This window comes from Carassius auratus, chromosome 5 (genome assembly GCF_003368295.1).
Source record: "Carassius auratus strain Wakin chromosome 5, ASM336829v1, whole genome shotgun sequence".
NCBI classification, from domain to species: domain Eukaryota; kingdom Metazoa; phylum Chordata; class Actinopteri; order Cypriniformes; family Cyprinidae; genus Carassius; species Carassius auratus.
The window spans coordinates 12,506,856-12,578,782 of NC_039247.1; the positions used below are offsets into that span (position 1 = coordinate 12,506,856).

The 71,927-nt window shown below is 37.8% G+C and overlaps 4 protein-coding genes across 6 annotated transcripts; 3 read left to right on the forward strand and 1 right to left on the reverse strand.

The window, feature by feature from the left end:
* The first annotated feature begins 22,145 nt into the window (after positions 1-22,145).
* LOC113075972 (allograft inflammatory factor 1-like) lies at positions 22,146-35,814 on the forward strand. Its single transcript, XM_026248619.1, has 6 exons — positions 22,146-22,304; positions 22,502-22,563; positions 26,688-26,754; positions 28,841-28,882; positions 31,359-31,521; positions 34,393-35,814. The coding sequence occupies exons 1-6, from the start codon at positions 22,280-22,282 to the stop codon at positions 34,478-34,480; spliced, it is 447 nt and encodes a 148-aa protein (XP_026104404.1). The 5' UTR covers positions 22,146-22,279; the 3' UTR covers positions 34,481-35,814.
* Positions 35,815-39,021: 3,207 nt separating this feature from the next.
* Positions 39,022-45,995, forward strand: gfm2 (GTP dependent ribosome recycling factor mitochondrial 2). Of its 2 annotated transcripts, XM_026248596.1 has the most exons (20): positions 39,022-39,354; positions 39,680-39,761; positions 39,851-39,896; positions 40,140-40,237; positions 40,492-40,617; positions 40,798-40,886; positions 41,108-41,196; positions 41,313-41,373; positions 41,450-41,635; positions 41,906-41,986; positions 42,067-42,215; positions 42,312-42,452; positions 42,740-42,839; positions 42,956-43,145; positions 43,222-43,298; positions 43,864-44,002; positions 44,433-44,612; positions 44,738-44,853; positions 44,937-45,119; positions 45,325-45,995. In XM_026248596.1, exons 1-20 carry the CDS (start codon positions 39,319-39,321, stop codon positions 45,451-45,453), a joined length of 2,298 nt encoding a protein of 765 aa, XP_026104381.1. In that variant the 5' UTR covers positions 39,022-39,318; the 3' UTR covers positions 45,454-45,995. The 2 variants fall into 2 exon arrangements, with proteins under 2 accessions (XP_026104381.1, XP_026104385.1); XM_026248600.1 differs by lacking the exon at positions 39,022-39,354 and having other exon boundaries at positions 40,467-40,617.
* LOC113075961 (beta-hexosaminidase subunit beta-like) lies at positions 45,805-52,235 on the reverse strand. The gene is made up of 14 exons (XM_026248608.1): positions 51,919-52,235; positions 51,629-51,777; positions 51,272-51,337; positions 50,880-50,926; positions 50,636-50,746; positions 50,159-50,260; positions 49,617-49,749; positions 49,133-49,313; positions 48,785-48,871; positions 48,565-48,637; positions 48,056-48,230; positions 46,918-47,008; positions 46,615-46,719; positions 45,805-46,123 (listed from the first exon to the last, which is right to left on the reverse strand). Exons 1-14 carry the CDS (start codon positions 52,158-52,160, stop codon positions 46,060-46,062), a joined length of 1,626 nt encoding a protein of 541 aa, XP_026104393.1. The 5' UTR covers positions 52,161-52,235; the 3' UTR covers positions 45,805-46,059.
* A 5,545-nt stretch (positions 52,236-57,780) lies between these two features.
* Positions 57,781-71,871, forward strand: enc1 (ectodermal-neural cortex 1). 2 transcript variants are annotated; one of them, XM_026248631.1, is made up of 5 exons: positions 57,781-58,607; positions 59,530-59,565; positions 59,983-60,282; positions 60,722-62,245; positions 67,817-71,871. In XM_026248631.1, the coding sequence occupies exons 3-4, from the start codon at positions 59,989-59,991 to the stop codon at positions 62,201-62,203; spliced, it is 1,776 nt and encodes a 591-aa protein (XP_026104416.1). In that variant the 5' UTR covers positions 57,781-58,607; positions 59,530-59,565; positions 59,983-59,988; the 3' UTR covers positions 62,204-62,245; positions 67,817-71,871. The 2 variants fall into 2 exon arrangements, with proteins under 2 accessions (XP_026104416.1, XP_026104410.1); XM_026248625.1 differs by lacking the exon at positions 59,530-59,565 and having other exon boundaries at positions 57,783-58,607.
* Positions 71,872-71,927: the final 56 nt, after the last annotated feature.

Here is a 71,927-nt window from a genome sequence, read left to right on the forward strand (position 1 = left end):
GTCATTTCTCTAGCATGTCCTGCATTGACAGGTCCTCTTGTTGATTCTTGGAAGCTGCTGTGCTGCAATCCGTGCATGTGTTTGAAGTGCTCTCTCCTTCTGCTACCATGTACACATGATAATCAGCTTGTCTGTATATGACACACACACACACACAAATGTTTCAAAAGCACACATAAACATGAATCTCCTGGCCATGTCCTGGTGTGAAGGTTGGGAAGCTGAGAAGATAGGACATATAGACCCTGGAGAAAGAGAGAGATGAGGTGAGAGGGAAATATGATTTGTGTACAGTCTCCCTCTATCACTATTTATGAGGCGGTGTGGAGCCCTGAGAGAAACAAAGACCCACTCACCTTCACCATGTTCCACCTCTCACCACTCAGCCCTCATTGATCAATTCATTCCTTGTTCATTTATTAATATGGTGATCAAAGATTCTATCTGCTTGCACCCAGTGGTCCTGATGTCTGTCTGTGTGTAAGCAAAGGGGAGAGAGAGCAGGCAGGCTAGCTAAGCTACACCGTGAGGGCAATTACAAGTGGACGGGACACAGTGATTTCACACTCAGTGTAGATTCATGGTGGAATGCTCTTTACAAAGAATCCCTCTTTGCCTTAAAAAAAAAAAAAAACACTTTCCATGAACACTCTTAAAGAACTTGTTTCATACTCTTAAAAAAATTTCTGTCACGTCTTACATATCTTCACTATTATGGCATTTCTTTGCACCCCAAAGATTAGAAGCTTTATTTATTTGTTTTTACTACTGTTCAACAGTTGTTGTTTTTTTTGCATTTTAAAAAGGACTCAAAAATACCAAAAAAATATATAATATCGTAAACTAGACTAGTATTACAGTTCAAAATAACTGATTCCTCTTGTAACATATGTGAAAAATTAATTTATCTTCAGCAGTCATTACTCCAGTCTTCAGTGTCGCATGATCCTTCAGAAATTATTCTAACATTCTAACTCAAATTGTTCGAATATCTAATGTGTTTTTTGTTTTATAATAATTATTCTTATCATTAATGTTGAAAATGGTTGTTCTGCTTAAAATGTCTATGGACTAAGGATTCTTTGAATGAATAGAACATTCTAAATAAAAGCTTTTATATGTTATATAATTTGTTATATTACTTAGATATATATCTTTACTGTCAGTTTAATGTGTTTTTGCAGAATAAATGTCTTTAAAAGCTTTTCAATTGTAGTGTATTTATTTATTAGATAATTTGTATAATAATACAAAAGTATGTTGTACTGTACAATTATTGTAAGTGCTTATATATATATATATATATATATATATATATATATATATATATATATATATATATATATATATATATATATATATATATATAATTTTTTTTTTTTTTTTTTTTTTTTTTTTTTTTTTTTTTTTACAGACACCTCTCAAGTCTCCAGGGTAAGCCTTGAATCTGCAGTCCAGGAAAACTACAATATGTCCCCACATGCTTGATGGTTGGAGGAGTGTACTTGTCCCACAGGATTCACTGGGCAGTTCTGTGAACGCTGTGCTCCTGGATTCACCAGGGAAACCCCTAATGGTGGACCCTTCTCCCCTTGTGTACCTTGCAACTGCAATTAACATGGGACCTGCCATGCTGAGACAGGTTGGGAGTGTGTTTGCCTGTACACAACATTCATGCAGGGTGTCATCCAATGATACAACATATACTGTTTCCCCACCATAGTCATGTTTCATGTTTTCACCTTTAGACTGATATTTTACGTATAGATACACTAATCTTCAAAAGTCTGGAAAAACTAATATATTGGAGATATTTTTTGGAGAAAATTACACTTATTCACTTGTGATTCTATTCATCTGTGGATTTTTTTTTAATCATTTATCATGCAAGTGTCAGATGTGGCTTTTTCTTTGAGCTCTTTCTAAAGGCCAGCAGCATCTCAGCATCTTCCCTTGACTGCTGCAGACAAAGCTGGTGTTTAGCGTGTGCTGTTCGAAGGAGCTTCCAGCTAAGCATCAGTGAGGGGTCTCTTTCTCAGACAACACACTCTGATGTACTCCTCGTTTTGTTGTGAATCTGGACTGTGCACTTCTCTCCCCTGTGCTGGTTAGATCCTGTTTGTTTTGTTCTTGTGTTCAGAATAGCCTTCATCTCTCAAAAGAACAATCAAATGGCTAGAAAACTGTGTTTGTGTTTTCCATTTATGAAATCAAAATGTCAAAAGTAACATTGTACAGTGACTTGTATGAAATGTAAGTATATTCACTACTTCGACAACTGAAAGAATACTTTGTACTGCACAGTTCATTTCCACAGTTCATTAAGCAACACAAGCATTTTCAACTGTGCTAATAATGAGAAAAGTCTCTTGAATACAAATCAGCACATTAGATTCATTTCTTAAGGATAATAGCACAAGGTTTTTTTTTTTTTTTTTTTAGTAGACTGGAGTAATGGCTGCTGAAAATGGGGCATTGCAATCATAGTTTATATACATCAGCATTTAATTGAAATATACACTTTTTTGTAACATTATAAATGTCTTTCTATTCACTTTTGATCGATTTAATGCATCATTGATACGATACAAAAAACTGATTTAATTAATTAATTAATATTTAATTTTAGATACCTAAAACTAGCAAATACAATCATAGAAATAATGAATAAATCAATCAATAAATTACATTCATTTTAAACTGTAGAAGGTTATTGAATGAATTTGAACTCATTAAGTGCTACATTGGTGAACAGAATGATGAATTTCCTTCAACCAATGTTTTTAGTGTTTCCAAACTTTTAAACAGTGGTGTAGTAGTAGACCTACAAGTAAATTCTTATTTCTTCTAGATCAAAAAGCCCAGAACTTCTATTCCTACAGCCACCATACTGGCTGCTGCAATTCCTCCATTTATCTGCAAGTGGTCTGCTTTTACAATCTCTGACTGTAGGCTTTCGAATACTCCAGCTCACTCAAATGTTCCTCTCACAACCCTCTTCTTGTTCCTGTCATTTTCTGTACTGCTCCCCTTGTTCCTCTCTCACTTTCTCATTTCTCCTCTTGTTCTTTCCGTGACCCCATTAGCAGCTAGAATGCCAGGCTGTCTTTCTGTACAGGGTAGATAGAGTTCACTCACAAACCTCTCTCATCTATTAGACCTGCGAGCCATGCAGCCACCAGCTAATTAATTGTAATGTCGATTGCACAACAAAGAGAGTTTGTTTGTGTGCGTCTCCTTTCAGCGATGACTCCTGGCATGGATTTGAGCTGCCATCTTTCTCTTTCTCACCTGCTTTGACTCTCTCTCTTTTACACTGATGAGTAATTTCACTCTTTTAATATGCGTCAAATTAAACGTCCGCCATTCTTATTATGAGTGTAATGTGTGATTAGTTTGGTACAAGTCTTTAACATTACAAATGAATGTCAGACATGACTTTATCTACCACTCGGGATGGGCCAAAGGACAGACGAGAGCAAGAGATTCGCATGTATGTGAGAAAAAGGGAGGGAATGGAAGGAATGAGGAAAGAGGGAATCAAAGCAAAAGGAGCTTAAGGGGGGGCGAAAGATCGAACGAATGAATGCACAGGAAATCTCCACTCCTCCCAGGAGAAAAGGAAGAGTCCGTTCCTTTTATTCATTTATGAACCTGTTTAACTTCAAAGCATATTTTGGGCACTGTTCATTGCCATTTAGCTGTTTAAATATTTTCCAGGTTCGTTAATAGAACTAGGCCCGCAAGATCCCTGCTGAAAACCAGCACACTTATCATTAGCATATGCATAACGTCACTCTTCATTTTTCTCTGCACCAAAAACCAAAGTGTGTTTTAATCTCGTTTCATTAAGCCTAATAATGTTTTGTTAGTCCTTTGAGCATTAATTCAGTCTCATTTCTGCTTCAGGAGAATTTCTGCATTGACAGGCCACGCCCCTTTGATATATTGTTTTTCAAACGAGAGGGTGTACCTCACAGTAACGTAATACGGTTGTAATTGGTTGTTAATTGGTTATCAGTCTTGTCACTCAGCACAGGTGTTGTTTGTTTGGGCAGAGATGAGACCGCCTCTCCGGGCTGGATCCAGTGGTGCTTCGTAATTGTGATTTATTTCAAGTCTGCCCGTTTGTGTCATCTCTATTTTCCCGCGAGCAATTCAACAGATTGGAAATGTTAATATTTGCAGCGAAAAAATGGGACGGTGGCACAGTGTTGTGCTGGAGGGCTAATGAAGTCAAGCATATGTCCTTCGGATGCACATATATTTTGTGTGTGTGTGTTTTCCATGGTCTCTTTCTTGAGTACTTTTCCGGAGAGTGTTAATTTAAGGGATCCCATCCATAAAATTAGGCTGAGAGGGCTTGTATTTGTCTTGGAAGAATGGGGAAAAAATAAGAGAGCAGCAGACATAGTGGACTGCTAAGAATGGAGGTTTTCATATAAATGTATTTACATTAACTGCAACAGCCACAGAAAGTGTGAGAGCATTCATATCTCACCCTGGTCCATTGTGGGTTTTGTTTTGTTTTTCATTTTCACTTCATCTCACTTTCTTTCTCTCCGCACCCTTTGCAAAGTAAATGTCCATTCGATTTGGATCAGTAAATATAGCAAAAGCAATGAATTAAGCTAAGAGGCTTCTGTCTGCTACTGAAGAAGAACCCCAAGATCGTGGCCTCGTCTACTGACGCTACCTGCACAAAACGGCGACACCAGCGGTGTGAGAGGGGACAGAAACACGGCAAGTGTGAAGGCACACAAGCTAGGCTAAGGGCTAACACACTGGATTTTGTCTACACAACAACAAAAAACTTACAGGCTATACGCTCAAAAAAATAACTCTTTGAATGAACATAAAAAAATCATGGAAAGGATTTCCACATGATTAATTTGCTTTATTTCAGCATTATGCAACTCTGTTACTCCAATTTAATGTACCTACGTTGGGTCAACTAAATTTATTAAGGTTGATTCAACTTATTTACTATGGTTGGGCAAAGCTTAATTTAATAGTGTCAGCCCAACTAATTTGCAATGTTTTGGACAATGTTTTTAATAATTAAGTTCATTTTACAAAATAAGTTTAAGTAAACTTAACAAACCTTAATAGAGTCAACAAACAACAAATGAGTTAATTGTACCTGAAAATGTTAAATAATGATGACATAAAATTTGAATAATGCCATTTTGGGAATGCCACCCCCTTGCATTAGGATCATGAGCAGCTGATTACTCTTCATTCTGACCTTTCTATAATTACAGCTTATCAAGCATATCACAAATATATTTAAACTACAAAGCAACATTTCAAACCTTATGTTTCTTTGTTTGTTTTGTTCTAAAACTTATTACAACAACTTAATTACTATAAATTGTATTACTCATCTACCTATCTAATGGTGCTACACTTCTCCAAGAGGGTGACAGAATAACAATTACCCATAATACACTGCAGAAATACTCAGCCAATGAGATGCAAGTCTGTGTTGGTTTCACTAATATGTTACCTTTACGCAAAAATGTTATGTTGGCTGAACAAATAATTTTTAAGTAAAGCTGACAATACACACTTTTTTGTTGAATGAACTAGATTAAATCAAGTTCACATTGTTAAATAATTTTTTTAAGTAATCATAACATGAATGGATTAAGTAAAATTAGCAAAGGTGAAAGTACATTTTTTTGAGTGTACTTACCCCACCGCCACCTCGGGTACTCGGATCACATCTCGGATCACTTTGGCCAGATGATGCTACCTCAACATTACAGGACAGCTTTCAGTGCACAGACTGGAATATGTTTAAAGAGGCAGCCACCTACAACAACCTCACAGGCTTGCAGGATTACACTGAAACTGTGAGTGTTTATATCAAAATGTGCGTTGATGATGTGAAAGTCAACAAGACCATTACCACATGTGCAAACCAAAAGCCGTGGATGACAACAGAGGTTCGTGAGCTGGAGAAAAGCATTCAGATCAAGAGATAAAGCAGCCCTCAAAACAGCAAGAGCCAAGCTGTCCTGTGGCATCAGAAATGCAAAACGGTCATATGCTCAGAAAATCAACAATCACTTCACAGACAGCAGAGACACACAGGCCTGTGGCAAATCATTCAGACCATCACTGACTACAAGCCCCTGCCACAGGCCTGTGTTGACAACACATCCCTCCCGGATGCACTCAACCACTTTTATTCATGGTTTTACATGCAGAATGACACATCTGAACAGAAACTGCCCATACCTCCAAACGACCAGGTGCTTTGTTTCTCTCTAGCCGTTGTAAGGAAGACCCTATCTAGGATTAACCCATGTAAGGCTGTGGGTCCTGATGAAATACCTGGATGTGTGCTGAGAACTGTGCTGAACAGCTGACAGATGTCCTAACAGATATCTTAAACATCTCTCTGAGCCAGGCAGTTGCCCCACAAGGTTGTGTGCTCAGCCCGGTGCTCTTCACGCTGCTGACCCATGACTGCACTGCCAAGTTCGGCTCCAACCACATCATCAAGTTTACGGATGACACAACGGTGGTAGGTTTCATCAGCAACAGCAATCTGACGCACTACAGAGAGGAAGTGGCACAACTGGCTGAATGGTGTGGCACTAACATCCTCTCCCTCAATGTGGAGAAGACAAGGGAGGTTGTGATGGACTTCGGGAGAAACTCCAATAACCCTCCTGCTCCTCCAGATTGCTCAACAGCTTAATCCCCCAGGCTGTGAAACCCCACACAAACCCCCTACCTCCTGAAACACGGACCATCTCACCTCCACCCCCCAACCTTTCCACATCACAGAAAAACTGCCTGAAACATTTTGTGTGTGTGTGTGTGCAGTTCTCCTCTATGTGCAATATACACTTTTCATACACATTGTTGTATGTACATAATCCCACAAAAGTAATGTGTGTTTACATGCCCATGCACTACAAATCATCTTACCCTTTACCCCAGTCAGCTGCTTGACTTACAGTGTTTCTGTCAGTAGGTTACATGTGTATATGCACTGTGTTTGTGTGTAACATTTGTATAGTTTGTATCTTTTAGTTTATGTATAGGTAAACATTTCTATATTCTATATTTATAGTCAAAATCTGTAGGTTAAATGTTTATAGGTATAGTATTATGTGAAGCATTCGTATAGTCTGTATTTTTTTAGCCTATGTATAGGTAAACATTTATATATAGTATATTTATAGTCAAAATCTGTCAGTAGGTTAGTTGTGTATAGGTTTATACCGTTTTACTTCATTGTTGTATGTCTGTATATCTATACTGTAGGACCGTGGTCCTATGAGGCACAACATGTGTCCATACATGAAGCGGAATGACAATAAAGCTCAACTTGAACTTGAACTTGAATTACTTTATATCACATAACAGCACATAAAAATAACATTTATATGCTTAGTATGTTTGCCAGAATATTTGAGTATTTAAAGCCAGCAAATAATGAAGAAAAAAGCACAAGCTTGCCAAAAGAGAACTGAATGGTCACATCAGACTTCTCAGATCCTCAGGTTGTATGAGGTCCTCTGTTCAAATGGGTTTTATAAGGGTGAGTCATACATTTAAAAGGCTGTTTTTCTGTATGTTCTATTCTAAATTTTTCTCTCTGTTCCTACTGTGATCATTGTTCCTACAGAGAAGCCGACCTTATAAAGGAGGTGAAAAAAGATAATGAAAGGAGGAGAGAAAACTGTATTTGTCATAGAAGATCGGCAGTCTATTTTTCAAAGTCGTGAGCACATATCTTTAGGTCAAAGATTGAATGAAAAGACTCATAGTTTTCAATCCCCTTAGTTTCTCTTTTAGAAATGTTTCCAAGTGAGTATCAGGGCATCAGTGAGTAAATCATTCTGAATATTCAGATGTCTGGGTGGCAGTACACCTTGAGGATGGTACAAAAAAAATGCAAGAATTATGTATTTATATATATATATATATATATATATATATATATATATATATAAATTATTTTACATCTAGACTGCTATTTATTCCTTTTACATATTCTTTGGTTCGGGCATGATACTTATTAGTGTTAATAAGATAGTGTTATTAGTGTTTTTGAAAAAAGTATTGTAGGCTTACTAAAGCTGCATATATATATATATATATATATATATATAGTAAAAACTGTAATTTTTTAATATAATTAGAGGTTAAATTAGCTGATTAAAACAATAATAATAATAATTAATAATTAAATATTTGATGAAGAAATTATAAAGTTTGACCCCAGACTATTGAGCAATTGTCTATACTCAGAAATGCTGTGCTAGACGTAACAGCAGACAGTAAAACAAATCAAAAATAAACATGCATACAGACTTAAATAAATGTGCTGTAATCTGATTCCACTGCAACATTAAAAAGTATTCAGCTAACCATCTGGAGCCTCATAAACGAAAATACTACAGTCTAATTAGCTCTTTAAATGTAGACCAAACTGTAATGAATATTCGAACGAGTTCAAACACCTTATGACGGATGTAGTCTGGCAGATACCGGGGGTCAAGAGCGCCCTTTTCCCAAAGGACAGCTGCAGGGATGGGTCCTTTTCATGCCTCTGTTTTTGGAAAGAGAGGGACGTCTTTATTTCACTCTCATTCTTTCACCCCTCTCAAAGAGTCAGGAAGGGCCCGTGTGGAGGTGCTGACATTTAACCGCTCCAAAGCAGTGAATAATTCAGAAAGAGGAAAGGTACAAATGTCAGGCACTGGGAATAAACTCGCCTGAAGAGATGCGAGATTTCAAATAAAGACATTGATATGATAATCCCAGCAGGCCTCTGACCGTGGATATCATCCTGTTTTGCATAGCACAGATGATTCTGTGAATATTTAGGATTCTGATTTAAATATAAAATTAACACAGCCTCTTTTGTGAACATTAGTAGGACAGCATGTAAAATAAACTTGATTATTCTTGATTGATTAGTCTTTAAACAGACTCTGTGAGAGAATGTTGATCTGATGTCACTGTAAGCCATGAAGCAGTTTGAGGGGAAAAGGAGGCTTTTGTTTCAGAATGCAAATGAACGCAACTTCCACGCCAGCGGCTTTTGATCTGAACACAGGCAAGTGCTTGTTTGTGTGTATGTGTGGCATCTGGCAGTCAATAACGGCCACATCTGTCCCAAATTATCATAAGGGCAACTTTAACATCCGCAGAGGCAGACAGACAGATGGTAGCCAGCATTTCTTTTACGCTCAAACAGAATTAAATGTAACCTCTCTCACCTTCCCATTCTGCCTGTCTCTTTATACCTTGATGCCAACGTCCTGTGATTAATCATTTCAGCTGTATTGCACACATCTCATCACCTGTTGCAATGCTGACAGAAATGTCACCCGTAATCTTCAATCCCTCAGTTATTATTTAAATGAATCTGGTCCAGATTTTCCATGTCACCTGTTGCCTTTGGATTGCAACATTACTGGGGCAGTGAAGTGAAATGAAATGGGTTATGAAAAAAAAAAAAAACGAATCTTGTAGTCTTCACAGTCTCACTAGATGATCTTGACTTTAGTGTTTGAAAACCTTACATTTTGTTCTCTCAAAAATGAAGACTGTCATTTCTCAACCTTATATGCTTTCTTCCATAAAACGATAAATATGTTTCATGCAGTTACAATAAATGGAGATTAAAGCTTTCAAATTGCAAAAAAGCACCAAAAAAAAAATAATAATTGTGGTCCATGTGGCTTCCCCTTACGAAAAGAAAATATATTTACTAATATATTTCTTAAAATATATTGTGATATATTGTAATATATTATTTCCCTTTTTATTTTCAAATATATTATATATTTGAATACATTGAATAATATATTGATGATACATATATGATATTATATATTGCAAAATATACAAATGATTGCTGCTTTTAATATATTGCAATATATTGGAAAAAATAAATATATGCCTAATATATTACATGATATTTTTCAATATACTGCGATATATTTTTGTTTCATAAGGGTCTGTACACTATTCAAAGTCTTCCATCGCCATGAAAAGAACAAAATTGTTTGAAGTTTAAGGTATAGCAGAGTAAAACCTTTTTGCTGTGCATTATGTTGTGTTGCTGTGAGGCCTCTGTTTTGTTGTGTAAGATAGTGGTATTGATCTTTGTGAGAGTTCAGGTTTGTCTTGGTGAAGTGATATATGGGGCGGTGGTTCCTTTAGTAAGACTTTTCAAGTTAATTTTGTTTCCTCCAGGTCAGACCAACACACAGGCGCATATGTCTGCGCGTACACACTGTGTTCCCAGACCTCCCAAAGACTGAAAATAAAATGCCTCCTAAAACTAATTCAGCAGAACAAATAAACAGAGGAAGAGGAACACGGTCGAATCCAACTGCTTATAAAATCAGACAATAAAACACAAAAACCCAGACACCCCTGCAGTCTTTTCTCTAAAGACTCCAGACTTCTTTATGAACTAAGGTGCTTTTCATTTGAAGTTATCACACTCGTTCCCTTTTATTGATCTCTCTCTGTCCATCTGTCTGTTCGTCTTGGTCTCTTGCTTTCTTTCCCTCTAATTCTCTGTCTCTGATTTGGATCTATTAATGGCGGTCAAAATCTTTGAAATCTTCCGAGCCTTCGGAGCTAGAGATAGTACTCTGGCTTATTTGACAGCATGTCTTCCTGGATAGATGTGAGGACTGAATATATACCATATTTATATGCTTTATTCAGAAATTGAACACATTAAAATTATTCTGTTATATTTGTGAAAGTATGCTTTCCATTTACCTTATCATCTGTTATGACACAATACAATACACACTGTACAATACAATTAATATATACAATGAATCGTTTCAGAACTAAAATAATATGAATAATTAGCTGTAATCTTTATCCTCCCTATATAATCTCCATATCAGCGGATTCCTACCCCTATCCAATACATTCTCTCTCTCTCTTCTCTGAGGCACTCAACTATCTCTCTCAGTAAAGCCTTATTAAATCTATTAGTGTTAACCTTGCAAATTCTCTCAGTAGCATTTAGTGCATTTGAGGGACAGCAGGAGTCTGAAGTCTCCTGCTGTAAAAGGGGTAGTTCACCCAAAAATGAAAATTAGCCCAGTATTTACTCACCCTCAGGCCATCCTAGGTGTACATGTCATTCCTCTTTCAGACGAACACTATCACAATTATATTTAAAATTGTCCAGTGAATTGTGGTACTGAATGGTTGAGGCCTAAAAACTGCATCTATCATCATAAAACTGCTTCAGATGGCTCCGTTCACTCGGAGCGGGCACATTCATGATAAGGCGTTCGAGCGTATGACATAGGTGTTAGTGGAAGGTGCAACATAAGCTCCAGGGAGAAGAGTGTAGTGTTGCGAGGACCAAGTTTTGTTTACAGCACAGGGAAACCACGTGAACTACATCAGTAGTACTACAACTACGGCACCGTCACAGTTCCTGGTCGGTATACTCCAGTTAGCTGGGCAATCTTTGTCTGGGCATCTTTGTTTTGTACTAGATCATGACAGTTTTGTTTTGCTTTCTTCTCTAGTCCTGCGTCATGCGCTCAATCGCCTTGTCGTGAACACGCTCACTTGAATGACCGGAAGGTGGAGATATCAGTTTATACATTTTGAAAAATCTATATTTTTCTTTCACAAACAGGGGCACCATTCACTGCCATTATACAGACTGGAAGAGCCAGGACTATTTAAAATATAACTGTGATTGTGTTCGACTGAAAGAGGAATGTCAATGGCCTGAGGGTGAGTAAATCATGGGTTAATTTTCAACTATCCATTTAAGGACGTGATTATTTGATTGATAGGTGTGAATTAGCCATCACACAGAGCTCTAAGATTTCCACACAAGTTGTACTACATAGTGGCTTGTTTGCTTTTTTTCCAAACCCTCTGGAGTCGGTTTATTAGTTTTAGATTCTGAAGGCATCTTTTCCATAGATTGGTTGTTTTAAGAACAGAATTTCTTTAACACTCCAGCTTTATTATTGATCTCTTTCTGTTGTTGTCACGCTGGTGATTTGTCTCTGAACTCTCAATAGGGAACTTCAGCACTAAGACTAATATATAATTCAGTAGTTTTAGGGGTTTTACTGAAATGTAATTTAGAGGTTAGTAGAGCTTGTGTTATTTATGGTATTATTTTCTTTGATATTTCTGAGTACTTGTTCTTCGTGAGGCTTTACTATTTATCTTATGCGCTCTACAAATTTCACACAGTTTAAGAATCAGGTTCTTTTAACCATTAATTTACTTACGTTTTATATAAGTCAAACATCAGGAATTTATTCCAATAATTTATTCCAAGAATGTTTTGCCCCCTTATAGAAGCTTTATCGGAGAGACAGAAAGGCATATATCAGGAGTGTGTATGTTCTTTTTAGATTAGATTAGATTAGATTAGATTAGATTAGATTAAACTTTATTGTCATTGCACATGTAAGGTACAAGGCAACTTATTATCGGTAAAGAGAACTTCTTATCCGTAAAGAGATTAAATGACCATTGAATTCAGTTTTTACCACAGAAATAACTCATGAAATAACTCAGAAATAACTGATGACCTTTTGAAGACAGATATGTTTGAACAGTCTGATAGCTTTTTAGAGGCAAGGGTTTTAGAGCAATTACAGTCAAGCTGCCTTGTTACACACCTCTCACATCACATTCTCTCTCTCTCTCTCTCTCTCTCTATCTCTAGCTCACTCACACGTTAAATATAATAGTTTATTGCCATCTGCTGTTTCAAATGGGTAGTGCACTTTTTCACTTTAATCACAGGTGAGGGCTGCGCCTGTCTATATATGTATATATATATATATATATATATATATATATATATATATATATATATATATATATATATATATATATATATATATATATATATACCACAGAATATATATATATATATATATATATATATATATATATATATATATATATATATATATTGTGTGTATATGTTGTATTCTGTATAGACTACAATATTTTATATATATATATATATATATATATATATATATATATATATATATATTGTGTGTATATGTTGTATTCTGTATAGACTACAATATTTTATATATATATATATATATATTATATATTATATATTATAGTCTATCAGTATGTATAAGCATTTTTTTTTATTTATTTTGTTATTTATGAAATGTGCATTCTTCCTCGTTATGTATTTTGAAGTATATCTCTACTTGTTTTTAAATTCTGTAAAAAGAAACTGTCAGGGCATGTGGGCAGAATCCAAACAGAGCCCAGCCTTTTGCCCGATGGCATATTGTAGCGTGTGTTTTCGTGCTGATGCTTGCAGCATTGAGCTGCTTGTCTGAACTGATGAGTTGATGTGTGATGGCTCACACCCTGGTGTTTCTGCACTGAACCAGGACGCCATTAGAGTTTGTTTGCTTTTTTAGAAACTCTATTTTTTTCTTTCTAGAAACTCTATTGTATTCATGGTGCTGTAATACCGAGGTTCATTGTCTTTGTGTGTAAGGCTCAATGAGTCTGGTGATTGTCTTAGAATCACATCTTGTCACTATATATGCACTTTAAATAAAAAAGGGTAATATTTTTGTTCATGGGCAAGTTTTATTTGCTGTGTGTGTGTGTGTGTGTGTGTGTGTGTGTGTGTGTGTGTGTTTGTGTGACTGCAGAGACGTCACTACAGACCGTTACTGTGACCTTTGTGAAGATGGTTACTATGGCAATGCACTGACTGGCATACCTTGTCCTTGTCCAGATCGCACCACCTGTGCACAGGTGCTAGACACGGGGGACGTGGTTTGTACCAACTGTCCGGCAGGTCACAGGGGTTAGTCGCAGTCAGTTTATGTGCAATTTACATATTGTGACACACAAATGATCAGTTCAGCAGTAATATGCAAATAGATTATTAGTTAAAATACATTATGTGCTCACTGTAAATAATTGTACATTTAGTAGATGCCAGTATCCAAAGCACAAACACAAATATTGTTGATAAATAGAAAGTACATTGTGTTAATCGATTTTAATGGACTCCCAGGTATACGGTGTGAATTATGTGAAGACGGTTACTATAGCAACTCTCTGGGCTGGGGAGGCAAAGTGCAACCGTGTGTGAGGTGCGAGTGTAATGGGAACGTGCACCCAAATGCAGTGGGTGTTTGCGATCACATGACTGGCCGCTGTCTGAAATGCCTGGGACATACGACTGGGGACCATTGTGAAAAATGCAGATCAGGTTACTACGGCAACGCTTTGGCCAATGAACTCAACCCAGAGCGAAAGTGCAAACTTGAGTATCATTTAAAACATGAATGTGACTCAAAACGAACACATCTGATTGTTGATTTCAGAGGGGAAATGGTGTGTATTCCCCTTTCGCCTACTTTATCCCCATAAGGGCAGTAAAGTTGTAAATCACCTACACTGTGGAAACCAGCCAAAAGAAAATGGCTTATTAAAAATGCTGCAGTATAAAAATGGAAATGCAAATGAGTAAGTGACAGATAATATCATTAGCTCAGAAGAGAAAAACAATAGAAGTCAATGGAAAGTCATTGGTGTTTTGAGACTTCAAAACTTAGATTAAATTGTTTTTGAGATGCTCAGTAACACTTTATCCGTGTTCAAGATCTTGCTTTGTTGCATGCCTCATTAGAATGAAGACATCACAAAAACATTATATAGTATAGCATGAGATATACATCATTTATCTTCATGTGGGTGAGAAGTTTGTTTGTGTGTGTGTGTGTGTGTGTGTGTGTGTGTGTGTGTGTGTGTGTGTGTGTGTGTGTGTGTGTGTGTGTGTGTGTGTGCGTACGTGTGTGTGTGTGTGTGAAATTCTTTGTTAGTCAGGAAACTAAAAAAAAAAAAAAAATGTTGGCCTAACATTCTGGGTGTATTTAGATTGTGAAGTTAATGATTTCTGTTTCTCAGCTTGTGCCTGTAACGTGGCTGAGACATCAGGGCCACTGAATGACTGCCTCCCGAATACAAGAAAATGTGTTTTTGAGTCATGTAACAGAGAGAGATTGTGGACAGTGTGAAACTGGTTACTGCAACCTGCAGCCAGGCTTGGGCTGTGATATGTAATTTTTGCAATCTATCTGTCAATATGTCTGTCAGTCTATCAGCCTATAAACTAAACTGCATGAATTATGTACTCTCTTCTTCTATTCTATGCAACTGCAATCCCATTGTCTCCACTTCTTCAGCATGTCATTTAATCACAGGACAGAGCATGTGTCAAACAGGTGTAGAGGGCCTGTCATGGACACTTGTCGAATGGGGTTCTTTTGGTTTCTCCTCTAATGGCTGCAGAGATCAATCATCAGAATCAGACACTGAACAGAAGTCAGATTTTCCCTGAAACTCCAATTGATCTACATCATTTTAAATGGTTTATTTTCTAAATTTGACTTATTTTAGATTTATTTATCTTATCCAACTTTTTATTATAATTATTGTTAACTAATTATTACCTAATTTGAAACTAACTTTAATTTAAAAAAAAAAATTGAATTTACTATTTAATAAGTTGTCAGCTGTCAATGTTACTCTGCTAAACAATGTATTTTACTGTGAATTCAGCTAAAAAAAACCTTCAACAACTATAATGTTTTTTGATTTTATGTATACATTTTAATACATATTTGAACATTTCATACAGAATTTTGACCACTGTGTCTTTCAAATGTTGGAGGGTCATTGTTACTCTTTTTCAATCTCCCACCTATAGCATGTAATTGTGTCCCCATGGGCTTGGCCTTGATGCATGACAATGGGACATGTTCTTGCCACCATGGGATTGTTGGATATAAGTGTGGCAAGTGTGAACTGAATTACCAGAACCGCCTGACCCACCAGTGTGAGGAGTGTCCTGTATGCTACAGTCTCATCAGAGACCAGGTGGGCCTTCCTCAGTGCATGAGTGAGAGAGAGAGAGAGAGAGAGAGAATGAAGAGGCATGAAAATTTAACTTTTGATGTACTGATTGCTCAGCAAATTAAAAGGTTCATAATTAACTGTTATCTCACCCACTCACTAAGGGCTTGAATAGACTACACAACTTTTAAAAACAGATCTTATCATACACTAAACAACTGAGAATCATACACTAGCAGACTTCAAAGTTGTTCTGATCACAACAAATTCACCCATAAACATGTACATTGTTGCTAGGATATGCTTGACAAATGAAGACTTGCATCAACTTCTCCAGACTGTAAATCGACAGAAAATCGGGGCAAGAATTGTGTAGTGTATTCCAGCTCAGTGGGATTCACGCTAAGAAGGTGATGGATAATTTTAATAATCAAATCTACGTCTACTGCTGTAATTGAGTGCTGTGATTTTTCACAGGGATGACTATCTAATATTATGCAATCATATATATTTTTACAATATATTTAAAAATACAATAGATAATGCTTTAGTATATAATATTAAATATTCAGTATACTGGCACATGTAATCTGATATATGCAAGAAGTAAAGTACGTTTACTATGTCTAATACATGCAAGGCAGTTTTATAAGATAAAATTATGTTGTTTGCATATTGTTGTTATGTTAACATGCAGTGTGTGCGGTATGGAAACTGATTTTAAAAGATTACTCCAAATCTCCAGTTTTCACTTGAAAGTGTTCTAGGAAAAATACACGTCCGACATTTTAAAATCAAACATTTTATTGAAACCGATTTCCTACCAGCATATTAGAATGATTTCTGAAGTATCATGTGACAGAATTGCAAAAAAAATTCAGCTTTGTAGTGATATTTCACAGCATTTCTCTGGCCTTGGTGAGCAAGAAAGTCTTATTTCTAGAAACCTTTGAAGGGTATTGTATGCTAAGAAAATGTAAAACAAATTGTACCTCCTTTCAGCTTCGTTGCTTTTGCCAGTGACAGTCATTTTGTTGGAAACTCACTACTGATGCAATCCTAATATTCCTCCTTAGATGCAGAGGCTTGTGAAGCCTTCATTAAGCAGTTCTCACAGCTGGAAACTTCTGCCCAGACTTTACAGCTACAGCTGCGTAGGATTGCAACAGCATTGAACTGCAACTTAACAGTCAGCAGAGAAGATTCAGACTAGGAAAAGGGTGAAAATGAGTGTCAAGAGCTTGTTGACACTTTATCCTCTGCCCTGAATATGCAAGACCATTTTTTTTACATAAATAAATAAATAAATAGCATGCTCTGAGTCTGGAGGTCATTGAAAGAATATATTCTGAACTACATTCTCTATATCAGAGCGAGGACATTGGACATTTCTGTCCAGTCCATCATTAATTTGATTAATAAGACCAGAGAGGACATACAGCCCTACGAGGACAGTGCTGAAAAACACCTGAAAACTGTTCAAGAGCTCAAGCAGGTAAAGCCTGACCACTGTCAGACACAAATGCATATAGAAATATATATATAAAAAAGTCCTACTAATTAGAGGTCTGGCATTTCTTTCATCCTGTGAATTTTAGCACCTCCTGCCAGTCGCTCTGGTGGGAAATGTTACAGCATGAGAGAAAAAACAACAGGGATGTGTTCTCAACTCAAAGCCAATTCAAATGGGACGATTTCCTGCCAAAAGACAGTGTAATGAGATGCATCTTTTGTCTTTTTATCTGAAGTTGACGGCTGTGGCTGAGGGATTTAAGATGTCAGCCGTCTCCTCTGTGGTGACAGGGAAAGAGGTTGAGGCGGAGATCCTGTCTCTGCAGAAGGGTCTGGAAGGTAACCCTTTCTACTTTACACTTCTTTTACATTTTCATTGTACATAGAATCACTTTTCAAAAGATGACATAGCTGAGCAGTAAAACTTTATTTTTTAAGCTGTATAATGTTAAAGACCATACTGCCAATTAAGATAAATGAGGTTAAAATTAAGTATTTATAAAAAAATTAAATAAAAAAAAAAGTTTACCTTTGCCATCACAGGAAAAAAATATGTTTTTAAAATATATTTAAACAGAAAGCACCTATAAAAAATTTTATCAAAGCCATCTGTAAAAAAATGTAATCAAACTTTTGAATGGTAGGACATAAAATGTAAAAATGTTGTGATAATGTACTCTACACTGTAAAGATGTTCTCTGCTGTAGACATGGAGCAGGACTGGCCTAAACTACCCACATACAGCAAAGAATATTGGAAGAGAGAGAAGATGCTGAAAGAAAAGACCCCAGTGGATGTAAAAAAATAAAATAATAATTAAGCAGACAGAGAGAATGATCAAGCCTGCAGTGGAGAATGCTACGGCTGCGAGCAGCACAGCTGAACAAGCCGAGGAGTCTGCAGATGCAGCGGCTAAAGTAAGCCTACGCTCTTCTATTCTTCAGTCCTTTTTAGCTGAAGCTTCTCTGTCCGAATTATTCAAACAAGAAGTACTTTTCTCACAGTCATTGAATCAAAATATTTTTCTGTAACATGTTTGTGGTTATCATAACCACAGATGTTGTGTATAACAGAACTTTGAAAGGCAATTTTCTCCAATCAAATCCCAAAACCCCAAGATGTGTATAAACACTGCATTGCCTCGAGGAGCCTGGACTGAAGCAAGAACTGAGGGGAACTGAAATACCTGTTATGCTCTTATTCATGAAAGGATGCCAAAGTGTCCCACACGCAAGGGAAACGGACAAAACATGCATCTGGACAGTTGCGTTCAGCTGTGGACACCACCCTGAAGCACTTGACTGAGCTGGAAAGCCAAGCTGCACAGAAACAGGAAACCATGAAGGCAGAGGAGGTAAATCATTTGGCATTAAATGGATAGTGGGATTGCCAATGTTAGGCCAGTTGGAAAGGACCTCAGTGTCATTATTATGATAAAAACACAAAACTTCTGCAGAGGACACTCAGTACTGTCGTTCTGTTAAGGGGGTTTGAGCCATTATGCTGATTTGCTTGATTTCCCCTCAGGACAAACAGGTTTCCTCAAAGAGTGTGATAGACAGCATGGAGACTGCCAAGAGTCAGCTGGAGTCATTTACATGCTATCTCTGCTGCTTAAACAACTGGGTAAATTCATGATTTTATTTTATTTTATTTTTTATTTTTTTATTTTTTTTATTGCTTTGTATTATTTAGTTTTCAATGTGGTTTACTTTACTTACCCTACATAGGAAGAGCAGTTTGAAGAATGGATGTTTTTTTTTTTTTTTGCTTTTCTTTTTTGGTATATTTTTTTATATATATATTTTTTGTGTGTGTGTGTGTGTGTTTTAAAAGATGGGACAAAAGTATTCCTTTAAACAATAATCTCAAAATCATACTGCTGTGGAGAGTCCATCTCTCACCGGAAAGATTCAGAGGCTCATGATCAAGAGAAACAGCTGCAAAATCTTGAACAGAGCCTGCAGGAGATACGAGAAGAAAGAGACAGTCTGAAAGACATCGCCCAGAACTTCCCTAAAACATGCCCATAAAAAGGCCACTGAGCCGGTGGGAGGAAAAAGTTTATCAGTCATCAAGTCTTTTGGAGAGACATTGAGGTAGCTCAAAGAAGTGAACCACCTCTGAAACTGAATCTGAAACAATGGAAGGAACAAAGCTCTGAAATCCCCCTCTCCCTCTCGCTCTCAATTCCTCTTTCACCTGCTTGTTACAAAAGCAATTCTTATAAATGTTTGAGAATCGTTAGACATTTTCCGGTTCCGGTTCTGCCTAATGGTTCCAGTTCTGATTCCAGTTCCATTAAAATCATAACAAATATTAAAAAGGAAAAATGCACAATACACAACTGCTCAATGCTGTTTATCACTTACTGTCAACTTAATTTAAAGGTTGGCAATGTCAAAATTCAACATATATTACAGTATACAAATGTTCAGGTTACAATTCCTTCTCCATTTAAATGAACTATTATTATGTTTTTTACTATTTTACCTTTATTGAATGTAGCGTTGCTGGAAGGTAGTGAATAATGTTGAGTAATACTAGTCCATCAATCATAATGTGTTTCAAAGTTTAAGTTTTTTACACTATCAGTAACATTTTGCTTTTCAAGTAAGCTGCTTATCCAAATAGTCCCTTGAGGGAGACACTTGTATATTTCCCTAAATGAATAAAATATAAACTGTTATACTTATACCCATGTATACACACACTCGATAAAGCCCCTATTTTACAAATGATAATGCAGTCAGGAGACGGTGTGATGCAATGAGTGGTTTGTGACATCCTCTACGGGAAACGCTGGATCATCAGAACACCGGCGCGAGGCTGCGCACAGCGTTGGGTCACGTGTCGCTCCAGAACAGTTTTCGGAACCGATACTTAGAAATTGCTCACAGTTACGGTTCTTTAAAAAAAAAAAAAACAGAAACGGAACCGGTTCTGATGTATCATGTCTTATTGTATTAGCAGCTTCTGAATACACTGAATAAGAACCGGTTCTCGGTTCCCAACCCTATAAGCATAAATGACACATTAAAATGTCGGTTCTTTATTAAAAAAAAATAATTTGTTGTGAATACAGAGTGGCTTTACTTATTTACTTTATTGTTAAAGAGTCAACATTCAGGTGGTGGCATTTATAAACTGTAGCACTTTGAATTTAAATCATCAGGTTGATGTAATTGTAATCAGACTGGCATTATGAAGTTCACTTGCAATGTAATAATGCAATTTTACCATCCATTAACCTTGACTAACTGGAGTTCCTTACAAGATATGGTCTATTTTTGCCACTTGGGGGTGCCATGTACTCAAATTAATCTGGTTTGTTGTACCCAATGTTTGAAAACTGAAAATGTTTAAAAGTCAGTAAATCAAAACCAAATATACCGTGTGTCATGCTGTTTTCAAGAGTATGATCATGCATTATGATCATCAGTGTAAGCCTGTTGACATGCAACATATTATTTATTTAACATGGCATATTAAATATTTATTTTGTGCTTATTATCCATCTGTTCATAAATTATACTCACAAAAGGAATTGGCTATGAATAGTTGCAATTTTCCATTATTTTGAATATATTATCAACATGTCTGCATGGCCCATTGTTTGCTTGCTTTCATTTTTGATGTATCGTGGCTTATTGTATTAGCTGCTTCATGTGAAAACTGAGCTTTTGATCTGTTATCTGAGCCACTGACTGAGCTAGTATAGTAACCCCATTGAACCCAAGACTAGAGACACCTTCCGTAACTTTAATTTCAAACCAATTGTCAACAGACAATCAAATTGAACACTTCTATAACACACATCCATATTGCATCACACACACAAAACTGCATTCATAAATTGTCATATCTGTATAAATTATAGTCACTAATAGTTTTAAAAAATTAAAATAAAATAATTAAAAAGCTATAGCCTATGTGTAATGTTGATAGATCATTGACACTATAAAGAATATAAAACGTTTTTAACACAAAATATAAAAGGCTGTTGAGAACCGCTATTAAAACAACTATCCTGTAGAATCAAAGGCAAATCATTGGAAGCAACAAAATTAAAACCTCTGTCTCTCTAATGAAACCTACACACATCAAGTAAGACTTTATAATCTGCACAACAATAAAGCATGCAACAGTATTTGCAAGAAATTTTTATTTTCTAACTTGCAGATCCAAAGTAGACATAAAATCAGATTTAAGCTGAGACATGAAAACGAAATGTGTTGAACGACGAGATAAAATAAAAGTAGAAAAATTTATATAAATATGTATTCTAGTAAGAGTGAAAAGGTTTAAAAAGTACAGTTATTCACAGCTGCACAATTGCACCGTGACAGACAATATGAAATATGCAGAACTGAATGAGGCATTCAGTAGTAATTACAGGAAGTTAGGTTTCTAAGTTACAAATGAAACGATGAGAACGATAAGACAGGAGTGAAAGTAAAAAAAAAACCCAGCTCTGCAATACAACGTGCAAAACTGACTAAATGAAAAGTGCTATAACAGTTACTATACATAGTGGAGCTGAGCACGGCTGGAACGCGGAAGGCGTTTTATGTGTGTGTATATATGGGTAATACATTTACAAATAGGTTTATATGTTTTTTATATGCACAATGAAAGAACACTGGTTCGCAGAACAACGGAGCTTCCCCGCTGTCATTTGAGCCTGCATTGCCTCTCTTCACCGCTCGGTGGCGCTGCATATCTGGCGAGCAGAGAGCGCATCACAGGGAGACCTGCGCCTATAAGAAGCGTGTGTTTCTCTCCCCCACATTAAAACGCAAGCGAGCGCCAACACAACACCAGTGTCTTTCGTTCTTTACCTTCATCGACACCCCTCGACCGTCCCAGCATGCCTTCCAACCAAAATTTACAAGGTAATTTAAATCATTTGCCGCCGGTCTGTTTTGAGTGAATCGATTCGATGCTTTGTTATTCGTTATAACGTTACGCACAAAGCCTGTTTTTGTTCTGTGTGCCTTGTCCTTATCTCATGCCTGCAAGTGAACCAAACAGGCTTATAAAACATCCAGACGGGTGTGTAACGTTAAGGTCCCTATGTCTCATTTTTCAGGCGGGAAAGCCTTCGGGTTACTCAAAGAACAGCAGAGGGAGAAGTTGGATGAAATCAATAAGGTAAATAAACTCACGCTGACGGATTATTATTGTCTCATTAGGGAGGCAAGATTATTTCGTTGGCATTGAACCGCCTCCATTCACCCTTAGGATGTTCCCAAGCGCTTTGTCTCGACATGTAAGGTTTTCATTTACTTCTCTTGTTCTCTGTGGTCTCTTGGCTGTTAAATGTTATTTTGGGCAGCAGCGGAATTGTTAAGCTCGACTTTACAGCAGCATGACCTAATTTAGTTAGACAGTTCGACCACATTAAGCCGCGGATCATTTCACAATCCAGAGCAGGGCTGTGTCTCAAAACCTACTGAGCTGCCAAGGCCGGCGGGATTTTCTCCTCATTTTAATTTAATGCTGCACGAAACTAAAAATTAGTGATGCTCGGTTCGATTTAACCGGTTCTTCTTAGTGAACCGGTTGAACCAGTTCATCAAATCGGACTGAATCGTTTGAAACGGTTCGCATCACCAGTAAACACTAATCCACAAATGATTTAAATTAATCACTGATTAATTTGTCACATAAGTCGAAATAAACCAATATCCCGGAGTAATTATTTTACTCGAACAGTACACGGACTGAACTGCTGTGAAGAGAGAACTGAAAATGAACGGGAGCAGAGCAGCATGTGTGCAGCGAGCCGGACGTTACACGCCCACATCGGTTTTCGGAACACCCGTACACTCAACCGAGAACCGTTTCTTTCGGACACGTCCGATTTGAGACCCGATGAGCTGATATTGCGCGTGCGTGTTTTTTTTTTTTTTTTTTTCTTAAAAGAAGACGAAAAGCATGTTATCCGAGTACTTTGTTAAACGTCAGAAAATGTGATAAATATTTTATCTTCTAAACTAAGATGAATGTATATAATCGGTGTACTTTGTTCAGTTGAAGATTCTGTTAGGTTATAGGCTAAATGGGTTTGTCAGGGATGTTGGATTAATAGGAATGAGGAATGATTCATGAATTGTCTGTTCTGTAATTCTAACTAAGGATGACACACTCGCATATTTCGTTTGTAGGAAATAGAAGTGATGCACACAAGTTTTATCTGATGATATACTGACCGTGCATGCAGCATACCAGGGTTGGGTCGAATTCTTTTATTATGCACCCCTTCATTGAAGTCGATACCTGGTTGCCTAATTTCAACCCTAATCCTATCCCCTCCCCCACACCTACTCATAAACCTACCAATACTAGGGGGTGCGTAATCTGGCAGGGTGAAAGCGGGCTAGATTACACTACACCTGTTAGAGCGGTTCTCGAGTCAAGAACCGGTTTCATCGGTTTTCGGATCACCAGTACACTGAACCGATGGCTGTTTCTTTCAGACAAGTCCGATATGAGAACCGATTATCTGATGATACTGCGCATGCGTGATTCAGCATGAAGACACCAAACAGTACATGAATGCTATGACTGACACCACATGACTGAACCGACCTGGTTGGTTTTATTATTATTTTTATACAAATTCTGGGCTAATGATATGAGCGCAGGTAAACCGAGGACTTTAATGAGGGGCGATCTTGCGAAATGAATGTTTATATAATAACAAATAAATCGCAATGGGTTATGTATAGTAAGTGAATTATGGTTTCTGCGTGGATGTCTTACTTATTTACTTATATCTTCAAGACTTAAATCCTCGTATGCACAATACTGCCTGTTACTGTTTTTGGGTGCATATGCATATCCCGCAACATTAGGCTAAATGAAAAAAAGCAAAAAATAAATAAAAAAACGATTCAGAACAGGCACAAACAATAACGTGACAACTTAAACAGCAGCAGGAGTAAGGCATATAGCCAAGCCTAATTCATTTCTTAATATTGTTTGCAAGAAACACCAGTCTATCAACTTGATCTGGATTAAGTGCGGCTCTCTTTTTATGTACAATGTTCCCCGCGGTGGAGAACACATGTTCGGAGCGCACAGACGTGCCTGGATACTAGCTATTATTTGCTTGATTTGGTCATGGGCCTACGCTACAATACGCCTAGAGTGCCCTCTACTGGATAAGATGGCAAAGAATAAAATAAAAACAAACGGTCTAATCATAGATGGTAAAAAATGTGCTACACGTGGTATTTTAAAAAACTGATATTTTTCTTTATAGTTTGATTACGGATATTTCACGTCATGTTCGAATGTATATTCGAATATCGAATAAAAAGTGACAGCCCTAATGATGTTTTAACTGACTGAAGTTATGATTACTGACTTTGATTAAATTTTAATGTTTATTTTCATCTCTGCCCGGAACCATAGACTTGATATCATTACATCATCGCTAACGAAGTCATTACATTATGGCGTGAAATAACTGTAAAAAAATATATATATATATATATTTTTTTTTATCAGTTTATTGAAACTAACTGTCCAGTGTGTGTTTCGCGGGGCCAAGATTCTCAAACAATCATTTCGGTACTGCAACAGCATGTTTACAGGATTAAGGCGTTCAGCATACTGGATACAATAATCATATTAAACAAAGTATTTTAAAAAATGACATTCTTAATATTTAAGTAAGCGAGGTGACCTCATCTTGGGCGTTTTAAACAAACCCGGACCTTTTATGAAAATCCCAAGAGGTTTATTTTCATGAGCAGTGTTATTTTAAAGCTAATATTTAAGATCAGCCCTCTTTGATGTGATAAGAGGCAGTGTGTCCCCCCCGCGGCCGGCTGTCTCTGTGCCCTCAGACGGGAAACAGGTGTCTGTGATCCAACATGAATGGACCCATTATGTGGGACGGAGATTGAAGTGTGGCAGCAGTGGCATTTGAGCTGCTGTTCCCCCTCTCATGTAGACCGTGGCTGGTAGGAGGGACAGCTTGATGTGGTCACATGAACACCGGCCCAGTAGTGTCATCTGCAGCACTTATATGCACAGTGTAGAGGTGATTCTCAGGAAAAGGGTCAATAAAATGTTCAAGAGCATAACACATTTTACATAACATGGTAAAATATATTCAGAGTAATGATTTTGACTCCCAGTTTCGAGTTCTGGTGTGAAGGAATGTTGATGTGTAGTCATGACTTGCCTGAGGTAGGGGGCAGTACTCGTGCTCTTCATCTCTCAGCATGACTCAAGAGGGCTGATCCTCACAGTGCAGTTTTCATATTCTAATTATAAAACCGTATCATGACTTGACCACATCTTGCTAATCTAGCTTATTTTTACTCCCTCTAGTATGTTTGGGTTAGAGCGAAAGAGGCAGAGACAAGAAGACGTCATGAGTCATAATTAACTGTTCAAGGTTTCTTTATGCTTCTTGGGCACCTATAGATACACACACACGCACACACACTCATGCTGTTTGCTTTTGCAGCATATTCCTTCACTTAGTCCGCAGTATCTCTCACCAACCGTAATTAAAATCCACTTCCAAACACACCCACACAGTGTGTGATCTCCCTGATACGCACACACACTCGATGGTATCGCTGATAGTGAAGTCTATCACACATGTGAATCTTAGCTTTATGGGTCTTCTGAAGAATCTTGTCAGATCATCAACCAGGATGTTAGAGTTAACCGGCCTGTGTTGTTTGTCGTGTTTTTATCATGCACTGTTCAGGTTTTTTTTTTTTTTTTTTTTTTTTTTGATAACAGGAGGACTTAGTTTTTTTGTTTGTTAGTTTTTTGTTATTGCTGGCTAGACTAGAGAGCAGCCTGGATCTATGAAGCATGCTTATCCTCTGACTGGCACTAAAGGTGCGGTCACATTAGCAAAATGTATTGGGCAAAAAACATCTGTTGCCAATAGAGTACACCGCTCACACATAAATCACTTTCAAGCCAAGAAGATTTCTGTTGGTCAGTTCAACATTAATGTTACCAAATTTAAAAAAAAGTGGGGAAATTTTCACAAACATGGCTCTTCATGTGCATGACAATATATAGTCTTTGTGTTTAAGGAAGTGGATATTTGGGTGTCCTTGGCATCAAAACTGTTCTAGAGAATTAAACTTCATGGTGGAGAATTGATATTTGACACATGCTTGCTCACCCTCTTCTGGGCGTCTGCCATGCACAGCCGAACAGAGAGGATAATCATTCATCCACCCAGTCTGTTCCAGAGATCATGCTAACTCTCTGTTTCTCTCTTTTGTTTGCAGGAGTTTATGGAAGATCAGAAGTACCGGGATGAAGAGGATTTGCAAGAGAAGCTGGATTCTTTTAAAAGTAAGAGTTGCAAGCCAAAGGATAGTTGAAATATATGTGCACATGTTTGTGGCATGAATGCTAAGAGAGCTTGAGTGGGTGTTTGTGCATGTGTGATGGACTTGCTTTCTCCATATGGTCATGCAGGAATGTGCTGGTCTTGCCCCCTCGTTGTTATGGTTTTGGACATGTGCTTCTTGTGGGAGAGGGAAATAACGGTTTGTGTGTGTGTGTGTGTGTGGGAAAGGACAACTGGAATGTAAACAAACAGTCCTCTGAGCCTTTTGGTCAAAGCTTAAGTGTGGTTTTTTGCTTTTCTCTCTGAAAGCCCACATGCAAACTTCAACCACCTGAATCTGGAAGTCATCTTCCCTCTCTTTCCAATGTTAATGTTTCTCAAAAGATGAGCCATGGAGTTTAAAGTCAATATTTACGCTCTATGCTGGACGGAGGGCGTGTCTGAAGCTTGGATTGTCATAGTGACAACAGCCAATTACACTGGACCGCAATTGGCTAGTGCCTGAGCTAGTGTATTTGCATAAGGCGATCTGATTGGCTGACACCTCCATTGGCACTTAAAATCGAGAAATTCACACGCCCTGTGTGAATGTTCCGTTACTTTAACACATTCTTGGGTTTTACTGTGCGCAATTGATTGGTGTTGTTTCAAGTTAAAATGTTTTTCTTTGTAGTCTTTTTATCAAAATGTAATAACATATATATTGACGATGTCAGTGAAATTCTCTATAATTTTAGTTTTTTTACATTTGGACTAATGCTCATTATTTTCTTTAAAAACAGTTACATGCAATCTTAACAAATCTCAAAATTAATATAAATTTTCTTATGTTTATTATGTTGTTATGCCTACATTCACTTGTAGCATTTTAAAATAACTGATCTTAGGTTTGAATGGGTTAATGCACTTAGACAAAATAGTGTGAAGTTTTATTATAAGCTATTTTATCGGTTATCAGCCATAACATCTCAGCAGTATCTCTGTCTCGTTTTCGACATGTAAAGCCCAATTATCACAATCAAATCTAGTCAGCTCTACTTTTTTCCATCTTTGAATATCCTGTTTCAGTCATAAATATGTCAGATTTTTTTATATATGATTTTTATTTTATTTTTTTATGGATTGCAAGACTTGTTTCATGTTGACATTAGACCCAAGGGCCTCCTTGAACTCTGAATTATTTACTACCAGCTGTCTTCAAGTGTGCATGTTTGGGTTTGTGAGTCAGTATCAAGAGGCAGTGATCAGGTTAAAGGGGTTAAGTGTCTCTGAATGTTTCAGTGGTTTCTTGTTAAACAGAGTGAGAAAATGGAAAGATGGAAAGGATAGAAGTCAAAAGGACAAGGGGACAGGAGGAGCACCAAACCTTTGAGATTTCTCTTGACATGGTTGAAATGAAGGCTCATGCTCACACACACATACAGTCGGAGCACTTGCTGCAGGGTTTGGCCCACTAATGTTATTGTGTGTACACCGCTGCCCTAAAAACAGAAATGAAATGAGGGAGTTAGGAGAAAAAGAATGGTGTTAGGAATAAGAGGGATCACCATCCAAAACAGTCATTTTGAGAGAGAGAGTGATTCAGTCAGTGAAATTTCTGAGTTACATTTAGGCAAGTGTCAGTGCATTTCAACAGATGACCTCTCTTGCCAGCTCTGTTTCACACGCACTCATTGAGCTCAGGGGTGAACAGGCTGTGTTTGTGTTCATAGGGGCCATTGTAACCCTCTCCTTCCCATCAGCCTCCTCTCACGGTGACTCCGTTACACTGTCAGTGTGTCCGCTCTGACAGAAGCCTCATTGTGAGAATGAAACAAGACATTGGGAGGAAGTAGTAGAATAATTCAGCAAAGTCAAATAGGACAAGGATCCAAATCTGGTACTAGATGTCGTCATTTACAGAATGAGCCGGCCATCCTTTGTGAAATAAGCTTCATTTCGGAAATGCTGGGTTTTTCTCTCTGTTGTTTCCCTCTGAACCGCAGCTGTCACATGCCTGACCTCTAGATGCTGCAACTGATGTTGTGTGTGTGTGTTTGAATTGTTCTTGTCTGAATATTAAATATCACTTGTTTTTACAATCCACAGATAAATATGCTGAGTTTGACCTGAACGATCAGGGGGATATCGGTAAGTGTGTATGTGTGCATGTGTATTTAAGACTTTGTGAGTGTTCGTGTGGAAGGGCTCTTTTGTCATGCTCACTGTGTAGGTGATAGCACACATGACAGATGGGAAACATAAGAACTCGACTGTAACCAACTTAAAGGTCACCATCATGTGCTGTAGAAAGAGTAGGAGTGACTCATGACCAGAGCCAGAGATTAAAACAATTGTAAATAAAAAGAAAAATACATTTTTACTTTTTTTTTTTTTTTTTTTGAGGGGTTCATATCTTTAAGTTTGTTGCCCTAAAATATTCAAATTGCTGTGGGGAAAGAAAACTATAATAAAGCTGGCATTGTAGAATGGGAGTGTATTCCAGAAAATAGATTTTGTTTTAAACTCAGAGATTGTTAACCCCAGAAAAGGGAAACTCAGTGTTTTCAGTTCCAATAAAAGACAAACTAAACCTCTTGGTAAGTTATCATAGTAATGTGAACCTAACCTGGTCGGGAGCAGGTTTTCTTCGATAAACCCACAGTTTCGTTCGGTCTCCTCCCCCTTTTTAAAGCATAAGCAATGTTTAAATACCTCATTCATTCACTTAAGCTGCAAAAATTGCTTTTATTGCTGATATTTTTGCCTTATTTCAAATACAAATATAAAAAAAATGATTGCATCATGATGCATTTCTGATTTATTTATTTTGCCATATTTATTAGAATGGTACCATTTTTAAATGGCGTTCACTTGATAACATAACAAGTATTTCCAGTGTGGTTGGATGCATTGATTACACGCACATTCTTGGCATCGCACCTTGAAAAATAAAGCTGATCACTGTAGCCTGTTGAATGGAAGGATGTTGGATGGAAGGGTAGTGTGAGATATACCGTATTTTTCGGACTATAAGTCGCACCTGAGTATAAGTCGCATCAGTCCAAAAATACGTCATGACGAGGAAAAAAACATATATAAGTTGCACTGGACTATAAGTCGCATGTATTTAGAACCAAGAGAAAACATTACCATCTTCAGCCGCGAGATGGCGCTCTATGTTTTCAGTGTAGACTACAGGAGAACTGAGCAGCATAGAGCGCCCTCTCGCGGCTGTAGACGGTAATGTTTTCTCTTGGTTCATGTCTCTTAGTTCATTTATCTCGGTTCATGTCAAATTAATTTTGATAAATAAGTCGCACATGACTATAAGTCGCAGGACCAGCCAAACTATGAAAAAAAGTGCCACTTATAGTCCGGAAAATACGGTATGCTGTAACCACTACCACCACAGCTGTTAAATAAACGCAATTTATTCAGTTTATTTGGTCCTCTTTATGTTCTACAAAAACAAAAGCAAAATTATTTTTTTTTCCCCTGTTGGGTTTTAATATTGGTTTTGTGGCCATCTCCTCTTCATCTGTCAATGAGTATTAGTTCAATAAATTACTTTTCTTCCAGTTTTCACCTGATAACATTGATTTAGAATTAGTTACGTATTCTGTAGTATGCAGAAGTCTTTTTGGCGGGAGCTGTTGCAATTGTGAATCTTAATTTTGGAGCTACATTGATCATGGCTTTTCATAGTCGTGGTTCAGGCACTAAACTCAGTCAACCTTCTCCGAGTGGCTTGAACTAACTCTGTCCAGCTGTTCTGAAACTGAAAACTCACGGTTTCCAATTTCAGGGTGAATCGACTCAAGAGTTCAAATTAGACGAGCTGTACTTGTTTTCCTATTCTAGTTCATTCAGACAGGTATAATATGTCTTTTTTATGCAAATGGAAGGGCTGCACACGTAATATGAAAGGAAAGTGGCATAGGCCCTTATTCTTGATTTGTAAATCCAAACAGCTGGAGTGTGTGCCACCGAAATAAGGGCACTTTAGAGAGCGATTCATGGGATACTTGTACAAATGTGTAGTTTGTGATAGCAAGCATATTTTATGAAAGAGAGGTGTGCTGTAATAAAGTGGGACTCAAAAATATAATACACCGTGAGGAAAAAATCATTCCACCAATGCAAATGATGTGGGGAGATGAACACTGACAGCTTTGAGTAACTCTACTCTATCTGTGGTAGTATGCTTGGTGTTATATCAGCCCTGACAACATGCACGGGTGTTATCTTCAGGATGTTAGCACAATGCAAGTTTAAATGCATTTCTGTGAGCATTATGATGGGGTGGTGGGGGGTGGGGTGTCATGTTCTCATGGACTCCCACACAAAAAAAGTAAGCGTTATTTAGAATTTTTTTTTTTTACTACTTAAAAACACAAACCTACATCCGGTGACATCAGACTGTGTTTGTACTATGCAGCCCTTCAACAAGGTTAATGCCAGATATTCAACAAATACACAGGTACACACTGACCTCTCATCAATTAACTAGTTCATTGGTAAACATTTGTATTAGGGATCTGCTGGTCAAGTTGTAAGAGTCTGTTTGCAGTAGTTCAGTGTTGTTTGTTTGTGTGACGGCTGTATGTGTGCGTTTCTTTTTCAGACATGATGGGCTTGAAGCGAATGATGGAGAAGTTGGGTGTGCCAAAGACTCACCTGGAGATGAAGAAGATGATCTCCGAGGTCACAGGAGGTGTCAGCGACACCATCAACTACAGGGACTTTGTGAAAATGATGCTTGGCAAGCGGTCAGCTGTTCTTAAACTGTAAGTGTGTGTGTGTGTGTGTGTGTGTGTGTGTGTGTGTGTGTGTGTGTGTGTTTATGTATGTGTTTCAGAATCAGAAAGAGATTTATTAGCTATGAATTCGTCTTGGTGTCAGGAGCTTCCAGAACAGAAAGTACCAACATAGTGCAGACATATCATTATGGTTATAAAAAAACAAATAATAAAGAGAATCGACAAATAATAAATAATATAGTAATACAATATAGAGAAAAATAAAACGTCAATAGACATGTTTCTGTGATGTCATGCATGCGCTCTCTCTCTCTCTCTCTCTCCACCGTGTTTTAATATTGGCAAATGGTATTATGCAGAATTGTCTGGCTGTTTCCTGCTGGCGAGTGCTTTGACACAGTCGGGCTATTTTTAGATATGTTGGCGTGTGTTTAATCTTGTCAGCACATCCAGTGCAGGATCAGCATATCTGTGCCATTATCTTTCAGTGGGAGAGGGATCCACTGTGACCGGTGATGTCATCACCATGAGACACAAAAGGGGTTGGATCAATACCAGAAATTTGGCTTTAGTACAGTACAAGCCTCTGGTACCTCAGTATCAATACTAAATCGATAGCCAAGTCATTAAATAAACAGCCTTGAGTGACTGATAATATGAATCTGGGGCTGTCAATTGTTAATATTGCAATTATCAAATGAAATCGGGGGGAAAAAATTGACAAAGTAATATTTTACAAAAAAATTATACTACCTAAAACTTTATTTATTGTACATTATTTCTTTGTAATTTAATTTAAAAAACCCGGCTTTTCACTGTTGAATAAAGCTTTTAAAACTTTTAAGATAAGCAAACTGTGCCATATTAAGATTTTTAATGACCGTTTTGTATATACACACTTGTATATACAATGACATAACTCCACACATTTTCTTGGGTGGGGAAGGAGATACAGCTTTCCCCTAATTGTGGCTGTCGATGAAAAAAAAAAAAAGGATGGAGGACATCCAAGTAGGAATGGTGACCGCTAAACACCTCCCTACTCTTGATGGAAGTGATACACAAAATCTTCAACTTCCTGTTTTCTTTTCCTTTTTAGTGACAAACATGGCTGTAGTTTGGAAAAGAGAATTGGGTTGTTTGTGACAAACGCAAGTTTCATGATTCGTTGAAACTCCCTTGAGCTATTTTTCACAAGGCTTTTGAATTTCTGAAGTCTCTTACACACCGAGTGCTCAGGTTTGACACTACAGAAGTTGAACAGCCAATGGAGGAGTCATGGAGGTTTTGGTTTGTCTGGCCATTTTGAAAAGTAATTGCACAATTTGTGGTATGATTCTTGTGCATAACTAGCGTTTGAGTTACATGCTAAAGTTGTCTGCTTCTTTGCCTTGGTAAACCAAACTAGTCATAACCACGTTTCAAGAGCATTTCCCGCTCTTCGCTCAACTGATCAGAAACTACGCTCCGCCTTTGCTTCATGATGAAATTTGTGGCTAAAGTATTTATTTTTTTGAAATGTCACAAAGTTCTGTTCAGAATCGATATTAAATGAAAAATAAATGCACAGTACTAGAAGAATAGTTTTATCGTAGTTTATTGGAACACTCCAATTAACCCAAGTCTATATTAAATGACTGACTTGTCTGTGCAGCGTCTCTCTACTGTGGCGAAGCTGAGGATTGTACTTCCTTCAGAAACAGAAAGAATATGCTGTAACTTCCGTTTTTAAGTTGAATTATCACAGGACAGGACAGTGTTGACAACTTTCTGCCATCCTGAGCTTTACTACCTGTACAGTAAATGATTAAAAAATGTGAATTCATCCAATCAATACGGAGTATCCACATGCTACAAACAAACATGTTTGAATTAAAACCTTCCGCACTCGTCCATCGCTGTCTTGATAACCTTCAGCTTCTTTCTGATGAGTGATCCACATATCTGTCAAGCTTGCTAATGTTTAATTCATAAATTCTTGATCAAATACAGTTATTTAGTTAGTTTTTTTTCTGTTTTTTCTCATAACTCCCAAACTTCCAATCTCTTTTTTACTCGTCTTTTACAGTGCACTTATTCTCTCTAGCTCTCTGTACCAGTGTACTCGGTGGGAAGCTAGGATTGCTTGTAGCCAGCGTTTTTAACTCTGTTCAATTTCTTAAATATCTTTTATTTGGACATAGAAGCCTTATCCTTTGATGCATAGGACTAATGTGTCTAATGTGCATAATAAAATGTTGACCTTTGATCATATTATATTATATATAACATAATTACAATATAAATATTTTATCTAAATTACAATTAATTTGAATAAATTCCCTTGTAGTAGTAGGGAGATTAAGCTCATTTATAAAAAAATATTTGCAAAGCTAACATGATTTAAAGTTTAGTATTTGTTCTAGTTCATGTTTCTAGTATTTTCATGTTTTTGTTTTTTGTTTTTTCAAAATTCAAAATATGAGGATTATTTTTGTTTTTATGTCAAAAGTCATTAGAATAAGAAGTAAAGATCATGTTCCAGTAAGATATTTTGTAAATTTCCTATTGTAAATATATGAAAAATGAATTTGGACAACTTTTAAAGGTGATTTTTGTCCTATCATACATCAATGGAAAGCTTATTTTTCAACTTTCTGGACCACCAAACCAGTCTTAGGTGTCAATTTGAGTCACATTTATGCAGCACATTTGTACACCACTGTAACTCAAAGTGCTTTATAATAAAATTTAAAATGATTAAAAAAATGAATACATTTTAAGTGGCAAGAGGAGTTAAGTTTCTCTTTTAAATTCATTATGAAAAGTGTGCGTATAATACATATATCTGACCCCAGATATTTTAGATTTGCTATTTTAGATAATGACTTAATGAGTTTTCTCTCTTCACTCATACAGGGTTATGATGTTTGAAGACAAAGCTAACGAGACCAGCTGTAAACCCGATGGACCCCCACCCAAGCGTGACATCACCAGCCTGCCATAGACCAGTGGAGATGGATTTGATTGCCATCCCTTCATCGCAAATCCTGCCCATTTAACATTAGGGGCTAGGTTTCTATAGCCTTACCTAGAATCTTTTTGCCAAGGTCCAGGGAAAATCTTAGTTCATAGACAAAATAAGAGAGGAAAAAAGTGAGAGATGTCTATATATATTTGCTGTGAGGAAGGCGAAGTGCAAAGTGGCTTTTTATAAGTAAACAAATGTATATATTTATATGAAAAAGGTGTTTTTGAATAGTGTTTACAAGCACCAATCTTGTAGGTGAAGTTTAGTGTGTAGTCTAGCAAGGCAGATTTTAAGAATTCAGATTGAGAATCAAGATTTTTCGTCTTCCCCATAATGTGTGATTCAATTTTTTATTTTATTTTAAGATGTTCATGTTTGCCAGTTAAGTCATATTCGCTTGATGCGTTCTTCTTTTAGCTTTTGTTAGCTTTTGCTAACAGCGTGTCCTAAAGTGTGACATTGTAGATGTGCGTGAGCCTCTTTTAGGATTCATTCAGTGCTCAGCCATGAAAAAGCTTTTCATTTAGCTTGTTCTGCTTTTAAATGCAGGATTTCCTTTCTAACATTTCTGTTCAGGAAGGCGCAGGGAGTTGAGAAAACTGCGATTTGAGTGAGGGAGAAGGCAAAAAGGGACTACCGTTCATTCCTTAAACTTTTTGCTCATTCTGTCTATCCCTCTTTACTTTCCACAGTCTTCAGTCTCTTTTTTTAACCAGTTTCTATGTGTCCACGTGACTGTAATAATCTGTAACATTACTGTACTGTATAAGCACACTGTTAAGTGCACATTGTGCAGATATGCTTTTATAAATTCTCCTGCTTAAATCGGGTATGATGTTGAAGGTAAGATTTTTAGATCCACAGCAGGATTTATTTAGTCACTACTAAATAAACCTCAGCATATTAGTTTGAACCCCCTCTTTCCAAGTGCCTCACGCAGTTTGATGTAACAGAGGTTGAGTGAAGATTGGGTGAAGCAAAAAAACTGATTTTTGTATGTGTGCTTGGAATTTATATTCTGTTGAGTAGCATTTTGAGACATTCCAAGAATGTCGTTGTGTGATGGAGTCCTTGGAAATGTTGTCAGTGTTAACCCAAGCAGACTTCCGCGTTGTGCAGCTCTGATGCAAATATTCCAGTATTCCAGTAGTGCTTTTGTCCTCCTATTTAATTTTCCACTGGCTTCATCAGGTTTCCTCTCTATAAGATGTGCTATGTAAGGAAAACTACATTTTGCCATGTCAGCAGTAGCAGGTGTGGCTTTCCGACTTCAACTTCAAATAAAGCAACTTCTATTTGTTTCTGTCATATGTCATGTTTTTGTGGGTTTTATTTCTGTGCCTCTCTTCAAGTTTATCTTCATTGACCTGCTTTTATTTTCTTTTTCAAATCAGCGAAGTTTGAATTGAGGTCTGCACTGTATTGCTATTTATTAGAAACATATTTTTAATGAGCTATTTTTTTAGTTACTTTTTGTCCGTATATTAATTAGCAGAGGCATTTGTAAACCTTTTGTAATATCTTTTTTTTTTTTTTTTTTTTGGCAAACACCAAAGAAAGTAAATACCCTACTGTTACACCTGAACTATTTTTTCTTGTGTGTGTGTGTGTACTTGGATATAATTATCCCCCAGAAATGTGTGACAAAACCTTAGTTTAGGGACATTCAGGTATGTCTGAATTTGTGTGAGACCTTTAAAGTGGGTTTACTCTTACAAACGTTAATGATACTAAAAAAGTGAGTTTTCATTTGAGGTTAGGGTTTGTGTGTGTTAGGAAGTGTGGGGTCAGTGAGATTTATGTATTTTAAAGAAAAAAAATTACTTCCATTTGGCAAGGACACATTAATCAAAAGTGACAAAGACATTTATGATGTTAAATGATTTCTATTTCAGTAAATACTGTTATTTTGAACTCTATTCATAATCATAAAAGGAATATATGATGGTTTTCACAAAAATATTAAGCAGCACATCTCTTTTCAACATTGATATGAAATGGTTCTTGAACGCCAAATCAGCATATTATTAGAATGATTTGTGAAAGATCATTTGACACTCAAGACAGGAATAATGATGCTGACAATCCAGCTTTGCATAACAGGAAAAATTTGCATTTTAAAATATATTAAAATATAAAACAATTTAAATTTGTAATAATCTTTTACTATATCACTGTACAAATGCATTTAAATAAATTCTTACTAATCTCAAATTTTGTTTATGGTAGTGTAGTCTATTAATAAATAAAAACCTTTAGAAGTCTAGAAGTAAACTAAGCTAAGTAAATATGTGTTTACTTTGATTTCCTATGTGAAACATCATAGTAATAATCTAATCCAGCTCAAAAAAATGATTCTGTAAACACAATATAGTTTCAGTTGTCTCTTGAGTACGTAAGGAGCCTTCTTGATGTGTAGCCAATAATGTACAAGCAGTCATAATGGAAACCACATAGATGTATGAAATGACGGAAGCCATGATAACCCACACTTGGACATAAATAACTCATGATCATATTCTGTGAAACTAGCATGTGTGAAGTCAACCATTTGTTCAAAAACATGCTTTGATTGTGGGTTATGATAGTGGTCACAAAAAGATATCACCTCTAGGGTTAGTTTGTGCCACCCTGTTTTATGCTGTGTGGGGTTTTTCAATGTAAGCTCGCAAGACAGGAATGAAAACCTCTTCAATTATAGATACAAAATATATGCAAAAACACATATTCACCTTTTTGCTTAAAAAAGGTTTTGTAAACCACTTCACTTAACTGTCTTTGTTAACATTTCTGAAAAACAGAAGTTATTCTGGGTTTTTTCCAGGATAATGATAGTACAGAGGACCTTTTCACAAGCGTAAACACAGTGGCACAGTTCACTTCCTCATTAGACTTCTCCATTACAGATAAAAGTGGCCTTGTTTTCACACACAATTCAGTTCTTTATACAGCGTATCTATAAATGTGAAACAATGTTTAAAAAAGGTAATTGTTACCTCCTCCACACAGTTAAACAATAGGTTTATATGTCGCCCTGTTTCTGTCGACTGTAATCTGCTGCTCTTTTAGTCTGTCTCTCTTCCCCGTTCTGCCTGAGGGACATGTATTAACATGACACTCAAAGAAAATTTACCTTTCTTGTTACACTGACCTTTGCAATCTACCTTTTTTTCAGAAATAAATAACAAATAAAGCTAAATTAGATAACTCAGTTGCAAAAATGTGTGTGAGTGTCTCATGATGGACTGTGTTTCCCCCTACTGGAGAGAAAAGATATAGCACAGCATGTCATTTCTCGAACAAATCCCTCTACTTTCTCAATCAATCAGTGGAGCTCCATTTGTCATATACCATACCATACCATACCAACTTTATTTGTTAAGCACTTTACAACAACCAAAGTTGACCAAAGTGCTGTACAGAAAAAAAATAGATAAAATAAAATAAAATAAACATATGTACCATTTATAACCACACAATAAAAGCATTCAAAGTAACAAATTGAATCAAGTAAATAAAGTCGACATCTTACTAGGTGTCAAAAGCCAAAGAGAAAACATGGGTTTTAAGAAGGGTTTTAAAAACAGATAAAGAAGAGGCCTGCTTAACATGCAAAGGCAGATCATTCCATAGTTTAGGGGCAGACATAGCAAAGGCACGGTCCCCTCTGAGCTTATGCTTAGTTTTAGGCACAGTCAGGAGCAGCTGATCATCTGATCTGAGAGAGCGGATGGGTTTAGAGTGTAGAAGCTCAGAGAGGAATGGCGGAGCAAGACCATTTAGTGATTTAAAAGCAAATAACAGAATTTTCACATGGATCCTAAATTGAATAGGCAGACAGTGTAATGAAGCTAAAATAGGGGAAATGTGCTCATGTTTACGTGTGCCCGTTAAAAGACATGCTGCTGCATTTTGTATCATCTGGAGACGGGTGATGGAGGACCCACTAACCCCCACATATAGTGAATTACAGTAGTCCAGCCATGTAGTTACAAAGGTGTGGATTACAGTTTCAAAATGTTGTCTTGACAGAATTGGCTTTATTTTGGCCAGCTGCCTTAAATGAAAGAAGCTTGATTTGACAACAGCTTTGATCTGACTGTCAAATTTAAGCTCAGGGTCCACTTTAACTCCTAGGGTTGTGATACTAGGTTTAATATAGGGCGCTAAGGAGCCCAGGCCTACAGGCGGGGTCCCAGTGGCGCCTCCAAAAACCATCACTTCTGTTTTTTTATCATTAAAATTTAAAAAGTTCAGAGCCGTCCAGGCCTTTATGTCGTCGACAAGTGACAAGTTATGACAAGTTATTTATTTATTTATTTATTTTAAATATCATACAGTGCTGCAGTGACCATATGTTGTTGTTGTTGTTATTATTATTATTATTATTATTATTATTATTATTATTATTATTATTATTATTATTATTATTATTATTATTATTATTATTATCATCATCATCATCATCAAATCTGTTTTTTCCGGCGAGTTCGCCCCGGAACACCTTACCGCTCATTCATGTTTCTAGCGGACCTATTTACAGGTGCACAACAATGTCACTGGCATGATTCTGAACAGCTTTTGACAACTACCTACTAACCGTGTTTAACATGCTGTCAGTGGGAACAGAAAACTATACGTGTTTGCTTTAGGTGTATTTTACTTGATCATGTCGTCATTGAGATTCGACCCCTTCGTCCAAGCGTTACGAGGAAATAAATGTCAAGTCTGATCTCAACGTGACATGGATCAAGCATAGCAGTCATGTGTCGTGCTGTACAGCTGAAGCGTTAACTCTGTAATCAAACTCAAAAATGCATTTAAATATAACGTTCCCGATCCTAGGAGGGGTAAGTTTGTGCTATGGACTGTCTATCTTAAATGCATCAGTTGTACAGGCATTTGTCATTGACTGCAATTTACCGTGATAACAGTAATTTCCACCAAATTGCCATGGTTACTTTATTAAAGCCTTGTTTAAAGCCACTACTGTTTTCTGAAACCATTTTAAAGACATCTCATACACGTCTGTTAGTGTTTTACAGAATTAGCTGTGTATGATAGAACTGTATAACTTCAGTTGTAAGTCGCTTTGGCTAAAAGCTTCTGCTAAATGACTAAATGTGATGTAAATGATAGAACAGAACTCACTCAGCATGGCATCATTCCTTTCAGAGCATCAGACACCTGATGAGCAGATGTTCACAGACATGCAGATGCAGACTGATGGGAAATAGAAATTACAGCATTTATCGAGGTAAAGGACAGTAGTGGATAGTTGCAAGGTTATATAGTGTGTAGTTTTACATTTGTGTCTTACTGTTCACAACTTTTTTTTTTTTTTAGATGAGGTGAAATCACTTAAAGCAATGATCAGTCCTGACGTCTCAAAGTAAGATATGGTGGCCCATTTAAAACTAGTATTGTTTTTGCATGCTACATGCCACAGTTTAGGTGTGGTGTTCCTGGTAAGACACTTGCAAGAAATTAATTGCAAGAAAGCCATGGGTGATTTGTGACCGTGGCTAGATCAGTTAAACTATGGTATTTTTGAGTGCATTTTTACAATTTCCTCTTGAGCATATTAGATTAATGGTCTGTTAACGCAGAATGTTTATATTTTGTTCTTGGCCAGAATTCGTAACATAGGCATCATGGCACATATAGATGCAGGGAAGACCACTACGACTGAGAGAATGCTGTACTACTCTGGCTACACACGGGCTCTCGGAGGTGAGGGGACATTTAGAAAATAAGTAGATCAAAAATGAAGCTGAAATAATAATATATAATTATGATATATTAATAATATAAGTATTAAATAGTAGTATTATATTAAATGATACCATAATATCATAAAGTAACTATCTAATATTAAATATAAGATGAAAAACTTATAAAACTTAAATAAAGAGAAATGTGTGTGTGTCTCTCTCGCTCTATTTGTTTTCTGTGGTATAAGTGTCTGTGTGATTGGTCTTGTTTAGATGTGGATGATGGTGACACTGTAACTGATTACATGGCTCAGGAGAGGGAGAGAGGAATCACCATTCAGTCAGCTGCTGTTACCTTTGACTGGAAGGATCACAGGATTAACCTCATAGACACACCAGGTACAAATGTGTCCCTACAGTGTTGTATTCAATGCAGGGCAAGGGACAACACAGTGAAAAAAAAAATTGTAAAGAAATTTTGAATGCTCACCAATAAAATAAAAGAATAAAGACAGTTACTTACTTTCAAACTTCTATTTATTTATATACAATGATAATTAACTATCTTTCATTTCTCAGGACATGTTGATTTTACTCTGGAGGTTGAGAGAGCTTTACGAGTGTTGGATGGAGCGGTTGCTGTGTTTGATGCTTCTGCTGGAGTAGAGGTTTGACTGATTATTTGTGAACATGATAAATCATAAGTAAATTATGAATTATATTAATGTATACAAATTATTAATTTATTTGAATGAGAATACCACAATATTTGTGTAATGTAAAGCCACAATATTTTTGTAAAGAATATATATATATATATATATATATATATATATATATAATGTATGTTTTATAGAGTTTTTTATTGTGTTTTTGACGTGAATTTCAGGCTCAAACCATGACTGTGTGGCGGCAGGCACAGAAACATCAAATCCCATGTGTGTGTTTCTTAAACAAGATGGACAAGCCTGCAGCCAGGTTATACACACAAACATTTGAAGCTCATTTCTCAGAATCTCTAGAGAATCCATTAACACAAAAATGTGCATGTGTTATTGATCTGAATGAAGGTTTCATCTCACTCTCATTTCTAGCCTGAGTTACTCTATAGACAGCATAAAGACTAAACTAAAGGCCAACCCTGTTCTCCTTCAGGTAACCTTTTAAACATAGTAACCAACTACTGTTATCAATGAAAAGATCCATTCTGAATACTTGGTTTCATTTTTAGATCCCAATTGGCTCAGGGAAGAGCTTTACCGGACTGGTGGACTTGATCACTAGACAGAAAATGACGTGGCAGGGGAGCTCAATTACACATGATGGTTGTACTTTTGAGACCAGCGCCCTTCAGCCCGCAGATGAGCCAGATGTGCTCCAGGCTGTCAGTGAGGCCAGGGCCACTTTGATAGAACAGGTGATGTTTTTCTTTTTCTTTTATTTTTTAACCATAGAATAAATACTAATGCATTGATTGTTATTTGCCACATCTCAAGTGCAGTAGGCTCTTCATTCATCATTTCTCTCTTTTATGTATGATTTACTTTCTCTGTGAAAAACAAAAGATATTCTGAAAAATGTGTGGACTCCACTGGCTTTAATTGTATGGAAAACATTATATATATATATATATAATATATATGAAAAACATATATATATATGATCCTTTTTTGTATGAATTGGACAGGTAGCAGATCTAGATGATGATTTTGCGGAGCTGCTGCTGGGACAGTACAGTGAAAACTTTGATGCAGTACCTGCAGGGAAAGTAAGTGCTCCAGGTTTCTTTCTCTGTTGATTCAAATACATTTGGCTATTGAATAAACAGAATTGAAATCTAATATCCAGTTGCAGGAGGCAGTGAGAAAAGTGACATTAGCTCGTAAGGGGGTGCCTGTGTTGTGTGGAAGCTCTCTGAAAAATAAAGGGGTTCAACCTCTGCTGGACGCCATCACTGCTTACCTTCCTGCCCCCAATGAGAGGAACCATGACCTGGTGTGAGTGCACCATGCCTCAGCCCCCTCATCAACTCATTTTGCTAAAGGAGAATCATCAGGTTATGATTAAATGTACATGTGTTCCTGTCTGTCCAGCCGCTGGTATAAGGATGATCTGTGTGCGTTGGCATTCAAAGTGGTCCATGACAAACAGAGGGGTCCACTCGTGTTTGTTAGGATCTATTCAGGAAGCATGAAGGCTCAGTCGGCAGTGTACAACATAAACCGGAACGGAACGTAGGTTCAGTGAAAATCTGCACTTTTTGATGTATAACTTATTTGCAGTTATCAGTTACAAAGACCTAATGCCATTGCAAATTGAAAAAATTTCCTTTAAAAAAAAAAAAACCTAATAAAAAAGGAAAGAAAGACAATCACTGTGGTGTTTTGACAACAGATTCTTGAATTTCTTGACTTGAATTTCCATTATGACCCAAGATTTATTTTAAAAGGATGTCATTTCAGATTAAGTTCATTTTAAGCGTTACGTTCAAGAACAATCTTTTGTGTTTTTGTCACTCCAGAGAAAGAATGAGTCGACTTCTCTTGCCTTTTGCCGATCAGCACATAGAAATCCCTTCTTTGTCTGCAGGAAACATTGCGCTCACAGTAGGACTTAAACAGGTAAACCCAACTTTCTTGGCAGCTCATAGAACTCATGCATTATATAGCCTGAGAAAATCTGCATTATACACCCTGGAAAAAAAGTGTGTTCTATCATTTTGTGTGCTTCGAGTCAGACTGTGACAGGCGACACCATTGTCTCCTCCAAAGCCTCTGCGGCAGCTGCAGTGCGGCGGGCTCAGAACGAAGCGGAGAACAAGAGTAGCTCGCACAGGGAGAGTAGCAGTCTGGCTCTTGCAGGGGTAGAGGTCCCTGAGCCTGTGTTTTTCTGCTCTATTGAACCTCCTACTCTGGCTAAACTAGCAGGTAAGAACATTGTAAATAGGTCTTCAGCAATTAATTTTCCAAAGTGATTGAAATCTCAGTGTGATTTGTCAAACAGATCTGGAGCATGCGCTCAACTGCTTGCAGAGAGAAGACCCCAGTCTGAAAGTCAGAACTGACCCTGATTCTGGACAGGTAAAGGAGTCATTTACGCAGTGTTTCATCATAAGGAGTGGTTTGTCTATTACACGGTGCAGTTCACATTCAGTTTAATAGTGCTTCCAAAGGCATGCACGTATTTACTTGTTTATGCCTAAGCTTAGTGCTTTGAAAAAGTGTCTTAAACAAAATATTACATTGTGACACGCAACCCATCCTGCACCATTTGTTCTACGCACATCAAATACCTTGAATCTTGTGTTGAGGAGATTAAGCACCCAAGCCAAAATATGTACAGTAGTCACCATTTGAAGTGGATTAAAACCTTTCATCAAAGTTGTCTTAAAACCTAAAATCAAAATCCGCTCGTCTTAGAACAACTTTGATGAACTTTTTTGATCCACTTCAAATGTTGACTACTGTATAGTAACCAAATTATCATCGATTTGGGAGCGTTTTTTGGGAGTGAGCAATTGGCCAAAACACCCTAGTAACCTAGCAGTGCCATAGCAGCAACTATATAGAAAAAGATAGAAAAAAAATGTTACTTGTTTCGCATTCTCTTGCTCTTTAATGTATTTGTTCACTTGTATGTGCACAGACGATACTGTGTGGCATGGGAGAGCTACACATTGAGATCATCCATGACCGTATAAAGAGAGAGTACAACATCGAAACTCACCTGGGACCCTTGCAGGTGGCCTACAGAGAAACCATCCTCCAGTCAGCGACTGCCACAGGTGAGGCGAGTGCAAACTCTACCCTCATGTTTAATGAACATGTTTCATGTTAAAATCATATTACGAAAAAAACATATTATTATTTATTTTATTTAATGACCCGACATCTGTTTTGATTGTCTGCTTTACTGTTTTATGGTCCAGTGTGACTTATGGTTACTGTATACTTTGTCCTTTCAACAATAAAATGAAAATGAAAACAACTTATATGATCAGTCACATGCCCTGTTTTAGTGAAGTTTCAAAAGGTTGGGGTTAGTAGGATTACCGGTATATGTTTTCATTTTTGTATAAAATAAAGTAGTACAAAAACAACATTCCTATAGTTCTACAAAGAATGCTAAAATGGATTATAATATCAAATAATACAATATTTATTTTGAGTAGTCAAGTATCAGGAAATTGCAGTATGAATGTATGATAATTTCAGACACGTTGGATCGTACTCTGGGAGACAAGAGGCATGTTGTCACTGTGGAGCTTGCTGTCCATGCTCTGATGGAGTCTAGCACTTCCTGTGACGTGGCTTTTGAGGAGGAAGAAAATACTCCACTCTCTGCTGTTGTCAGAGAAGCTGTGGAAAACGGAGTTCAGAGCGCCTACCTCCAAGGTGACAGAAACATATGCTTTAGAGCTTTTATGCCTAAATCCATTTCATCCTGCTACAGTATTTGAGTCTGCAAATCTGACGTCCTTGTCAGCCATATGCCCTTGGTAATCCAACTTCCTTTCCAGGTCCTGTTCTGGGTTTTCCTGTACAGGGAGTTAAGACCGTTATCCAGCGTGTGAGTTTGGAGCCAGGCACTTCTGCAGCCATGGTTTCAGCCTGCGTGTCCCGCTGCATGCTCAAGGTACTCCAACACTATCCTGCGTCTCTTCTCACAGTCACTTTCTCGTATATTACCCCATCTGAGTCCATGTCTTTCTGTCTCAGGCTCTGAAGCTGGCTGGGGGGCAGGTTTTGGAGCCGGTAATGGCTCTAGAAGTGACTGTAGGGGAAGAGTATCTGAGTCCTGTGCTAGCAGATGTAGCCCAGCGACGCGGTACTGTATGCGACATCCAAAGTCGACAGGAAAACAAGGTTTTGCTGGGTACAGTACCTTTGGCTGAGATGATGGTGAGTCTTTCAATAAAAATATTACAATGACACACAAGGTGTCAGGTCCTAGCACAATTCTACTGTGTCAAGTAACATTGATAATTATATGATCTCCATGTATAATACGGTCAAAATTTAAGTCTCTCACCACATGATTCCTATACAACAAGGGAACTATGTACACAATACCAATTGTATGTTTGTTTTTTTTTTTTGCCTCAAGGGCTACTCAACCGTTCTGCGCACTTTGACTTCTGGGAATGCCACCTTTTCTCTGGAGTTATCCAGCTATGAGCCCATGAACACTCAGGACCAGAATATACTGCTCAACAAGATGGCTGGACTGGCTTGAAGCAGTAACTGTCACCAACTGAACTGAGCATTTACACGGACACAAATTTCTATTGCTCTGTGATTTGGCTGCTTACATATGATCTAGAAGATAAATCTTGGACCCTAGCCTACATATGGACATACCCTGCTCAGGCCACATCCAGAGACCTAATGGGATTTTTTTTTTCTCTGATGGAGGGAACAGTGTAAGGTAGAACTTGCTTACTGGTTTGTGTGTACATGTACATAAAATATACCAATAATTTGATAAAACAACGCAATCATAAATCTTTTATTTAAATATTTATTAAACCCTTACAAAATACCTAGCCTTGGAAAATTATTAAAAAGCAGACCTCATTTCAAAAACTTCAAATTCCATAAAATTTATTCACAAGAACATTCATTACAATTTTATAAAATTTAAGCCTACAGAGGAAATCCAGATGTACAATTAATAATAATAAAAAACAGTAATCAAAACAAGTTCTGCCAGTATCTGGCTCAGTGCATACAACAGCAAATCATAGTTACTGGAATCAATAACATGGTTTTATCTTTTTTTTTTTTTTTTATTTGTCCTTTTATTCCCTTTAATTATCTAGTGTCAGCTGAATGTTGAAGTTCATTGACCCCTGTACTCTTGACGGCAGTGGCCAACAAATAGAGGTTCTGCAGGTATGCCTCTCCTGATGGTGAAAAAAAAAAAGGGAAAAATATCAAAAATATGCCAGTACAAATGTTATCTGCAAAAGCAAATTCAATTATTTTTACTAAGACTATTAAATACTTTTTACATTTTCAAACCCCCCCAACCAACCCAGAAGAAAAATAATATTATAATAAATAAATCTATAATTAAACAAAAGTAAAGGACATTAAAGTTTAGTGAGGTCACTCCACTGCTGAGCATCATAATTCTTACATAAATGAATAACTGAAAACGTATGTTGTAAAATGTATTAATCAAATAAGGTGAAATTGCATTAATGCACTGGTTCTCAGAGTCCTGGGGACCCACTGCTCTGCACAGTTTGCATGTATCCCTTATTTAACAAACCTGATTCAGATCATCAGCTCGTGAATTGAACTGAACAAGAGAGACATGCAAAATGTGCAGAGAATGGGGTTCACAGAACCACTGCATTAATGAATTTGCCATTGTCACAGTTTAACTCACTTGACCATGCGGCAGCGATGCTGGACCAGACGATTATAGGCATTACCCACGTCTGTCACACTTTTATCGCTCCATAACCTCTCAGCGACAGCACTGGCTCTTGGCCTGCAATGGCACAAAAACGGTTAATTTACATAATTCCAAGTAAATACTAGGTTTGGTTTCGGTTTTGGCACAAGCTCCTAACTTTATATATTTATAAGATAGGAGATGCAGTTAATTAACCACTTGTTAGTAGCAATATTACACGACATGTATAATGGTTTGTCTTGGTGTTGTTGGTACAGTTGAGTAATATCATACCAGAGTCGAGGAGTTAGGTTGGTAGCATCCACATATTCTCCCCAAAGACAAGCCTCTCCACCAATCACCAGCTTCTTCTGTGCGTCTGTGCCTGTGGGGAAAAATAAGTCACAAGTGATAAACAAAAAAACAAAACATTTTAAACAACATTGTACTAAAAGCGGTCCCTGAAAGCAAAGAGCTGATCCTGTTTGAGTCCGATCTGTGTGTCGAACACTCCTATATCTGAATACCTGCAGACAAAGCAAACCATTTAAACTGTTTGAGACTGAATAGACACGTAACTGTCAGTGTGTGCAAAGTTCCATAGTCACATGACAAGCATGTTTGTTTGCATATCCAAATAGGTCCCTGACAATGTCATTGCCATGACAGCTTTGGACCCAAAAAAAAAAAAAAAAAAAAAAACTGATGATAAATTGAAAAAGTGAGAATATATGTCATAACTTACATGACTTTTTTTCAGGGCAAAAACCAGGTTGAAATGTAACAAAAAGTATAGTGATTGAAAAGGTTATTAACAACCATACATGACCCTGGATTTTTTTTCAAAATTGAAGTTTACACATCATCTGAAAGCTGAATAAGTAAGCTTTCCATTGATGTATGGTTTGTTAGGATTTGGTCGATATACAATTATTTAAAAATCTTGAATCTAAGGGTGCAAAAAAATAAATAAAATCTAAATATTGATAAAATCACCTTTAAAGTGGTCCAAATTAATTTCTTAGCAATGCATATTACTACACAAAAATTAAGCTTTAATATATTTACAATAGGAAATTTACAAAATATCTTCATGGAACATGATCTTTACTTTATCTCCTAATGGTTTTTGGCATAAAGAAAAAAAAAGTCAATAATTTTGACCCGTAAAATGCATTTTTGCCTATTGGTACAAATATATTCCAGCGGCTTAAGACTGGTTTTGTGGTCCAGGGTCACATATTTGATTGAAACTCTAAAACTGACTTTAACCCCAAGTTGCCAACCAGACATATCAAAACCAATCAAACATAATTCAATGGTCAATACATGTGTTAACAATGAATAACTAGAGTTTCTAAATGACTGCGTTTTAAACCACTAGAGTAATGAACTAGTGCTGCTAAATTAAAATAAAAATTAAGAAACTGACCAGGGAAATTGAGTGGCTCAACTTTGTAGTAGCGTTGCCAGTCCTGTCCATAGCTAATGTAGTCCAGGTACCAAGGGGCAGATAGAATGGTTGTAAATCCTGCCCGAGTCACATTCTGTAGCTCCTCCTCCATCTTGTTCCCCATCCACACCTCCACCACAGTGTCATCCTTCAACTGGAACATGCATAAAGCACATCATGTGCCCTAATCAATTAGTTTTTTGGGGGGGTATTTTATTCGTATGGCAATTTAGTGGTGTGTTAGCAGTGGCTTGTGAAAAGGCAAGCATGCAAGTCAAGCTATTTGTGATTAGGAAGGTTAAAGAAAAGTAGATGAGGCTTTGATTTGAAGTCACAAAGCATTTTGGACCTGAAAAATTGTCTTCATTTGTGTATAAAATGTGGTAACTTTGAAAATAACATCATGCCCGTAATATAACATTTATGGATTTACATTACTTCCCAACAGCACAAGCCCATCAGCACAGATAAGAAGAGCTGATCCTTACCTTCACTCCATTATCAAACACTTCCTGCCACACCATGTAGCCTTTATTGGTAGCAGCCACAATATCAAGTAATCTGTTTTCCAAACATGAATAATACAAAATGACATTTATATTTTCACTTACAGTTATATTCTTCTGGGGGAAAAAATATAATTATTATCTGTAACTTATACTATAAGAGCACAATAGGTTTATTTCTTGACTATATTAACGCTCTTACCTTTGAATGTAGAAAGACTCCAGTTTCCTGTAGTCTGTGCCAAAGCCCTGCTGCGCCATAAACTTCTGAATATCAGGATTGGACGCCCTACAGAAACAATAAGTGGAATGAAAGCATGGCCTTAACTAAATCAAATAAAGAAAGAGAAACAAAACATGCCCTTGCACAGTAGGCTGTCATTTTCAGTTAGAAACTAACTCTTTTTTTTTTTTCATTCTGTATAGACACTCAATGTCCAGTTTCAGTATTTTTTTTTTATCAAATAATTTTGTGATAAAAGAACGTGATATATGAGATAAGATTATTGCCATTATAATATTAAGGGAAACAAAGCTCCTTTTTTCTTACCAGCAACTGAAGTCAACCTCGTCTCCCCCCAGGTGTATGTAGGCATCAGGGAAGACTGTGCTGATCTCTTTAAAAAACTGTGTCATGAAGTCATAAGAGGAGTTTAGGATGGGGTTCACCGGCCCAAATGTTCCTGAAGGACTAGAGCCACGGTAACAAGGTGTTAGCAGATCCTTTATGCCTAAAGGAAAGAGCGAACGAGAGAGAAAACATTTGTCACATTAATCAGTACCTGCAGTTTAAATGTGAAATGTTCAAACCAACAAGACTTCACTTAAGGCTCGAGTACTCTACACAACTTCTTTATATTGGTCTCCTAGCAATAAGGCATGTTTATTATGTCTGTTTTCACTAAATGTCATCAGTAGTGCAAGAAGCCTAGTATTTTAAAAAGATTTTCAAAGTTGTGCAGTGTATTCCAGCCTAAAATGAGACTAAACCAAAAAATATATAAAGCGGTCATGTATCAAGTCCACCAACTGACCGTTGCCCCATGACTCTGTGTGTCCTGGGGTGTCAAACTCAGGGATGACACGGATCCCCCTCATTCGGGCAAACTCGATGACCATCTTCACATCAGATGGAGTGTACACATGCGTGAATGGGTGGTAGGCTCCCTGTCCATCACAAAACAAACAGGAGAAACATGATTAGTCCTCAATGATAAACACTTTCCAAGTTAGACTTCAGAAGTTCTATGACCTAATTGTTTGGTTTAGAGGTGAAATCTCGACACTAGAGGAAATTACACAATGTCCTACAGCGGTATCATCATTTTGTGGTAAAACTTCATGGCTTACCTTACGCTTCCAATGCAGCAAATAACAAAAGTATATGAGAAAAAGGAACTATTTTTAAAAGCAAGCTTTGTTGCATTTGTTGCAGTGTAACTATAGCTTGATATGCCTACTTGAGTTCTACTGTTTACATGATGTTGGCCATCACCCTTAGTGATCATGTAATTCTACCATTTCATGTTCTGCATAGCTTGGATCTAAAACAAAGTCAAGTGCTTCACATACTCACCTTCTGACTTAACTCGGGGAAGGTACGGCTCATGTAAGGAAACGACTGATCGTCCACAATGTGCCAGTGAAATACATTAAACTTGTTCATCGCCATAGCTTCCTGTCAAAATTAGACATTTTATTACTGAATGCTGTGGGATGAAAAGCATTTTAAAACCAACAACAACAAAAAAAAAAAACCTTGGAAGGTCTTTGCACATACATCCCCTGTTATGATCATGTGACTCGAGTTTAATTCTAGGTCGAAGCTTTATATCACCACTGTTCACTGACTGCAGTTTTTTCCAGACAAACCTTGTGATGAGCGTCATTTTGTCCTGTGTCATCAATGAACATAACAAACTTGACTTTCCAGTCTCAAGTAAAATAAGTTCCTTGAGCTATTTAGCAGACAAGTCTTCTAATAAGGAAACTGAGCATTAATGCATGTGTTTAAGTAAAGCCTATCATTATAAAACAAATGATTTCAGCTCACCAAATTGGCCAAAATGACTTTGAGTGGCAGGAAGTGGCGAGACGAGTCCAGGAGTATCCCCCGATGGGCAAACCGTGGGAAATCGGAGATTTCTGTCTTATTGATGTTGTTCTGATGAAATTAAAATATATATGTTTTGATTTTAGAAGAGCTTATTGTACATGGAGTACATTGATGGAAAGTGTTAATATTTAAAGCCTCAATCAAGTGCAACAATCAAAATAAGGGTCTGCTTCAAACTTACGACTCCATAATCATCTTCATAGACCAGCTGGCTGAATGTTTCCAGTCCTTACAACAATATGAGGAAGTTACTCTCTGATGAAATCATGAGTTACGAAAGCATGTTACAGTATATAGATATGATAAATACTGCAGTTTTTTTTATCTTAAGGCAGGATGGCACAAAATCAACCTTTGAAACAACACTTCACATTTTTAGGAAAGGACAATGCCACTGATAAAAATGGAAATTAATTTATAATACAGTAAAAACAGTAACATTGTACTGAAATAGAAAATACTGATCTAATTTAAAATAGCTGTTTTTATATGTGTGTGTGTTCAAAAGGGAAATATAAATGGGAGCTTGTTTACTGCCTTTATTGTACAGCTCCATTGAGAAGTTCGGCTTACCTCGCAAAGCTCCCCATACATTAGCAGCTTTCAGCACAGCTGAGGGTTCATCAATCGACAGCGCATCTACACAAAGAGAGCAACACTTGACACAATTCACACGAAACCAATGAATTCACAGGCTCAAGCCCACAGTTTGAATTACATATAAATGAAGAAGTGACTATTCAGTTGCGGTTTCTATGAAGTAGAAAAACTGTTAGCAAATTTGCATGAGTCAAATGTTACTACATCTAAAAAGAGCTCTGGAATCACGTTAATACGTTAACCCGATTAGATGTCAATTATTGGATTAGCCGATCGTTCATTGGATTAGAGATCATTGAGGTTACACAAAGGCGGAAGGGAAATACTCACATGACTCGTCGGTTTGCAGACTCGGGAAACCGTCACACTCCGGATCAGCTGACGTGACCCAAACCTGAAGCTCCACGAGATCGGAATCATACACTTTCTTTCGGCTCTTCTCGGGCTTCTTCAGGTCGCCAAACATGTATTCAAAATATCTGCAAAGCAAAGGTCAATTGAAGCCAAATGGATCCTGTTTACGGATCCTGACACGGAGCACACTCGTTAAAGCTAAACGTTAGTCTCTTTTATAGCACAATACCTGCACAAATATGAATAAGGGACTGTGCAGTTCGTACCTGCGAAACGCATTCTCGAGTAGACTGCAGCTCGGTCCGGCGGAGGACTGTTTCGAGTGGACGATTTGAAATCTGGCAGGGCTGAGTTTAAAAGCGACGGCGGACGACTGGAACTTCTGCGGTAGCGGCCAGAGAGCTATTTCATCCACCTCTTTCTGCTTTACAACAAAGTCGCCGAAGAGCCACCCGTTGCAGACGGCTACCGCCAAAAACAGCGGCGCAAATTTGAGCAGAGCATACATGGCTGTGTTGAGCGCCGTGCGGGCAGCGGACTTCTGCTTTCAGTTCGAGCGGAGGAGTGTGGATATTGTGCTTTGAATTCGGGGCGGCGTTTACCTCAACTCAAGTCATGGGACCTACCGAGACGCCACACCTCCTCGAAGTCTTAAGTGAATTGCACAGATTATGATTACCAAACCTCATCCGTTATCTGTAGATTTGTCTCGAGGACAATGAAGGTCAATGCCTAGATAACTAGTGGCTTAGGCAAACGATCCGAGCTGAACAATTGTTCCAGGTTTCAACACTTACGATCAAAACAGGAGCAGACTGCATATATTCCAAACATATCACGAAATAAAAACATTATAATAGCATGACTGATAGCTAAAGGCATATTTCTCGAATACTAGGGGAGAGTGGGGTGAGCTGACCCAGATTTGACTGCTTCAGGTGTGTGTTCAAGGTGTGTGTGTGTGTGTGTGTGTGTGTGTGTTCACTACTCACTGCTGTGTGTGTGCACTCGGATGGTTTAAATGCAGAGCACAAATTCCGAGTATTGGTCATACTTGGCCACACATCACTTCACCTCACAGATATCATAATCTAATCTAATCATCATGCTAAAATTACAACCTCATATTATAACCTACTAAAGCACAAATGTGGTTTCTTTTTCTTCACATATTTGTCTGTAATTGTTCAGAAAGAAGCACCTTGAACATACAAAAACCACTCTGAACAGCCCCAAAAAATAATAATAATTATTATGATTAATTTAGACCTAAAGGTATCGAATTTTGAACATAAATGTACCAAGTATTCCATGGACATTTTCAAATATGTGTGATCACCAATTTTGTTTTAGGCTTTGTCAAGCATTATTTGTTGTTGTTGTAGATATAATTGATATACTATTTTCTAATGTGAAATTATAATTGAAAGAAAATGAATAGTTTTTAACATCTAGTTTTTTCCTCCGTACAAATAGTGGCTACTATTTAAAGCCCTCCCTAGGTACATTAAATTGAAAACACCCATAAAATTAGAAACGCCTCAAACCTTAGACTTAAGTTCAGTCGTTCTTTACTTATTTAAACCTCAAAAAGAGAAATTAAAATGTCTTGCTTGGGGTATATATTACAGTGACACCAGGGGCCAGTTGCATAAACTTATCCTCTATGTTAAGACAGTGACTTAAGAACTAGTTTGACCAAATATTCTTTTGAGAAACGCAGACCAGTTACAGAGCTACTCACTGGCGCGTTTGTGTGTGTGTGTGTGTGTGTGTGTGTGTGTGTGTGGTGCGTCCTCTAGGTGGCGCTTCCTTGTGTTTCATACTAATGCAAAGAACCATACACTCTAAAAACGGCTGGGTTATTTTTTAACCCAAAATGCTGGGTTGAGTCTGTTGGGTCATTTTGTTGGGTTATTTTATCTATTTTTAAACACTTTTGGGTAGTTTCAATTTACCAGGTGTTGGGTTAAACCTGCTGGGTTGCGTCGCTGGGTTGTTTCAGGCCAGCGCTGTGTTATTTAACGCGCCTTGAAGATGTTTAAATCGCTCCCCAACTGTCACTTTGGAAGAACAACGGGGCAAAGCCACGGCTTTCAACTGTTTTAAGGTAAGTTTATTTAATGTTTTCAATAATAATTATTTTAAATTGGCAGAATTATAACTTTTTTTTGCAGCAACAATACTGTTAAACGTCTACAGGCCAACATTATTTACGTTAAATGATGAACTGTTTACCTCAAACGGCCAACCTACGTTACGCGACTCGCATAATCGTGTTAAGGTATCTGAGATGACAGATTAATAAAGTTTTATTAAGTTTCAGACAGTGACTGATGGCTGAAATATGCGAATACCTGTGAAAATAGAGGAAAAAGTAGTTTCTGACACTGAAAAGCGAATTTGATATTTAAGTGAGTCAAATGAGTTCAAAAAGTGAATACGACTTTCTGTTCTAATGTAAACGCCTGCAGTTTTCCATATCGACATTTAAATCATACAAATTACGTACAATATAGTCAGACCGCAGGTCTAAAAGAACCGACGACCCAGTTCAAGTAAACCGGTTCAGTAATTCTAGAACAAAGTGATTCCCGGAAAAGAATCGACGTCTCTGGGGCTGGGCATTTCAAAGTACGCGCACGCACAGCGAGTGACGCTGGCCGCGTTAGTGAAGTGATTTGATGCTTTTGTGGTTTATAAAGTCTTTTTACATACAAATTATAATTCAAAATGTGTTTTTTTTCCTGTCAGAAAAGCGCATGGATTCATTTGTGAGAGAAAAACTCGTCGAGTGCAGTCTTATTGAGGCGTCTAACGGTAAGTTCGTGTTTATTATACATTTTACATAATTGTTTGTCTGTGATAATCAACTAACGTTAACCCTCACGTAACTTAAACGCACATATATTTTTATTTCGTGCTATAGTTAAAGCTGCACCAGAATGTACCTAATTTATGAGCGTAAACATCATATATTAATTTTCCAGATCGTGTTTTTGACTTGTCCTTATCACTTTGGTACATCTATAAGTTTTTATATATGGACTGTTTTACCTACGAGACTTGTCATAGAAATGTCTGTGTGCGCGCATGCAGTGTGATCTCCCTTATCTGTGCCAGTGACTGTGTGTGTTTGATATAGCCAGCATATTAACATAAAACTGTGATTTATAATGACTGGAACATCCCATTGATTAGACAGTTTGAAAGCACACCTTTCAGCCAATCACTATATCATATTCTGCTTCTGTAGACCAACTCATAGGTGAATTTAACTCATAATCATGATGGGTCAATTTCATGATTAACTTCACACAGTTATTGAACTGAATCACTGTTATTAAAACAATTTGTATTTTTTCTTTTTTTTTAAACTTTATTTTAAAGGTTGGAACAAACATGGAATTCCTTAACTGAGCAGAGTCCACAAAACCCCATCCAATTGTTGTGGCAATTTAAAAATGACAGCAGATCTCTCAGGCATTGATCATAATCAATGGACAGGTAAGGATATTCTGCACTATTTTCAAAAGGAATTGCAAATTGTATATTTAATTGTATTTTTCCACATGTGGACATATACATTGTGAAATAGTCCAAACTCAATTGAAAAGCATTTGTATTTCAGATGCCTTACACAGAAAGCTGTCAATTTGTGTCAAGGGTGGGACTATACTATGGGGCGTGTTTGTATTGGGAGATATTTTGTAGTTTTTACCCCAAATCTCTCACTGTTTGCACTCTGATGCACGTCAGCAAACAACATTGCAGTTCTACTCCTATTTACCTAGCTGCATCTTACCCTATATTTTATTCCTCCGGTGAAAAGCATTTGGTTAATGGTGAATACTGACCAATAGTACCATGTGGCTCTAACAGGGGATAGTAGCTGCATTTGGGGTAAAAATGACAGAATTATTTATTGTGTGAGGTGCCAAGAATATAGGGAGATCCGGGTTGCACTGTCTGTTCTTTATCACACATCTCTCGGAGCGGCAGCTGCCTTTAGTAGTGCCTTAACCTCCATTGTTCAAAGCATTTTGCACAGTTGTCTTTGAGTGACGTCACCTCCCAATACAAACACTCTCCATAGTATGGTCCCACCTCTGACAAAAATTGACAGTTTTCAATGTGAGGCATTGGAAATTCAGATGCTAAAGATTCCATTTGAGTTTTGGCAGGTAACATGTGCGACACAGTGAAAAAACAGACATGGTACTTCATAAAACCTCATGTACTTGTTCTTATGTTGCATCTATGCTAACATTAGTCTGTTTCTCTCTTATTCCAAGGTCACCGTAGCCACCCGTATCCAGTACGTATCCAGACCAGATGGAGATCATCATCTAGAAAGGACCTCTACATCCCTGAAAGACAGCGGAGACCAGGACAACTAGAGCCCCAGATACAGATCCCCTGTAAAGACCTTGTCTCAGAGGAGCACCAGGACAAGACCACAGGAAACAGATGATTCTTCTGCACAATCTGACTTTGCTGCAGCCTGGAATTAAACTACTGGTTTCGTCTGGTCAGAGGAGAACTGGCCCCCAACTGAGCCTGGTTTCTCCCAAGGTTTTTTTCTCCATTCTGTCAACGATGGAGTTTCGGTTCCTTGTTTTTCTTTAGTTGGGGACAATTAATATCAAGCGATATCATCCACTTGATTGCACAGAGGGACGATACATCACTGAATCAATGACGAATTGACTTTAACTGAAAACTGAGTGTTTACTTTTGTCCCTTTGCATTATTACACACTATTTTCCTATTTAATACTGTAAAGCTGCTATGATGCAGTATTTGATCAATATGACAGGCTTATTACTCATAATACATGGAAAATACAGCTACAAACTGACTTTGTTTTTCCATTTGAAATTTGGCAGTCAATGTGCATTCATGAAAACTGAAAACGTTGAGTAATAAATGACAGAATTTTCATTTTTGGGTGAACTATATGTTGAACTACCCTAAGCAGTGCACATCCCCCTACGTAGGAGTCTTTATATACTTGATATAAATTTAAGGACATCTTTAAATGATTTTACATTTAAATTTAAAGAATGTTAATTGTCAATGTCATTTCACTGTGTATTTAAATAGCTAAAAATCTCAAAATGTAATAGTTAAACAGCTAGACACAGGTCATTCAGAAATAATTTTCTTATTTATTGCAACTGTATTTCTGTGATTTTTATTTATTTATTTTGCATTTGCTGGAAACAAAAAGGGAAAATTCCATGTTGTTTGTCATTGGTACAAATTTTTTAATGTCAGATGGCATTAAAAATATTTTTTAACAGTCTAAATAACCTGTATTCTTCATTATTTATTAATCCATGATTGCTTTGTTAAGCAAAAGTGAAATTATGAGAATAACCCAGCAAGAATAACCCAGAATTTTTACCCACAAATGGTAAAAATGACTCTGTATCTTGGGTTTTCTCAATAACCCAGCATGCTGGGTTAAAATGTGTAAACCAGCATGCTAGGTTACTTTAACCCAGCATGTGTTCTGTCCAATATTTACCCAGTGCTGGGTTGCCAATTGGGTTATTTTTAACCCAGCCATTTTTAGAGTGTATCTCACAGACTGTGACACTAGACCAAGGTTATTCAAATATTGTCCTGGAGGACCAGTGCACTGCAAACTTGAGCTCCAACCCTAATCAAACACCTGTAATTTTAATTGATTGATTTAAAGCCTGTAAATCAATGTGTTTGGGATCATTAGAAAATCACAGGTAGGGTTTGATCCGGGTTGGAGCTAAGCTCTGCAGTGCACTGACCCTCCAGGGCAAGATTTGAATAACCCTGCACTAGACTATCAGTTTACAGTTCAAAACATTAATTTTGCCATTAATTGAAATAATCCAGTGATATTTTTCTCACGGAGCCCGACAATAGACAGCATTAAATACACTTAAATGTATAGCTCCACAAACTTAGAAAGGAAGCATACTAGGGGCACAGTAGCCACATACTTCTACTTGGTAGAATTTGGTAGAATTTTTATTTTTATTTTTATTTTTCAAATGTTTTGGAACACATTTCTATTCAAAATGTAGACATTTAAATCATCTACACATGTCAAGGGCGTTTTACAGGCATAATGCAGACAACGCAAATGCACCTTTTGTTCAGCAGGGGGCGACGTTGTTCCGTGAACTCAAATTCAATACCAGCGCTGAACATTCTAACCAATGTCTGCATTGTAGTGCATCTCGAATAATGAGGATGAGGAACAAAGTTTAGGCTGGACTCAAAGTACAATTTATAGACTAAAATTTAAAATCACTTTCACTTGAATGCACAGCATTGCCACTGAAGTTGCTGTTGAGTAGGATGACTGTCAAAGCAGCGCTTCCTAAAAGGTAAGTCATATGCGAAGGATACATCAGTGTATAGATTCTTTGAAAACGTTCATACACATAAATCCCTTTGTGATATGCAGGCAGCCTAATAAAAGTCCCTTGGTACTTTATTAATGAGCCCCACCTTATCTCTCTTTTCACGCCAGTTCATCAGTCTATCTCCTCCCAGGTTGTCCTAAACAGCAGCAGTGCTCCGCCTCTCTTTCTCCTCCTCTAAAAGCTGTTCACACCCGTCAGCTGTTCACTATTGAGACCTGCACGCGCAGCGACGGAGCTGCTCTATGACGATACGAGCGGATGTATTTGTGCACCGTGGTCACAAAGATAGAGGAACTCAAGTAGTTTTCTGTGCAATTCAGCAAAATAGACCAAATTGCATCTCTAGGCTTGCTGCTTACGTTAAAAGCAAGTGGATTCAATTACTCCTCATTTGTTTATTTTGTGGTTTATCCACGCGACATTGGACGCTGTTACCAGAGCGTCCAGCGCCGCCAGTATTGTGACTCTGTACGCGTCGCGTTGTGGCATGTTTGTGGGCCAAAGCAGAAGGAACTGAAGTCCTCATTGCTCCTGAACAGGTAATACATATCGTCTATGTTTTAATAAATGCACGTGGATTCTTTAGTTACCCTATGTTTTCAAGGACACATTTCATGGGATATTTCACATCAAAGCTGTTTATATTCGAGTGTACAAATATTTGTAAACACAACAAATAAGATTTATAATGAACATGTAAAGCATTAAATAATAATTGTTGCCATTTAAATGTTTAATAAAAATTTGAATGATAGAAATATCAAAATAGTGGTGTGTGCAAGTCAATGCACCTATGACATTGTCATGAGAATGTTGATCTGTCATCATTCAAAATTAGATTTCTGTAACATCTGTTGGCGTAGAAACAAATGGTGTTTGAAAAGCACTTTTTTATAGAGCCTACTTGTTATATGATTGCAATTTGGCATTACACTTTAAAAAAAAAAATTATTGTAAGCTATTAACTGATTGTTTATAATTTATGCGTACAGTCATTCGCATAACATAGCTATTTTTCAGTGCTGTGTTGCAAAATAATTAATTGCCAATGTCAGCACAGGGTTTCTGGCTCTTGTACTTCACAGCTGTGGCCAATTTAAATGGATTATTGGACCGTATCAGGTGTGATACATCACCATTGCTTCTGTGTTCCTAATGTATTTAGCCCAGTTCAGAACTACATTTTGCCTCTGCACAACATTAGCGGAAACACAATTAAATTCTCCCCGGAGGGATGTCGACAGCCGGCAGGGACCAGGGGGTGTGTATCGGTTACATGGAAATTCAGAATGATTGGATTTGAATGTGCACCATATAGGCGACCAGATGGCAGCCGGTGACACTGACACACTTACTGTTGACTCTGTGCCTGCTTCTCAACTCTTTGTTGGGGTTTCCTCAGTGAATTTCCGGCAGGGGTGTTTACTAATGAAATTTTTTTTTTCTTTTTTTTTTCTTCAGTTTCCCCCTCCTTATCCGTCCAACTTTGAGCACCTGGTAATGATTAGACTCCCTTGCATTTATTCACATTCCAGTAGGCTAGACATCAGAGAGGCTTCCAGTGGGGTTTTATGTTGTGTTTGCAGAATTACATCATCTACTGCCTTCATATTGAGGTTTGGCATGCTCTGTGTGTTTTGCTGATACTGATCATATCACTGTTCAAAACAATGTCAGTCAACTCTTGCAACAGACAACAATGGCTATTCCAGAGCCAGCAACATGCCAGTTCTCACTTGGGGACACGTGTTATTAAAATCTTTCACATTATCTTTTATCTTTGGTGTGAATTTTAATTCTCTTAAAAGGTTAGCAAGCATGTATTCCCTGTAAAAAAGTTATGTGATCTGTTTTTATTCTTACGTCTTGTCAACAGAACTTTTTTTTTCCTCTCTCTCTCTCTCTCTTTTTCAGGATTCAATGAAAATGTCAGTCTGCGTCCACGAGAACCGCAAGTCTCGTGCTAGCACAGGCTCTATGAACATCTACCTGTTCCACAAGTCCTCGTATGCAGACAGCGTGCTAATGCACCTAAATGCTCTTCGTCAGCAGAGACTCTTCACTGATGTTCTGCTCCACGCGGGAAACCGCTCTTTCCCGTGCCACAGGGCTGTGCTGGCCGCTTGCAGCCGCTACTTTGAAGCAATGTTCAGTGGAGGGCTGAGAGAGAGTCAGGACAGTGAAGTGGACTTCAGGGACTCCATTCATCCAGAGGTATTGTTCAAGTGCTTGCATTTGTAAAGTACTCAAAAGAGCATGTCACATAGTTTACCCAAAAATAGTTGAATTTTATTTATTTTTTTACCCACCTGATGTGGTGAACCTGTATGACGTTCTTCTGTGGAATACAAAACATGTTTGAATTTTTTCTTAAATAAAGGTTTGTAATGACATGAGGGTGAGTAAATGATGGCAGAAATAAATTGTCTGTTATTGTGAGCTACTCCTATTTACTTCACAACACTGTTGATTGAAGAATACTGAAACCTTGGACTAGCTCTGAGGTTGAATATCAGGAATCAGGCTGAACATCAGGCATTTACAAATCAATAGTCTCATGGTTTAAGTAACTTGTGTTGCGGTTTGGCTGCAAAAATGAGAGGTTGTCACTTTATTTAGGTTAACTTTTGCATTTAATCATTGCATTGTCTAGGTATTGGAGCTCCTTCTGGATTATGCGTACTCCTCAAGAGTAATAATAAACGAGGAGAATGCAGAGTCTCTCCTTGAGGCTGGTGATATGCTGGAGTTTCAGGACATCCGTGATGCCTGTGCCGAGTTCCTTGAGAAGAACCTCCACCCATCCAACTGCCTGGGCATGCTGTTGCTCTCGGACGCACACCAGTGCACCCAGCTCTTCCAGCTGTCCTGGAGCATGTGCCTCAGTAACTTCCCTGCTATTTGCAAGACTGAAGAGTTTCTCCAGCTGCCCAAGGACATGCTGGTCCAACTGTTGGCACACGAAGAGCTCGAAACCGAGGACGAGCGTCTAGTCTACGAGTCGGCACTTAACTGGGTGAACTACGACCTTGAGAGGAGGCACTGTCACCTTCCGGAGCTGCTCCGAACTGTGCGTCTGGCTCTCCTGCCTGCAATCTTCCTCATGGAGAACGTCTCTACAGAGGAGCTCATCATTGCACAGGCTAAAAGCAAAGAGCTAGTGGATGAAGCCATCCGCTGCAAACTGCGCATCTTGCAAAATGACGGCGTCGTTAATAGTCCTTGCGCCCGGCCACGTAAGACCAGTCATGCCCTTTTCCTGTTGGGTGGCCCCACGTTTATGTGCGACAAGCTCTACCTGGTGGACCAGAAGGCCAAAGAGATCATACCAAAGGCAGACATCCCCAGTCCACGCAAGGAGTTCAGCGCCTGTGCCATTGGCTGCAAAGTGTACGTGACAGGGGGCCGTGGCTCAGAGAACGGTGTGTCTAAGGACGTTTGGGTGTATGATACATTACATGAGGAATGGTCCAAAGCAGCTCCGATGCTGATAGCACGTTTCGGTCACGGTTCTGCTGAGTTACGCCACTGCCTTTATGTTGTTGGAGGTCACACTGCTGCCACTGGCTGTCTGCCTGCATCACCATCTGTGTCTTTGAAGCAGGTAGAGCAGTTTGACCCAGTTGCTAACAAGTGGAGCATGGTGGCTCCGCTGCGCGAAGGAGTTAGCAATGCTGCTGTCGTTAGCGTAAAGCTGAAGCTATTCGCCTTCGGAGGGACGAGCGTGGCCCACGACAAGCTACCCAAAGTTCAGTGCTACGATCCCTCAGAAAATCGCTGGACAGTCCCGGCGTCCTGTCCACAGCCGTGGCGCTACACCGCAGCTGCTGTGCTCGGCAACCAGATCTTTGTAATGGGTGGTGACACCGAATTCTCAGCTTGCTCTGCCTACAAATTCAGCAGCGAATCTTATCAGTGGACTAAAGTTGGAGATGTTACGGCCAAACGAATGAGCTGCCAAGCGGTGGCCTCTGGAAACAAACTTTATGTGGTGGGTGGCTACTTTGGTACACAGCGCTGCAAAACCCTGGACTGTTACGACCCCACGCTGGATGCCTGGAACAGCATCACTACTGTACCATATTCCTTAATCCCCACTGCCTTCGTCAGCACCTGGAAACACCTCCCAGCTTGAAGCATGGGTGTTCTTCCCTGAGTGACTCTACTGTCCTACAAGGTAAGTCATGAAGTCCAAAAAAAAAAGAGTTTGTCCTATTTTAGAATGGGGTTGCAATAAATAGCAGTACCAAATCAGTAATCTAATGATATTAGAATTTTTTTTTTTTTTTTTATCTCCAGTATTTCTCTAAAAGTTAAGCTTTTAAAAATAACTTATTAACTGTTTTAACATTTGATAAACAATGTATCTAGTCAGAAAACCCCATTTTTATACTGTACATCATTAAAGGTGTGATGTCTAAATCAAAAATGAAATAACATTTGTAAATTGTTTTATTTTATATGTATCTAGATAAAATTGTACAGAATTTGAATGTGTTCTTTATCAGTCATCATTTGTCAGCCTTAAAATGTAATTATTGTCTTATTGGTATAAGCCAGAATTTCTATAACCCTGTCTGTATGTTTTAGCATTTTATGTATTGGGATCGATCTTCGTTTCATTTCATGGTGGACATTTATCTTGAAAATCACACTCTTGAAACATTCTTGTCTACAAGTGACTATGAGCTTATGTTTGAGGAGTCAAAAAAGACAAAAAAAACTTTTTAAGATAATTTTTCTTTGGAATGCAAGGGAATTCAGAGGAATGAGGAAAAACCCAGCCCTTGTTAGTTGAGGCCATGAACCTGTTTCAGATAATATTTGCTAATTGTTTCTTTTCCCGGAACGTTTTTAACTCCAATTATGAAAATTCCAGTATTGTGGTTTCCACACATGGAACCCTCTTTGTAAGTATACTGACACATTGAAAAATTCCAGTGTACAATTTTACATGGCTCTTTGTGTTGATATGCACACTGCATTTGGATATAGAGTTTTCATGTATCCCTCATGATCTGCCTCATGCATACATTTGACAAAGAACCTTATTAAAATCAGTGGCAAATTGATTATTGACAGAACAATTAAATTGTCTTAAGAAGCAGAGAGGAAAGAAATGGCAATGCAGCATGCTATGAATATCAACCAGATCGACATAGCTCCTATGCAAAATCAATTATCTTTCTTTTCAATCTATCAGTTTCCCAATGCTTTTTGTGTTCTTTCTCATTCCTTGACTGATGGTATTTTTGCTGTTTTCCTCCTTTGTTTCTGTGAGGAGATTCTTCTGTTGTGTTTCTAGGTTTTCTAATCTCAACATTTCACTTTAATCGATAACCCTGGTGCATTAATGTACGTTTTCTAATAGGTTGCTACAGCTGTTACATCTCTTGACGGTCCATAAAAATAGTGGCTATTAAGCATTGAGCCTCGCTCTGTCTCCAGGAAAACAGACTTTGGTCACAGCAGGACCGCATCGGAAAAGGGCATCCGGCTTTCCAGTATCTACCTCTCTGTGGTGATATGCCCAGCGATGCAGTGTGTGTGCATGCTCTGTCTGGTCCGGCTGATACGGATACTCTGCTGTATCTGATCAGTCACCAGATTGTGAGAGGAAAAAAAATTGCTTGAGAGAATTCAAAGCCTTGGTCTTTGAGCTGGAGATTCAAGCTCCCCCTACCAGAGAAAGATCCTAGGCTACACCTAAATTTCAATGTGTGTGTGGGGGCACATGCAAAGTTTCACATGTAAAATTTTGAACCAGGGTGAAACATGTTTGTGTGTCTCTGTTGTGAGGAGGCGGCTTGCGGTAGGGCTGAATGAGTTATGAGCGTGCAGTAAGGGGCGTTGCACCGAGGGTAATTGAAGCAGAATAGAAGACTTTTATTGTTCCTGAGGGGGAAATTTGTCTAAGGGTGGAGGAAGGAGGAAAGAGAGGTAGGAAAAACAAGGGAGGAGGGAGAATTCAGAGAAAAAACAGAGAACGAAATGGTGAGGTGTGTTGTATTTGGATGAGCAGTGTGTTGACAACATGGAGCATGCTAGCGCTAACAGTTCAGTACCTTTACAATATGTTTGCAGTAGGCTTTTGCACTTTTCAGCTTCAGTCTTTTTGTATGAGTATATATCCTACAATGCAGAATCAAATATTTGAATGATAAAATAGATAGGGTTAAAGTTGGTCGCACAGGTTTGAATGGTTGACTGGCAAATATCATGAATTTGTCATTAAATGCATTTGCTGGATGAAGTAGACCTACATTTGCATAAAGTACATTTAAAAATTACTAATGCAATTTAAGTCTGACTAAAGCATTTATATGATTTAACTGTAAGCTGTATCTACTGGGATTGGTTAATCATTGATGAAGTGATGGTGAACTAGACAAACTTATTTGAAATGTATATTGAAAAAACAGTGTCTGGTAAAGCAAAATTGAATTCAAAAGATCGTAGCTGTAGTAAAAGTAAAAGGTTCGAGATCAGTGTAAAATCCACGCTTGTGCTGATTTGCTTGATTTCCAGTCAGAAATCTTTTGGATGGACTCATATATTGCTTAACTTTAGATTAAAACACGCATAAGTAAATGAGATGAGGTCATTCAGATGAGTCATAGCTGTTGTTTTCCATGAACTGTTTCTGTATCATCAGTCACCGTGTTTTGCTCTGTGCTGAAATCCTTGTGATTCAGTCAGTGATGCGAGTTTAAGGGCAAAGCAAAAATCAATCCGGATGCATTTCTATTCGTACATATAAAATTTTCGTTCTTAATGGGTATTTTCAAAGATCCATTGTTGGGGGAAAAAAGAAGAGAAAGAAATGGAGGGTGTTTCTAATTAGCCCTTTATTATTTGATTGAAAGCGCCGAACAATAGAAAGATTTATCTCTGCCAGGAAGAATTTAATTAATATTTTCTACATTAATTTCTCCTCTCCCTCCATGGCAGGTAATGAGTCTGACTGTAGCGAGAACAGAATAACCCATGAATACAGAGAGTGAATCAAACTCCAGGATGGTAGACTAAAGAAAATGAGCACTAACTTAACTTCCTCCTCACTGAAAAACGACAACCGAGGCAGTCCTCCACACTCATTCCATTCCTGACCCTTTGGCACTGGTCATTTAGCTTCGCTTTTTAAGTCTCTGTGACCATGTGCGTGTGAAACGCCGCCCACCTTGACAGGGCAGTTCATTTCAAAGTGGTGGTCCTTCCTTTGTTCACTGAGCCATTCCTCTGCATTTAAAAGAGCATGAAGTGTTCTAAGCAAGCTTCCTCCCTACTAACAATGAGGAGCCTCACTGCTGGCCAGAGTAGTGGGAGGAGAGGGAAGACCGAGATGGGGAGAGGGGGAGGACTGGAAAAGGGAGGGTAAACAAAGATTTTCAGTCTTGTTCTTTCTTACTCTCCAACTGGCTGTGTTTTCTCACACTCAAGCTCCTGCTATCTCTCTCCCATGGGAATGCGTCTGGTTACAGAAATCCTTCCTTTCCTACGTACAGACACACTGTTCTCTCTATCTCTTATCTTTTCCCTCTCTCTGTGAAACCATTTGCTTTTGTACTCTGCAAAGTTTCAGGGATGCTCTTCGGTGAAGTATTGCATTATACCAGAACAGATCGAATGACAAACTACATATCTATATGTAGATGGCTAACAACAAATGGCCTCAGCCTTTAGGACTTTGTATAGAGGTTTCATGATGTGGGATTCTTTCAGACTTAAGGTCATAAAAAATATCCACCAGTAGTATCCACAACTGTTTTGAGATTTATCGCATAGAAAGAAGTGTTTATCTCCTAGTTTGTCAGGTCTGACAGCTTTAACTAAAATAATATAATATAATATAATAATAATAATAATAATAATAATAATAATAATAATAATGATAATAATAAAAAAAAGGAAAGTTATGTGAAGTAAAAAAAAAAAAAAATAAGTACACTACCATTCAAAAGTTTGGGGTTGGTAAGATATAAAAATGTTGGTTGCACTTTATTTTACAGTACGTGTAGTAACTTGTACTTATAGTGTACTTACAGTGTATTTATTTAAGAAAGTTCTGGTAATACAAGGTAACTACATGGGGTAGGGGTAGGGTTAGGTTTAGGGGTAGGATCAGGGTTAGTACCTAGTTATTACATAGTTATTGTAATAACTATAATAAGTACATAGTATGTACATGGGGAACAGGACTGTAAAATAAAGTACTACCAAATTTTTTTTTAAGTCTTGTATGCTCATGAAGGATGCATTTATTTGATCAAAAATGCAATATTGGAATAAGAAATATTCAGCAGCCATTATTCCAGTCTTCAGTGTCACATGAGCCACCACAAATCATTCAAATAATTTCTTGCAATTATCATTAAGGGTTGTGCTGCCTAACATTTTAGTGGAAATAGTGATGCTTTTATTTTAACCTCTTTATTTTAACTTTCTTAAAGACAACATACACGCACAGTGCCACCAAAATAGCTACTATAGAAGATAAAGAACAGCAAACTTCTAAGCAGTACCACAGTACATGCTACTACAGCTCAGTAATCATCTTTTAAATTAGAACCCCCCCCCCAACTGAAATTAATTTTTAATGACAGCAAAGACTGTTTAAAACTGTTTTCTTTAAAATTCAAGGACAGCTTTGATACAGAATATTATTAGTTTGGTATAATATCAATAGAAATCAATGGAAAAAACCTCCACTATGGTAAAAGCTAAGCATGTATGTTCTATGTTGCTGTGCGTGTCTTCGAGTGTGAGCTGCACATACGCGCGTGTGTTAATGCCAGACTTGTGTTTGGCGGGTGTGTGAGTGAAGGGGGGTCATTAGTCTAAGTTGTGTTCATTCACCGTCAGCTTCATGCTGCTTAGATGAAGTTCCATGGTTCACTGAACATTTTGTCTTCAAAAGCAGCTCTGTAGAACCTACACCCAGCCGGCCCTGGGATCGATGGAGGGATGGATTTGGCTTTGCCCCCCTTCAAGTCCCTTTGGGCTTCTGTTTGAGTGGGTTTTAATTGGCAAGTGATTCTTCTGTAACTGCAGGGCTCTTCTGCCCTTTACTGTCATTTATATGAACTGTATGCAGAATTTAAAAGATGAAAGTGGGTGTTGGGAAGAAAAAGAGAGAGAAAAGGTGTGCTAACGACTTGGTTTGGTCGCTTTAGGGTACATCTGCTTTCAAATGATCACCTTCACTTTATTTTTCTCCTTTATTTCAAGATAGAGGCCCTGAGAGAGAATGAGTGAGTTCAGAATGGATATTGGCCTTTGCAAAACGATAGTAGAGACAAAGGCAAAGAGGAGAAACGTACTGCATTACATTTGGTGCAACAGTGGGCAGAAGAGGAAGCCTTTGTTGCATTACATTTGGTTGTGCTCTAGGTTCCTAAATGTTTCTTCGTTAATTGAATTAATACAGTCAATGATCTGGCTGAATGCGGTCTTTAAAAGAGTGCAGGCCTCTGTGTATGTGATGTGTTTTGGCTTGTGTCTGCTGTTGAACAGGTGTTAAGGGTCTGACCTGTTCTCTCTTTTTGTTTTTTTTACTTGAGGGGAAAAAGAAAAGCTAAGGAACAAATGGTCTGGTTCAGTGTCTGAATTTAAATTTATGAGATGTGATTCTCTCCTGAAATGCATGAGTGAATGTGTGGCGTAAATGTGAAGTTGTAGTTGTAGCTTTTAAAAGTAAAAAACTGTTAATTTAAATTCCTAATGTGTTTTTCTTTTCTTATTTCCACAGAGTTCTTTGTGTCTATTTGTCGTTATTGTCCTCTGGATTCCAACTGTGAAGAAACGCTATAACCTTCCTGTGCAATTTTATGAAGAGACTTTCTCCCATAAGAGCTAAATATTGTGTATGAAGTCCAGTCTCGAAGCTTTTTTTTTTTTTTCTGCTGCTGCTTCACCAGTTCTTGCTTAGAAGTTTCAAGTACACTGTCATGTCATATCCTACATGATGTGGAGTATCAGAACATGGACTTCACAGTGAAAACCAAAAGAATTGCAGCGTACCCTGAAACTCCAGTCTGCTTCCATCGTAACCAGCATATTCATCACCTCTGTCCGCCACATTTGTGTACGCTGACCGTTTTCCTACAATGCCGATGCCATGCAAGTTAAAATAGACCCGTATGCCTGTCTTTATTTGTATACTGCATGAAGGATGAGTGGAAGCTTTTTCATTGGGAGATCAACAGGACCCTCAGTGCATGATTGGAGATGTTAAGATACTCCAGGATAAGTACCTCATGTCCTGATATACGTCTATATGTATGTTGCTGACTTAAAATTTGCTGATGTAAAAAGACTGATGCAGACTTTTAATGGACTGATAAACATCCTATTTTGTTGGTTTAAAAATTATAAGGATGGAAGGAAACATGAGCCTTTGTTTAAAAGGATTTGTTCTTCACACGTCCGTATGAGGAGGACAGGCTGATGCTGAACTGTTCCTGTTGAACAGACCTTAGCAGCTTGGTGTGAAAAATGGACACTGCACAGTGTGTCCCAAGGTACGTGTGCCAGCTGTGCGTTTACAACTAAGTGAGTGTGGAAGAGTCATGTCCCAGTATGTTCATCTAAACAAGAGTCCATCTGACCCCACTCGACACCCGATCATACTCCCACCCCCTCCAAAATAAACAACCAACAAACAGTATGAGCATGCCCACTGAGAAACCAACAAACACTATCCTTCCAGCTTCTGATGACTGACTGACTACACTTCAATTGTGCGAGACACTTCTGTTTTGCCAATTTTGCCTGTACTATTCTAAGCACATACAGTCATGTAAACGTGAATGACAGGAGAGAGAAAAGAGGTGAGAGTTGTTTCATCACCCTGTGAAGGAATGCAATCTCTATTGCAAGAACAACAGAACTGTAAATTAAAAAAAAAAAAAAAAACAGGACAAGAAAAAAGTGAAAGAAACTGGTTGTCTGGCTTCACCTATTTCAGTGTCTATTAATAGTCTTAATTTATGATTTGTTTTAAGCTGTTTGTTTTGTTTGGTTCATTGTGTATTAACAATATTTCTGTTTTATTTATTGTTAATTTTTCTGCTTGCGTACATGTTTGGATGTATAGAAGCTGACAGGTTTTTGTACTGCGCATGGCTCAAAATGCTCTGTGTTCCTGCTGCTCTTTTGCACATTTACATAAGGTCATTTTGACTGAGCAGGTGGAATTTTTTTTGTGGTCAGCAAACTCCATGAGCCTCTTGCTCATCTGATCAAAAACAGGGAGGCTTGGGGGTCAAAGGTCATTGACAGGATAAGAATGGGCCCAATGATGTCACAGGCTCAGATTACCCAGGGTAAGCAGGTCAGCAGTTGGGGGAGTTGGGAAGTGGTTTTGAAAGTTTGGAGGACGGCAAGGAAAGTGCTTAAAAATGGAGGGGCAGTTCACACAAAAATGAAAAATGTCATCTTGTAGTCATCCTCAGAATGGTCATTTTGGGGTGAACTATCCTTATAAACATATGGGTCCTATAGATGAAGCAATTGAAATGATCTGATGTGCTTTAAGATAAGTTCATCTGGTTGTGATGGTGCTCTGACGAGCTGTTTCAACTGTTTGTGAACTCATTATATAGTTTGACCTCAAGCTTCCATTTAAAAAGCTTTTAGATCACTTACTACAACATGAGTGTAGTTTAGAAAGTGCTTTCGACCAGAGGCCAGTGCCAGATTCACCCTCTGTAGCCCTGGCCTGCATCCTTCACTCTGTCATTACTGAAACTCAGACTGACCTTGAGTTTCTTTGATTTGTGAGGGTCCTGTAGAGCTATCTGAGGAATGTGACATCCGCAGCTGCTCTCAGAACAGCTGGAACTTTCACCAGCTATTCGTAACTTTGACTGTCCCTTACAGTTCAACAGTGTAGGAATATGTCACAGACAACTTGGTGGATGCACTCTTAAAAAAAAAAAAAACCTTGTTCAGACTGTCATTGCTTTTTCATGTTCTCACGCCACGTAAAAATTAAAACATATCGGATGTTGTTTGTAGAAAATTTGCTAAACTTCCTTGAAGAAACAAGGTTGTGTTGTTGCGAATAACAAGTAAAGTAAAAAATGACAATGTACTGCTACTCCACCCACCTCTTTGAGTTTTGAGACTGAGACCACAGCACGGAATAAAGCTGTGCATGCAGCCCGATAAGACGTTATCTTGTTATCCCTTATAATAATCCATCGTGATGGCAGCATGTCGTCATTTTGTAAGACAGCATCTGGATTGCTCTTGTTGTTTTAAGCATAGACATAACATCATGACATCATTGCCATAGAAACCAATGCAGATATTGAGTAAAATGAAAGAGCAACATGGACAAATTGCGAATTGAGCAGTAGCCCTACACAGCGTGGACAGTCAGTCATATATTTAGATCGGATTCCAATCGGATATGAATAAAACAAGGCTGAAAAAGGCTAAAAACAAGGCTAAAAATACAGGTTACAAAATGATTTTTTTTCGCAGTGATGCCATAGACAAGCCATTTTGGGTTCCCCAAATAACTTTTCAGTGGATAGATGCTTCCAAGAATCAGTTTTTTTTTCCTACATGGTGTCTACATTAGACACGAATTACGCATTGCACAAAAACAAACAAGGCCCATTATAAACAGGCATTTGTGCTAATTCCGACAACAGTAAAAATGGATTCTCAACTTTTGCTTTGCATTCATTGTAGACGGCCTTTTACCTGTTAGTGTTTTTCCTATGTAGATGCAGTGTTAGTATGAAGAATGATTATTTTAATAATCTAAAGAACCGAAGTTGTCAGTAATAAAATGAAATAAAAATAAGAACTTTAGTTTTAAGAGTGGATGTTAGTTGTCTGTGACATAAAAAAGTGATGATTCCATTATGCAAATTTAGTGATGACCAAAATGATGTTTATTATAAAGCTAAATCCCGAAGGTCTCAAAATAAAAATAAAAGCCCATAGTGCTTTCATGTCAATGCCAAATGCACTGCCTGTAGAGAGGATCTGTCTGTTTGAATGTCCACTGCAGAGTGATATAGTGACAACAGGTTTTGGGTTTGTTTGAATAACACCATGGCAGTTTACTACACTATAGCTTTTGTGACAACACTGTTCTACATGCTACAAACTAATTATATAGCTTTATATTAATAGAATATAGTATTCTATGTAGTTCAATTGCACAGCAACTAAGTGGAAGAAAAGCCCTGAGAGGAAAATCAGTATCAAGCATTCCTCCCAAAACCCCTCTCATCTCCTCCAAGAAATTTTTGCATACAATGTTCCGATTGGCCTTTAGGGTCTTACATCCCCCTCCCTCCCCCTTCCAGAATACCTTTTCACAGGACACTGCATACTCTGAGCTCCAGCCAATCAAAAAAAGAAAACCCTGTCTGCCCCCACTAGCACAGAACAGTTGCCACAGCGATGGTCAACAATCCTTGCATTTGAACTAGTAATAGTCAAGTGTTTTGTTTTTCTCTCTTCTCTCTCTCTCTCTCTCTTACTCCTTTTCCCTCTCTTCTCCTGCTGAAGTGAAAGATTGATTCAGAGGTGACTCATTAGCCCGTGTGCATTGAGAACTCTTAAACGCTGTATGCCTTCACAGACGCATTGCTAAAACACTGTCAGTGTCGGGCTGTACTGTTGTTTTTGTGGGTGTCCTTTTTCTTTTCATTTCTATAGTTGTTGTTTTATGCAATTGTTTTGTTATTTTATCTCAACCACTGCGGTTAACATTATTTTGTACAAGTGATTTTTTCACAATGTGAAATCCATGGCTTAATAAAGAGAGTTTTTCCTCTTGATAGATATAAAAGCTTATTGCATTATTCAAGTTTTCCTGACTGTCAAAAATAACT

Excerpts from the sequence above, each read along its gene's own strand:
- LOC113075972 (XM_026248619.1), top strand. The coding sequence starts at position 22,280 with ATGCCTTCCAACCAAAATTTACAAG. Across the intron at positions 26,755-28,840 it reads GAAGCTGGATTCTTTTAAAA|ATAAATATGCTGAGTTTGAC; the intron begins GTAAGAGTTGCA and ends TACAATCCACAG. Across the intron at positions 31,522-34,392 it reads CGGTCAGCTGTTCTTAAACT|GGTTATGATGTTTGAAGACA; the intron begins GTAAGTGTGTGT and ends TCACTCATACAG.
- gfm2 (XM_026248596.1), top strand. The coding sequence starts at position 39,319 with ATGCATTTAAATATAACGTTCCCGATCCTAGGAGGG. Across the intron at positions 39,762-39,850 it reads AAATTACAGCATTTATCGAG|ATGAGGTGAAATCACTTAAA; the intron begins GTAAAGGACAGT and ends TTTTTTTTTTAG. Across the intron at positions 40,618-40,797 it reads TAACCTCATAGACACACCAG|GACATGTTGATTTTACTCTG; the intron begins GTACAAATGTGT and ends TTCATTTCTCAG.
- LOC113075961 (XM_026248608.1), bottom strand. The coding sequence starts at position 52,160 with ATGTATGCTCTGCTCAAATTTGCGCCGCTGTTTTTGGCGGTAGCCGTC. Across the intron at positions 49,750-50,158 it reads TCCCCGAGTTAAGTCAGAAG|GGAGCCTACCACCCATTCAC; the intron begins GTGAGTATGTGA and ends TGTGATGGACAG. Across the intron at positions 48,872-49,132 it reads GAGGTTGACTTCAGTTGCTG|GGCGTCCAATCCTGATATTC; the intron begins GTAAGAAAAAAG and ends TTGTTTCTGTAG.
- enc1 (XM_026248631.1), top strand. The coding sequence starts at position 59,989 with ATGAAAATGTCAGTCTGCGTCCACGAGAACCGCAAGTCTCGTGCTAGC. Across the intron at positions 60,283-60,721 it reads GGGACTCCATTCATCCAGAG|GTATTGGAGCTCCTTCTGGA; the intron begins GTATTGTTCAAG and ends TGCATTGTCTAG.